Below are 70209 nucleotides of genomic sequence, written 5' to 3' on the forward strand. Positions count from 1 at the left end.
TGTTCGATTTTATCTCGTAGATTTGAGGAGCTCTCCATTGAACACTTATGCTCTTGGAGAGATTGTTATTTTTTAATTACAGGGACTGTGTGGACCTGCTCCAGAAATTCCACTTAGCCTACTCTACATCTGGAGTTTGAACTTGTAACTATTTACATGCACTAGATTTACTGTCTTCACTCCGCTCTATGTGAACCCGGAAGTTCCGATTTGTAAAACTTGAAAGTTCCGCGTTCATCTACTATCCTGCTTAAATTCAGAAGTTCCGGATTTGGTAACTCTGAAGTTCCGGGTTTGGCAGGCAGTGAATTTTATCCGCTACTTTGGAGTGAAAATTTTTAGGTGCACGTATTCACCCTCTTCTAGGTGACATCAGGATCCTTTTACTAATTCACAACATATGAGACTGATTTGATTCACATCACACAAAGATTCACCGGCACAATCACAAATGAAAAAATCACAAACAAAGCACGTCGGTCTTCACCCATCTTGCCCTTGCCAGCCCACGGTGGCAGGCGTGGCCGCGCGGCGGCGACGGCTCGTCGGCCCGCACCCGCGCCTGTCCCTGCCCGCGCTCGACAGCGGCTCGCCGGCCCCCGTCCGCTCCGGGAGGAAGGGAGGAAGCTTGCTGGGAGGAGATGTCGAGGGAGAGGAAGAGATAAGGGTGAGAGAGAGAGAGGAGCTGGAGATAAATAAAATGAGAGAGAGGTCGGAGCCCGAGACCTCGTGAACGTATTTAGACCCAGTTGGTAGCTCCAACTAGGACTAAAAGGTACTATTTAGTTCTGATAGGGGCCGCTAACCGACCCCGGTTGGTGGCTTCAACCGTGACTATAGGTCTATAGCTCTTGTTGGAGTCACCAACCGGGGCCAAATACTCTTACCCACCTTAGCCACCCCGCTAGGCATTGGATCCGGGACTAAAGGCTTTATTAGTTCTGGATCCAATAGCAACCGGCACTAATATTAAAGATTAAAGACTATTTCTGTACTAGCATGATGTTGTGAAATACTGCAGTAAATACTCCATGGAAGATGACCTTAACGTTTACGATGTTGTGAAATATCCTATATAGTATTTCCTAGTTATGTCACGTAACTATATAGGACTATAGGAGTATTTCGTTGAGACCACGGGCTAACGCGTACACCCGGACAAAAATAGAAATGACACACCGACGTATGACGCGCCTGACGGCCCATTAACGCGTATGCCACAGCGGCCCCCTCTTCTTCTTCTTTTTTTGATGGGCCCCCTCTTTCTTATTTATCCTGGACGTGCTGCACTCCTTATCCTGGGCCCTTCCCATCCTCTCGTGCCTGCCTCAAACTTTCCACTCCCGGCATGTGGACCACAACAACACGCCGGCAGATGCAAAATCTTCCGCGGTGTCCGTATGCAACTCGACTACTCAAGCTTCTTCGCAAGCGTGCTCCATGGTTGTGAACAGCAGGAGCTGAGGCCAAGGGCAAAACGCCAGAGGGCAGATTGTTTCAGGGGACAGGAACAGTTGGTAAGCCCAAATCCGTGCCTGCTCTCTTGTTTCCTTGCTGATTTTCTATCCTTAATATCCTCTAATAAGTCTAAACTGTTGCTTCCGCTGCAAAACTTGTGCCTGCATTCCTGGTTCTTGCCATGGCCCATGGTGTAGTACTTTTCTTTTTTCATGGTTCCCTCATCTTTTCCTGAGGGGATGGAAATGGAATGGAATGGAATGGCGTGACCTGTTCCTGGCTGGACTTTGTCCGTCCTTCAACTGCTGTGGGAAAAGGTCTTGATCTCACATGGCGGATGCCTTGTCTGGTTATATTTCCTCCCCTTTCACTTTAACCGGCTTCTTGTGGGGTTCCTCCACCCGTGGGTTCTTGGTTCTTTCCGCCCGATCCCAAGCCATGGCCGGCGCCTTGGTAACACCGCACTACGTCGTGGCCGTCCCACGCGTAGGAGCCGAACCTTGCCGCTGTCTTGCCTAAGCACCGGTGGCTGCGGATCGAGGCGTTGCCATAGCGGAAGCCATTTCCAGCTCCGTCGATTCTGTTCTTGGCGTCGCTTTGGTCTCCATCCATGGCGAGGAGAAATTTTTGGTTTTGACAGCGCAATCCCCTCCCCAGTGTGTAGGCGACAGCGGCGGCGTGCTCAGTCATGGAGACGGACACGCGGCCGGCGGCGGAGAGGCCGGCGGAGCCGTTCCTGCCGCTGCGGTGGGAGAGCACGGGCGACCAGTGGTGGTACGCGACGCCCATCGACTGGGCGGCGGCCGGCGGCCACTACGACCTCGTCCGCGAGCTGCTCCGCCTCGACGCCAACCTCCTCGTCAAGCTCACCTCCCTCCGCCGCATCCGCCGCCTCGAGTCCGTCTGGGACGACGACGCGCGCCTCGCCGGCGCCGCCAGGAACCGCGCCGCCGTCGCCCGCCGCCTTCTCCGCGACTGCGACCCCGGCGAGCCCCGCGGCGTCGGCCCCAGCAACCGCCTCGTCCGGGCCGGGTACGGCGGCTGGCTTCTCTACACGGCGGCCGCGGCCGGGGACGCCGGCTTCGTCCGGGAGCTGCTCGCGGCGCAGCCGCTGCTCGTCTTCGGCGAGGGGGAGTACGGCGTCACCGACATCCTCTACGCCGCGGCGAGGAGTGGGTGCCCCGACGTGTTCCGGCTCCTGCTCGACGCCGTGCTGTCCCCGGCGTCCTGCCCTGTCGGTGAGGAATTCAGGAGCGAGATGATGAACCGCGCCGTGCACGCGGCGGCGAGGGGAGGCAGCCTGGAGGTGCTCAGGGACCTCCTGCGCGGGTGCTCCGACGCCGCGGCGTACCGAGACGCGCAGGGATCGACCATCTTGCACGCCGCGGCTGCAAGGGGACAAGTTGAGGTATGTTTTAGCGATTTCTCTTCTCAAATTTGTTCTTCAGGATTGATGTATGTTCCCATTGAACTCCAATTTCATAGAACAAGCAATCTGCTGAACCTTGTCTCCGGATGCTTTAAGCTTGTGCAGCTCAGATCGATATAGCTTGCTTTTGTCACATCTAAGAGGCTAATTTGGTTACATAGTAATTGCAGTACAATTGTTGTTTTCACTTGAATCTCCTTGTTAATTGATCTACCGAACACTTTAGCCAGGTTGTCAGCTGTCTACATCCAGATATCCTTGTTGTTAGCTATGTATATTCTGTAGTTTAATAGAGAGAGGAAGAAGCATGTTTTTAATTAGAGAGAGAGGAAGAAGCATGTTGATCGTTGTCTCCAATTGATTTAGACTTAATACTGCTTTTATCTGTAATCTAAGAATTATTTAATCGTCGTTGTGTTTAACTTTATTCCCATCAACCTGATCCGGTGCACATGCTAGCCAGGACGTTAGTCAACCATACAAAAATTTTGGTTAAACTTGTGATATGTCATGATTAAATTAATGATTGTACTTGTTGGCATTGACATTATTTTTTGACACCGGAATGGGATTTCATAAAGATTGCTTGTCGTTCAAGTCCCATGACAAAACATTAATTAAAGTTTTATTGGTGCCATCTTTAGATTTTATTCATGCATTACTGATCTGGCAATAGAAATTCATGTTGACATGCCCATTTAGTACCTTGTATTGCTTGTAAAGAAAATTTTAAGTGGTTGTGATCATTAATTGAAAGATGGTCATTTGAGCTGATTCTTAAGACTCACGAGAAGGGTTCATGCCATTTCCTTCGTTCTTTTGGTCCACTGTGATACCTTGGAATGGATCCTAGCCCAACTTTTAACAAACAGGTTACAAAAAAGTACTAACCTGAATTTATGACAAAACACTGCAGGTTGTCAAGGATCTCATTGCATCTTTTGATATAGTCAACTCTGTAGATGACCAAGGGAATACAGCATTGCATATAGCAGCCTTTAGAGGCTATCTGCCTGTGGTTGAGGCCCTTGTTACTGCATCATCATCTCTTGTATCAGCAACAAATGAAGCTGGTGACACGTTCCTTCACATGGCATTGACTGGCTTTGGGACTCCTGGATTCCGAAGGCTTGATCGTCAGATGGAGCTTATAAGGCAATTAGTTGGTGGAGCATTCGTGGATGTCAGCAGCATTATAAATGTCCAAAATGACGATGGAAATACAGTTCTTCACTTAGCTGTGGTTGGCAATCTGCATTCTAACCTTGTTGAACTCTTGATGAGCGCACCTTCTATTGACCTCAACATCCGTGACAATGATGGCATGACTCCTCTGGATTTACTCAGGAAACAGCCACGGACGGCATCATCAGAAATACTGATCAAACAACTGATTTTGGCGGGTGGAATCACAAACTCAAGGGACCATGAGACCAGATCAGCTATCGCATCTCAGCTGAAGATGCACTGCATTGTAGGAAGCCCCGGGACATCTTTCAAGATATCAGATGCTGAGATTTTCCTCCACGCTGGAATTGATGTGGCAGGCATCAGCGAAAGGACAACATCATTTTCCTCTAGTGTTGGTAGGGTTGATGCTGAAATCCCGAGACCCAAACTGAAGAAGCTGAATTCTTTCCAAGATGCAGCGAAACATATCAAAGTCCTTCTCAAATGGCCTCACCGCAAGGGGAAGAAACCAGGCGGAGACCAAAAGGACCTGGATGATGATGCCTCATCAGTGAGCTCTATAAAGAGCTGTAGCCATGTCGAGACTCCAACACCTCTGAGGCAAAGGCACTCCAGGATCAGCTCGCTCTTCAACAACAAGCGGACCTATGCAGGCAATGGTTCACCTAGCGAATCAACGAAGAAGAGTGGACTAGTACAATCTGAATGTATTCCAGCTTCTGCCTCTTGGTCATCATCATCATTGGTTGACAAGATTGAAGCTGTACACCTGGAAAATGACCAGCCATCTCCTTATTTAAGTAGGCTGATCAGGCATACGCCCAAGAAATATGGGTCTCTGAACAGTAGACTTTTGAACCAATCCTTCCGGCTTGGGGCATGAGGACTAACTGACGAGGAATATATATATTATATATATACAGCTGATTATCCGAGTTGCATGATGCTGGAGCTAACCAAGCCATCAATCAGGTACTGGTGATTGCGTACATTTTCAAATACAATTTTCTTCAGGACAGTTCCTATTCTGCATGAGTTTGGCACATTAATCAAGAATGAATCACCGTATATGTGTGCATAAAAATTGGTTATGCTGTTTTCTTAACAAGGTTACCATGTGAATGTGTTTTATATACGAAGTGGGCCTTAAGATTATAGTTACCCCTACATAATAAACGCCAACACATAAATTTGAAGTTGCAAGGACTGCAGTTTTGGCACTTGGTTTATTTCTCTTTGAGCCCATTGTGTTACCATGCAAACTCATTTGCCATGTTCTATCCTTTGTTCATCAATGAATCTTGTGGACAGCCCATCTCAACGATTTTCATTTTCATTTTCATTTTCATTTTCAGGTCAATCATTTTGGTACCTTTGATAGGCATCCATGCCGTCATGATCCTTTACATGCTGTCACTAACAGAGTACAAGCTGTACAGTGGGATTTGCTGCTAATTTGTGCGGGTGTAATTTTCAGAGGAAGACAAACAGATGGACGGATATTGTGGTGGTTGTCCATTCAGTATTAATGTATTATGAGCGGGAACATGGTAGAAAACTTTTAAAAAAAATGACTACAATTTACAACTTTCTCTGATACCAGATAGATGATCGTCAACTTCTGGCCGCCTTGCTAGAGCAGGCAGGTTAGTGCCTGTGTCGTTGACGGAGAGTGTTTTGAGATTAGTTTGTGTTTGTGTGCGACTCTACTGTATGTATGTTGAGTTATACTAATGTGACACAGCTCGCGATGCAAGTACAGCTTTTATGTTGTACATGAGTTTTACTGGAAGCATAATAAGAAGTAATTTGATTTCGTCGTACCATTACTAGAAATTTAGGCTTTTGCAACGTTAGGCTTTTGCAACGTTAAGCTTTTACAACGATAAGTAATTGTGGCAATAAAAACCAAATCGTGGCAATATATCTTAATTGTCATAGCACGATGGTTGTTGGCAGCCGTGGTAAGTACTTGCGTGGTTAAAGCAGCCGTGGTAAGTATTTGCGTGGTTAAAATTTTAGGCCAGGTTTTTCTGTTTCATTGCAATAGCTATGGTATTTGTCACGTAATAAGGCATTGCATTAGATAGTAGTTGCAATGATCGATAATATGGCAATAGTATATTGATATTGCAACAACAAGCGGTAACAATTACAACGTACATGATTATGGTAGTAAAAGTGCTATAACCACCATATTTTTGTAAATGGTGGCAATAAAGTATTCTTGCAACGATATATTTTGTGGCAAAAAATAATTAGAAGTAAAAAATATAAAAAATTTTACTAGTTGGCTTTGAGCCATGGACCTAAAGGATTACAAACTTTTGCCACTATTCTACAGTAACTTTCGTTGTATGTTTTGCTAATAGTTTACTCTAATCCTCTCGATTCACCGTGAGAATGAATAAAAAACGTTGCAATAGTTAGAAAACGTGGCAATAATATTCATATATTGCAACGCTACACCCGTGGCAATAATAACTTTTTTTGCAACTAATTTTTAAAATATTACCACACTAGTTTAGTGTGGCAAAACAATCACCTTAATGCAACAATATAACAATATAAGCTAATGTTGCAGTAGATGTTAACCTGTTGCAATGAAAGTTGAACATATGGCAATGCAATAAAATTCGTGGCACTATAACAGATATATTGCCACCAAATTTCAAACTATGGCAATATCACTTACTTATTGTAACAATTTATATGTTATATGTTGTTGCAATATTTTTTATGGTAATAGCCTATTTTTCTAGTAGTATACACGGATCAATCTTGAGAGATGGTGCCATGTTCTTCAGTATTTTCATCTATCCGTGAGCATTTGCATAGACACGACCACCCAAGTTCTCTAGTAAATGACACGTGGAATGATGGAATTTTGACAAAGGCATGCTGCACTTGCACGATTTTTTCAGATCTCGACAGGGAAGGGGAGAGAAACGCAGCTGTCCCAATCATTTGCTCACATGGTAGCTGCTGTGCTTTCTTGTTACAAGATTGCGCACGTTCCTGTTCTTGAAAACGCAGCTTAGCAGATCATCCGGCCACACGCAGCTACTACCTTAGTGGAAGTGGAATACGCGTTGGCTCATTCAATTCTTTATCCCGAGTCTTCGAGCAACTCTGCTGCCGACGCGCACCGCACAGATGGAGACGGTTTGGTTGAGAACGAACTTGAGATCCGGGGCAAACAAAAATCCTACTCACAGCCTGTTCACAAATATGAATCCACTGTTTTAACAAAATTTAAATGACACTAGAGATATGTCTTTTAGGTAGCAGTTTTTGTAATGGACCCAGTAGTGCCAATGTTGTGTTTCCGGGCTATGTAAATTTAAGATATTGACAGTTGAAGTTAATAATGTTTTACTCCTCACAAATCTAGATAGACAGTTGAAGTTAATAATGTTTTACTCCTCACAAATCTAGATAGACTTATAGTATGTGTGATGGATGAGAGGTAGTATGAGACCAATTCGATCTCTAGCTCACTATCTAGGCAGCCAGACGGCCATGGTGGACTGAGCGGTTGGGCCGGGGGCGACCTCCGTGGGAGTGATGATCTAGGCCGTGAATACTTTTGGGATCCTAGTGGAAAACCAAGCCTTGCCTTTATTTCATCGATCATCAGGGAGAAAAGCACAAAAGGTAAAGCAGCAATGCCAAAAGCAAGGAGGAGTATTAGCCAAACAAGTTGATCTTAAGGTTCTTGCTGCAAGGTGGCTGAGGAGAGACCACAGCAGTAGCTGGTCCTCGTGGGGCGTGAATCCACACACCTGCAAATAACCCATGCAGCAGAATTATTGGGTGTGGTCAGCAAGTTTAGCTTGGAGATCGACAAAGGCAAATCCACAGCTTCACCCTACGGCCTAACCTTATTTCTCTGATTGGCATCTCGGCCCCTGCTCCCGCAGCACTACTACCACCATTGTTGGTGGACTCGGAAGAACCCATGGACGGTTCATCCTGGGATGCGGCTGCAGGCTCGTCGACGAGGCGGCGGCCGGGGACGAAGCCGAGGGCAGGGTGCCCGTTGTGGTCGAACCTACTCATCGCCCGCGATGGCGCTAACCGGGCTGTCCTGGGAAACAATGTATATATGCATCAATAAGAACGCAGGTACTCTGAAAGCAAGATCAATTTGGCAATTGTACCTAACAAAGACCAATCCCTCGGCGGCGACGGCAGTCTCGCCGCGGGCTGCCGCCGCCAGGCACAAAGTGCGTTGCCCATCTCTCTGCGTCTGCCTACCTAGCTATCATACAAGTATATATATATATATATATATATATATATATATAGAGAGAGAGAGAGAGAGAGAGAGAGAGAGAGAGAGAGAGAGAGAGAAGCGGGGGGCGGGGGGGTGGGGTGGGGGGCTGGTTTGCTGACTGCCGCCCTGGTTTGCTGAGTTGCCATGACTGTCTTCTTAAATTCGGTTAGCAGCTCGGTCTGCCATTCACAACTGGATCGCGACGCCATGGCGGGCGAGACCACGTCCTCTGGTGCCACGCCGGACGCGCCGCCTGGTACGACGGAGGAGGACCCCTTGGAGCTCGCCGTCGAGCGGCGGCTTACTAGTGACGGGGGCCACGGCGGCGGCAAGGGGGGCTCCTTCACCATCCTCCGCGTCCCGGCCTGCGTCCGCGAGGTGAACCGGACGCTGTACGAGCCCCGCCTCGTGTCCGTCGGCCCCTACTACCGCGGCCGCGCCGAGCTCCGCGCCATGGAGCGGCACAAGTGGCGCTACCTCCGCCACCTGCTCCAGCGCGCCGCCCCGGTGCCCCTGCGCGCCTTCGTGCGCGCGGTCCGCGACGTCGAGTCCCGCGCCCGCGCCTGCTACAGCGAGGCCGACGCCGACGCCGAGGAAGGGTTCGCGGAGATGCTGCTCCTCGACGGCTGCTTCGTGCTCGAGTTCTTCTTCAAGTGGCACCGGCAGGAGCCCGACGTGCTCTGCGACGCCGGCTGGGCGCTCGTGCTCCTGCACTCGGACCTCCTCCTCGTGGAGAACCAGGTCCCCTTCTTCGTCCTAGAGGCGCTCTTCGACGCCTTCTTCCGCGGCGGGGTCCCGAGGAACGACCTGCTGGCGCTCCTACTGCTGCACCTCAAGCCCAACGGCGCGCTCCTGCCCCACCAACCGCCGTCGCCGTGCAAGGCACCCACAGGCCCGATCGACCACCTGCTCCACCTCTTCCACGAGGCGTTCGTGCCCAGGCCTCAGGCGCCACCGGCGGCGTCGAGCCAGGCCTCGCCTCCGCCGCCGCAGGTGATACCTTGCGTGAGCGCGCTCCGCGAGGCCGGCGTCCGGTTCGTGAGGAAGCCGCCGTCCCCTCGCGGCATGTTCGACATAACGTTCGACGGCGACAAGGGCGTGATGGAGGTGCCCCCCGTGGCGATCGACCAGGCGAGCCTGCCGCTGCTCGTGAACCTCGTCGCCTTCGAGCAGAGCAGGGGCCCCCGGACTGGCTCCTCCGGCGCCCCGCTGACGAGCTACGCGGCGCTCATGGCGTCGCTGGTGAGGACGGGGAAGGACGTGGAGGAGCTGCAGCGCCGGGGGATCGTGGACAACATGCTGTCCAGCGACGACGACGCGGCCGCCAATTTCTTCCAGTCCCTGGGCGCCTGCAGCACCATGAACTACGACGACCACCTGTTCGCGCCGCTCTTCGCCGATGTGAAGCGCTACCACGACATGAGCTGGCACAGGCACAGGGCCAGGTTCATGCGCGACTACTGCAGCAACCCGTGGTCCGTCATCGCACTCGTGCTCGCCGTCCTGGCGTTCTTCTTCTCTCTCTTCAACCAATCCGTGGCCGTCTACAACCTCGCTCACCCTCAACCTCAATGATCTTCGTCAGCGACTCACTCAGGGCAAGCGACGAAAGAGAAGAGGTGGATTTCCTGCATGTGGTCATCTGATGTGTTTGCAAGTGTAGCTAATATCTTACTTTAAAATAAGTTTGATATGCTAAAATTGGGACCAGTAACATCTCCTGTACTTACTGGATACGAAGGATTTAACGGTTTATCATCTAGAGACCATTTGCTTTTCAACATTTAAATGCAAACTAGGGCGATAAATTTTGAGATTAACAAAGTCACAAAAAATATCTTGTTGTCTTCTACCTCGAAAAGAATCGAGCACAGTGGGGTAGGTTCCACCATATTGAGCCTAACCAACTGAACTGTGCTCAGCTTGTTATTGCCATTGGTTGACACACATATTTTTGTATTTTTCAGAGTTCAAATTGTGACTAAATTGGTTAGATTTATTCTCATGTAACTCAGTTGATTAGATTTCTTAAAGTGAAACCTGCTTATCCCAGTTTTGACATATCTTTTCATCAATCTCAATAGATGTGAATCTAGTTTCTCGAAGTTCCTAATAGAGATAGGGTGTGAGTGCGCGTGTGCGCGCGGATAAGCGCCTGCATCAGTTTTTTCTAAAAATCAATGATCTTGGAAAAATGAATTGGTACGGTTTGAACTCCGAAAAATAGAAACTTTTTGCCTACCTTGATATGGGTGCCTGTGCTTGCTTGTATAAACGCAGGATTCTGTATTTCATCTTTTAAAATACAAGCACTGTAAAAAACAGATACAGTTTGAACTCATTTTTATTTAATCATTTCCATCTTATTCTTTTTGTGCGGCTCCTGGTTGCACAAAACAAAACCAAATTGGAGTCGCAATACCTTGTTCTTAGGCAAATTGTCCTTGTTGCGGCAATACTTGAAGGATATTTGGATCCAAGTGCTAATATTTAAAGGTGCTAAAGTTTAGCACTGGTTCATCCAAACAGAAATGGTAATGGAATGAGCTAAACTTTAAACTTTAGCTAAAACTTAAAATTTTAGACAGAGTACGAGTACTAATAGGTGCTAAAGTTCAGCATTCAACTTTAGCCTATTTAAATAAATCCTTACTATATGATTGATTGATTAGTGCTTGAGATGTACATGGTCGACATTTAACATTTGCACCCGCAAAAAGGGTTTGCTGCTACTAGACGTGGCATCATGCATGTTTGCCCTTCCTAGACGTATTTGACGAGTGTTTATGAACTTATTATATTTCAATAGGGGTAAAAAAGGAACGGCCCCAACCTTTCTTTATCCCCCTGTCCGTTCTGATTCTTCAAATAATAAAAGGGCAAGCAAATTAATACCAAGAAAGATTTATTCTTTATTTTTGGGAGATTATTACTTTGATTCCTTTTTTTCTTGAGATCGGGAGATTACTTTGGTGGCCCAAGGCTCAATGGGCTCTAAGTATTTGCTCCGGCCTTTTGCTGCTTTGAGGCGCAATGCAAAGAATGGGCCCAAATTCTTGCGGATGGATTCCGACGTGGTCTAAACCAAGGGCCCAACTATTACAGTCCGAGTGAAACTAGGAGAACAAACAAAGAACTGCCAGTGTCAGTTTGGACTCTGAGAAATAGAGATGCTTGTGTGGAACAACGATGGCTCGGAGAATGCCAGTGTCAGTTCTCGCCATGATGCTGGCACTGAATGTGAACCGCTCGAATAATCTGTCGGCAAGGGCTTCCTGGTCTCAAGATTCGCTTCCTGTTTGAGCGCGAGCATCACAGTCACTCTTGGTCCGTCCTCCTGGGCCTGCACCTGCCTTCTCGCCTGGCGCATTGAAGTGAAGAAACCTTGCTGACGATTTCACTCCTAGTAGTACGTCCTACTGCTCCAACAGAAACTTAGGATCCGGCGATCCTCCCTCTAGCGTGTTCCTGATCTGCATTGCCCTCAGCAGGATGTAATGTTTCAGGACGTTATCACGACTGGAATCCCAAAAACATTTGCAACCAGACAGACTTGTCCTGCTATTGATCATGTTCTGTTTGTTTGGACAGGCATGTGACGAACAAAGGGACACATGACTGAAGGTGCCCAACTCAAGGTCAAGGAAGCACCATCCCTTTGTTCGCATTGGCCATGCAAGGGACACCAGAACCAAGTCTTTGGATACCTTGTTGCCGGGTACCTGCCCTTGCGGCCTTGCCTGTGAAACAACACAGGTACCAAAGACACAGGCAAGGAGCACTTGTTTCTGTTTCCTATTTGAATTGTTTCCAGGCATTACTGGCTCACTGACCACTACTGTGCATTCTCGTAGGTCAGGAGGAAAAGATCCACAGCACTGCCATTGTGCCACGAACAGCTTCTCTAGGTGCACCGTGCACGCATGTATGGACTGTAGCTTGTTGTCCCTGTGCACGTACTGACTGCATGTAGTCGTAGCTGACACGTGCTCGAAATTGACTGGCCAACTAATAACCACAATTACCTCAATACAGCTTCTATCTCACAGCACCAGCGTAACTTTTTTTTGAGTGGATAAGAACTGCTGCTGCTGCTGCTAATAATAATAATAATAATAATAGCCGGAACAGTAAGTCAAGTTGTCTTATCTCACTGGTTTATTAGCAACGCAGGTCAATGCAAATCAATCAATCAACTGGCACCGAAAAGAGGGGGAGATCAAAGCAGATGCTCTACCACTGATTCAGCGAAAGTGAAAGCCACAACAGAAACCATCTTTGCCAGGCATCAAAAGCTAAAGATGGTTGTGTCGATGCAAAAGCTTAAAGGCTTAAGAGTTAAGGCCCCAAGGCAACCAACCCTACTTGCTAGCAGACGAGATCAGTTCTTGGATCTGGATTCCATTGCACATCCCGTTCATGAGCCAGCAAATTTATGGCAGTAGCTGTTCAACTGCAGCGTCTGCAAGGCCACGCATCTACGATCACACGGCGTACTACTGGCAATGTTCAAACAGCATCTGAAAACGATGAACAACAATGTAAATCACTGAATCTCTAGAGCTGCCACGTTCTCCAGTACCCCTACCAGCTATATCATCCATTGAGCCATCCATACAGGCTTGGGCTGACACAAACTTCATCAGCCATCACATTGGCAAAGTGTAGAGAGAGACAGAGATGATGGTGATGGCTGATGGGCACTCATGCTCCATGCACGGAGACCAATGCATGGTACTGTTTGCCCGGCCAGCCCTAGAGGAAGAAAGTGAGAGAGAGGGATTAAGAACTGTTAACAACAACATTTTCCCCTGCCCTGTCCTTCAGCTTTGGGCTTTGATAGCTTTTGGTGCATGCATGGGCTTTTGGACTTTAGCTTTACCTCAGGTCTGGCCCGCTTTAAAGGCGTTGTTTAGACTGTTTTGGATTCTTAAAGCTGCCAAGGAGATATAGTCATACACTACTGTGCTCTGCCTCTAGCAGCAGTAGTAGCAAGGGGCCTGGCTGCTGCTGTGTCCCAGGCTGAGCTGCAGGCTGCAGCTACAGCCTGCAACACTGGCCAAGAGCTGCAACTAGCAAAAGATTGCAAGAAACCTCTGGCCAATGGCCATACCTCAATACTAGTACAATACAATATTGTTGAAATAGGAGTAGGACAATGTACTAGTAGTGTTGATCTTCCAATTGAAACAGTAGAAATTGTGCCTTTGTATGTGTAGCTTGTGTGGCTGTGTGTCACCATGTGTGTGTCCTGATTTGCTGGTGTTTTCCATGGATGGGGGACAAGGGCATGCAAGGCAAGGTTTGGTTTTGTTTGGATGCATATGCAGGCAAGAGGGATGATGTACTTGCTTTGAGCCGGGCGTTTTCGATCATTTGCCCCCACTCTGTCACATGTCCTAACAACACAACATTATTGCTAGTAGCAGGGTGAGTTTGTCTGGCTTCCTTGTCTCCATGGAGATGTTTGCCTACTAGCAGCATAAACATTGGATTGCATTCTTGTGATGCGGTTTTTCATAGAGGCTTAGTTCTTTATTGCATCCAGGACGAAGGAACTGGTTGTAGCTGTGACGCTCGTGCTCAAACAGGGGACGAATCTTGAGACCAGTAACCTCTAGCCAACAATGTTGATCGGTTCAGATTCGTTCCAAAGCCCAGAACATCATGGCAAGGACTTGGGTTCGAGAAAAAAAATGACAGACATCAAATCAGGCAGAGAGAACAAACAGGACTGACAGAGAACATAATGATGTTGATACTGCACAGTGTGCACTAGTACCAGCAAGTACTAATTCTGTTTATTCTCTTAAGAAATGCTTATATATGCAAATACAAAGCCTCTGTTTGCGATAGATCCACGCATGTAACAGACCAGATACTGCTACTAGTTGTCCTAGTATCATTAGAGGCCTTTTTTCTCTTCTGATCTACGAGAATGCGCAGTGTCAGAGTGAGCCATTATCCTGCTGGTGCTGGCCTGCTGCTGCTGAACACAAGTACGCGGACGGCAACACGCGTAAAAGATGCATCTCCATCACCATCAAAGGCGCGTGTCTGGCCTCGTCCCCCACTTGTGTTCCACCATCCGATCGCTTTGGCTTCCCCTCCTTTTCAGGCGGATTGGGCTGTCGACCCGCGCCAATGCAGCTGCATCACCGGCGATTGCCATGCCGACCAGCAGCTGCTGCTGCTGCTCCTGCTCCGTACAGTACGGTTGGGCTGGAAGAAAAACAAGGGCTTAAATTGGATTGAGTAGCTTTTCAAAAAAAAGAAAAGAGATTGAGCAGCATTGTAGCAATGAAGCAAGAATTTGCACGCTTATATTCATTATTAAACTTTGTTTATTTTAACGAAGGGGACATGGATCTGCATTTAACTTAACAATTAAAAAATATATTTTTTAGATTTCAATCGGTAGAGTTAATGTGCCCAGTGGTGAATGCAACTGGGCAGCAGGGGAGTAAGGGGGGCTCAAGCCCCCTATCATCTTTCTGGCGACAGAGTCATCCTTCATTCTTGAGCCATAAAGGAGAAGGAACTGTCACATATGCTAGCACTAAAACCCCTCAAGAAATCAGACCTAAATCGCAGTCAAATGCGATGAATGAAAATTCCTTGAAAATAGCCCCCGAAAATTCCGAAAAAGATAAATTTCAGATCATGGGAGAAGGGAACAATTTGGCATGAAATTGTTTTCTGTATTACCTCAAGAGATCCGATTACAAGCCACTTCTAACTTAATTAAAGCATTGGGTGTCAAAAAAAAATTCAAACAAATAGCCTCTCCTCTCTATCTCTCTCTAACCCTAACCAAAACTCTTACACACCCAATAAGAACAACTCCCCACAGAGATGGTTACCTCAACAGCCCATCCGCAATATATAATCATTATTAAACTTTGTTTATTTTAATGAAGGAGATATGGATATGCATTTAACTTAAAAATTTTTAAAAAAATATGATTTTTAGATTTTAATCAGTAGAGTTAATGTGCCCAGTGGTTACCGCAATAGGGCAGGTGCGAGGGGGCTCAAGCCCCTATCATCTTTCTGGCGATAGAGTCATCCTTCATTCCTGAACCGTAGAAGAGAGGGAACTTCGTCTGAGCATGTTAGTGCAAAAAAATTCTTTAAGTTTTAGCATTTAGGCGTTTATTGATACTACACGTAGGCTTACGAGAGGTATGGAATGTGATGATATCGGGCACTGCCATACATAGGTGCGCGGAGGATCGTGGAAATGGACAGTGTCCGTTGGTAGGGGAATACATTCAATTTAGGGCCTGTTTGGGACTGTTTCACTTCACGAAATTCGATTTCGCTTCACGAAACTGTAGCCAAACACTCTCAGCTTCACCAGCTCAGCTTTACCAAAAACGTGAAGTTGGCCCCAACTTCACGAAATCCATGAAGCAGCCAAAAGGGTACTTCACGAGTAGCCGTTTTGAACTCCCTCGTGAAGTTGGGGGAAAATTACCCACCAATGCCACTGATTACACACCTGAAACGTTTTTCTTCTATCCGTTCTATCCCACCCGCCCCCCCCCCCCATCTTCCTCCCCCTGTCTGCTGCCATCCTCTGTTTCCTCCCATCCTCAAAACCCTAGCGCGGGCGGCATGTCCACGGGCGGCACGGGCGGCGCTGCGGGCGCGGGCGTGGGCGGCGCGGGCCCGGACGCGGGCGGCGCGGGCGCGTGCGGCAGGGGCGGCGCGGCCCAGGGCCTGGCCGGCGCGGGAGGCAGCAAGGGCGGCGCTGGGAGGGGCGGAGCTGGCAGGGGCGGCGCGGGAGGCAGCAGAGGTCATGCCCGCATCTCCAGTCTTCCGAAATCGGTATAATTTCGTAGTGTTATTGAGAGGCCATTTGGAGTCTTCAAAATGAAGTGGCAAATTCTCTATAAAATACCGATGTATCCATTATGGAAGCAAAAGATGATACCGATAGGACTCATGGTGATCCATAATTTCATCCGTGAGCATAACAGTGGTGATTTAGACTTTGAACGTGTGGAGCGTGATGAAAATTATGAGCCTACAATACCGGAAAGGTATAACAAGTATGCAGTGCCCTCGGATGGATCATCTCCGGTACCCAATGCGCCTACTATGGATGTTTTTCGTGATGCATTAGCAACGGCTATTTCTCAAAGTTGTATGTAGCATGAGTAGTAGATCATTGAGACTTGATATGTAATGGAATTATTTTGGAATATTTGTACTTTATTATCTATTTATTATCTATCTATAATGTACTGTTATTTTTTAATTAGTCGTTTAGATGGAAAATCATAAATGAAATCCTCTCATACATCGTTCAAGGGCATAAGGGACTTTTCCAATCCGAATCTCTATTTTCTGAAGCTGAAGTTGGTCTGCTAGCCAAACACTTTCAAAAACTCTGCAACTTCAAAGCTGAGCTGCTCTGCTGTGAAGTTCATGAAGCTGAGCTGCGATTTGTGAAGCAGAGCAGGCCCTTAGAACGTGGACACTGTCTACGAAGCGAAGCTGTGACCAATAATTTCCGTGGAAAATGTGACATTTCGAGTACATGCATTTAAATATTTTGAAAGTGTTCTCTACAGTGAACCTAGTAACACATATCTTAAATCGCCAACCTACGCAATCATCCATACATCAGTGGTCAAAGCTAAACAAATTTGCCCAACAAAATCGTAAAACAAGATGTATTTTGAGCCGGAGAGAATGGCGCTTTCTCGATCAAGTAGCCAGTCTCATTTCTCGAGTTGTGGTGGACAAATCTAGTGAGCACAAGGAGCTGATCGCTACAGCCGTCCAATCCAATCCAAGGTAGTGACCATGATGTAACGCAAGGTGCTTTTTGCATGCATGCATGTCTCAAGGGAGAGAGAGCGAATCCATCCGGAAAACCTTGATGCATGGTTGGTTGATGCGCTGACTTGGATGGATGGATGGATAGATAGATATAACGGCATATACGCCGGGACGGACTGGACCGCTGGTGCAGGGCCCCGGCTTTGGCCTGGCCCTGACCGAAGGCCTGAAACCTTCATCATTCACCCATCCCACCCACCACGCCCTGTCCCCCGTCGGTGCAATCTACATGCTTCGTTCTGAAATATAGCTAGTTTATAATTTTTAAAGTCAAACAGTTTAATCTTTGATCAATAATATCTTTAAAATAATTAATTTTAAATAAAAATTTACATGTTATAATAGTTGATTTTATTATAAATCAATTAATATTATTTTTATGTGGTCAATTTTCACGAATTTTTTCTATTCATAGTCAAAAATATTATTTTTATATTGCCATTTTTCAATTTTTTGCTATACATAGTCAAAGTTTGAAAGTTTGATGTGAAGAAAAGAAATCTAAACTTAGTTATATTCTAGAATAGAGGAAGTAGCATTTTGTAACAACCCTATGAATAATTTAGATTATTTTCTAATCATCTCATTACAATCGTCATCGGGCAGTAATCATGGTTATTGAGGTGTTAGAGATTTAAACATTTCAAAAATTATGTGGCTAAGCTCTGTTTTCATACTAAGCGTGGACTGTCCGAGCTTCCACCCGAGCAATCCGGTATCCACGTCAGCATCATATTAGTACGGCTAACTTTGATCAAACAGATTAATAATGTGTTTGGTTAAGTTGTATTAAAGCAGTTGTGGGTCGTGGGCTGTAAAAAATCTGCCGTGACCTGCGAAAAAACTAAAAATAATTTCATTAGCAGTTGTGGCTTTTGAGAAAACTTTTACTCGAAACTTTTAAGGAAACCACGCGTCATCCACATCCCTCCCCACTCAACTCTCTCCCTCTCTCGCTGGCAAGCGGACCTTCTCCTTCCTCTCACTGGCCAAAGCGCGAAGGAGCGGCGGCGGCTGGAGCTCGCGGCGGAGGAGGAGCCTCGCGGCGCGCCCGTCCACGGTGGAGCTCGAGCCCGCGGTGGAGCCCGCGCACGGAGGAGCTCGGGCCCGCGGCGGAGCTCGCGCAAGAGAGGAGGGTCGGGGGCGGCACGCGCAAGGAAGGAGGGTCTGGGGCGGCGGCGACAGTAGGAGGGCCGGAGGAGCTCGGCGGAGCTCGCGCGCGGAGGTGGCGCACGCAAGGGAGTAGGGCCGGCTGCCGGCAGCGCGACGGAAGCAAGACTAGGGGCGGCGCGGGGCGACGCAGGAGCTGCGCGGTGGAGCTGCGACGGGGCCAGAGCCGGGCCGCGCGCATCGGCGGGGAACGGGGCCGCGGTGGTGCTGCGCCCGCGCCGAGGAGCGTGCGGCAGTGCCGGGGAGGCCGCGCGCATCGGTGGGAACGGGGCCGCGGTGGACCTACGCCCGCGCCGGTGGCGGACGGGCGGAGGTGATGTTCGGTGGCTGAGCTAGGCAATCTGCATTTCCAAGCAAAACCAAGCGCCTGGGTGCTGCGCAGGGCGTCGGAGAGGGGGTTGTCGGGGAGGGGCGGGCCGTAGGGGCCTCGGAGAGGGAGCGTGCGCCGCTGCGAGAGGAACGAGCGAGAGAGAGTTGACGGGGGAGAGGAAGAAACAAATCCCTACCAACATAAGGTAATTTCTTGGAACTTCCCACCACCACAGCTAGAAAAGCATGTAAGACCTGCTTTCAGTTTTGTATAGAGAAAAAACTGGGTTTTAGAGGTGGCTTCCGGCCATAGACAGGATCTTTCGTTGGCTTTTGGCTTTCTTTAAGAGCCACAGCCGGTTGGAAGCCCAACCAAACAAAGTCCCGCCAGCATCCACGTGCCATGCGATGCCACACGAGTCCCGCCCATTAGCTCGCTCCTGAGCTGCATATTATTAGAGATATCTCAAGGACTACATGGAAGATTCCTTGTGATGCCTAAGGGTGAATAGGCATTTTCTAAAAAAAATCACAAAACAATTCGAAATGGATAAAATAGGGCCAGCTCAGCCGGTCCAACACAGCTCGACCGGTTCTTGACCAATTCAGTTGGTGCGGACCGGTTCAGTTGAACCTAGGAGCTCAAAACAAATTATCACACAAATTTAACCAATGAAATTTAGATCTACTTGTTACCACAACCTTGTGAGAGTGTCATCTTATAGATCCATGGAACAACTGCACCCAAATCACTCGCAGTACATAGATCGGTCTAGGAAACCAAAAGTCAATGCGAGCAATAAAAGGAATATGAGGAACACAACAAGCACAAAGGAGACACGAGATTTAGATCCAAAGTTCACTCCCATGAAAGGAAGCTATGTCTCCATTAAGAAGCCTACAAAGAGTTCTTACCCTTTTCTCTCTCAACCGACCATAAAGATTAAGATTGACTTACTTACTATGACATACTCCACAAGGATGGGTGATATAAACTTGCCAGGGCTACCCACACGAGTTGGGTGCTCAATGGCGACGCCTAGCCATTTAGTTATTCAAGACTCCAAGAGTAACAAATCCGAGATGGTGCCTGTCGGAGTCTCCAAAGCTCAAGAGATGGATGAGATGCACTCTAACAAGCTCTCCCAAGCAACTGTCCAATCTCACTTCAAATCTCGAGATGAATGCTCAAGAGTGAAGTGGAGGAGTGGGAATGAATGCTAGAAGGCCTATTTGTCTCAAGTAATGAAGGAACAGGAGGGCGCATATATATACTTCACCCAACAACTAGTTGTTACTGTGCATTCCCGTGTAATATTGGCTCAGCCGTTCTGGGCTAGCTTAGCCGCTATAAGAACAAAAGGCTTCTCTCGGCTGATGGTCCGGCTGACCAGTGAAATACGAGCTCAGCCGCAGTTTGGACAGAAATACATTCTTGGCTGATTGTTCGGCTTACCAGTGAAATACTAGCTCAGCCGCACATGACTTGAAATAGGATAGAATTGAATTGTTTCAAGTATATAGGTGTGTGTGAGGGTTTCTTTATGATCTTTCGTGCTTTGGAACACATGTAAAAACACACACCTTGAATCCCCCTTGATAGTACGGCACCCTATACTCAAATTCAAAAATGAAACATAAATAAATATTTGCTTGATTGAGTAGAAATTCTGCAATTCTTTTCACCTTCATTTTGGGGGTCGCCAATCATCCTCTATGGCTTAAAATCTGCGCTCATGCTCGAGATTGTCATTAAATCACCAAAACTTACCTAGGAGGATGAATGCCCTTTCAATCTCCCCATTTCTATGATTGATGATAGCCCAAATTGAAGTGAAATAAAGGAATGACAATAAAATACCAATCAAGGTTTGAATCCTTATATTTGTGAAACTACCCCTAAATGTGGGCATATGAATTGAATTCAATGTTTATGGCTTCAAATGTTGTCGGTTCCAAAAATGGCCGACAACTAAACCTACTCAAAGTGTATCGCGTGTCGTGATCGGAGGTGGTCTAGCATACAATGACTCAAGATTTATACTGGTTCAAGCAATCGTGCCCTACGTCCAATCGGGGGTGAGTCGGTTGTATTGATTGAGGCCAAGTGCTCGTGAGAGTTTGGGGAGTTGCAAGTTTGCGAGTAGATGATGTTGTATAATCCAGATGCCTTTCCTAGGCAGATGACCCTCCCTATTATAGTCCAAGGGGGTCTCCATTACAGGGGAACCAAAGGTAGAAAGAGTGAGGTAGAAAGAGAGAGTGTTCCTTGCTTCGCCGGTCAGAGTCGCCAGCTCTATCAGTTGGGACCACCAACTCTATCAGTCGGGGCCTTCCGATGACTATCATCCAAGTCCTACGTGCGACAATAAGTACGGAATGGTAGTAACGCTCCATCCCTAGCGCTACACCCCGTCACTCCGTTGTGATGGAGGTGTGTTCGCCGCGTCGTGATGGCAATGCGTCCCGTCCCTTCGCGAGGATGGGCAGGTGAAATAGTGTCCCTCCTGTAGTGGCAGTAAGAGGGACTGTAACCCCCGTGGGGGGAGTGGTTGGCCCTGTACGGTAATTGACTCTTGTGCGTTCGTCCTTATCCTCAGCATCTGCCCCTGGGGACTGTCAGTGTGCGAGGTTCGGCCGGCTCCCGACCTTGTTAGTCGAGGAAAGTGACACGTGCGTGGCGGAGTTCGATCGGCATCTTAGTTCAGGACCATGGTACGGACCTAGGCCTTAGTCGTCCCCATGGTCGGGGACGCGGGTCGAGGCCCCAGCCGACCAGCCGACCCATCGGCACCGTGGGCCTGGACGGCCTGGAGAAGGCCACGGCTCAGGAGCGCGGTCGTTTGATCTACGTGTGGTCTTAGGCAATCCAGAGTACCAGCAGGAAGTGGGCCCGCTGGGGACCCGGGTCCCTGGACCCGTCAGAGGCCCCCGAGCGGCTTTGCGATTTGTTTAATCGCGAAGGCGCTATTCTCACTGCATCGTGCTTTTGCTTAGAGTGAGAGGTCGCATCGCTCTGCCTCAGTCGCAAAGAGACATCGCGTAGGAGGGGCTCCCCCTTGTGACCGTGAGTCAATCGGGATTGCCTTAGTCTGACCATGCAATAAGTGTGCCACAGTGGTACCAGCAGCCTACTTTTCGGTGCGGAACATCAAGGCCTGCCCGATCCGTCAGGTCAGCCTGCCATAGAGGGGATCTTCCCTATTTCCCCTATGAGGATTTCCATTCTTTTGAGGTGGAGCCGCGCTCCGCGCAGCAAAGCTAGCCTCCGGGACCTAGTTTTTGAACCCATCCAGAACCTAAGTCGTGGGCAAGCTTGATCTCGTATAATGGAGTTGCTTTCAACTCGTGTGCGTCCACCTGATGGAGCCGGTGGTTGCTCCAGCATCTGGTGCTAGAAGAATGCTTGCGAGCGGCAGGGGATAGCACGCGGGTGACGCCGTGCTCCCGGGCCTCTCTACAGCTCGGTCCTTCGAGTGCTCTGCTCGGATGATCGAGGGGAGCGGGTGCGCAGGCAGGGCTCCGTCTCCGTTGGGCAATCGGAGCGGCTTCCCTAGATGCCTTGGGCGACCACGGGGGAGGCGTCACCTCCCGGCGGAGGATGTGTCAGTGCTTCCACCCGCCGGGTCCGGGTACAGGGAGGAACTCCTCGTCCCTTCTTGGTGCGGGGCGTGCCTACGGGAGTTGCCCAGGAGAAAGAGCTCCTTGTCGTGCTCCATATATTATGAGATTATTGCAGTGGTGACCAAGAAGACTTTTGTGAAGGATGTAAAGTATGAGGGTTATTGTCCAAATTGAGTCAATCCGAATAATCCTCTAAGTCGCTTTCGCAAGCCCAAACCTTCCACTACTCAATCCTCTCCATCTCCTATACCTTCACCTCCTACCAATAGGTCGTCTTCAGCTGTTGATTTCCTTCAAGCACCACTAGATGTGCGTGGAGTGAATGATTCTCCAAGCTCAAGTGAACCACTGCCCCTGTACTTTGATCTTGGAAATTTGCGAGTTGGTTTGCGCTAGGGAGCTTTGCTAGAAGATGCTTGCATGGACCCAATTTCTGCCTCACTTTCTGTTGCTTCATTATCACTTGCTTCCTCATAGTGCACATTGCGTGAAGCTTTACGGCATTCACGACCCATGATGTCTACAAAGAATGTATAGGATGATATGATATTGAAGTTAGATAGATGAAAAGTGGTTGAAGGAGTGTCCAGGACCGGCTCAGTCGATAGAGACTGGCTCAGCCGGACCTATACAACCTAGGGGTAGAAAAATTGTAAATCAGGAGAAAATATCCAATAAAATTTCAAACCCTCATAGATCCTAGTACATTGATGCTAGATGAGATGTTCTACCAAAGGGATTTGATTCTAAAGCTCTAGAGAAAGAGATCAAGCCATAGGAAGATTGATATGCCTTGAAAGAATGGTTGCCACGCAAACACGATTCAAAAACATGGCTCAATTTGAGATGAATCACTTGGGGAGAAGCACGACCACACGAGCTTGAACCTTTCCAAAGATTGGAACTCGAGAAGTGGCCAGCCGGAGCACCACCATTGGCGGCCGGACCACCTCGTCACTGGCCACCACCGCCGGCTAGAGCTAGAGCTGATGGGTGTAGTAGCCACGGGGGAGCAGCCGCATGCACCCATGAGGGAGGGAGCAACGGCGCGAGCTGAGGAGGAGACGGCACATGAGGGAGACGGAGAGAGGAGGCGGCAGTCGGGTGGACTAAGCAGTTGGGTTGAATGGATGGGGGGGGGAGGGAGAGAGAGAGAGAGAGAGAGAGAGAGAGAGAGAGAGAGACCCGCAGTAATAGACGAAACGTCCACCCTGGCCAATGGTTCGCCTGACCGAATGAAGGACCGGCTCAGCCAGTATGCGAACAGAAAGCAATTCTCGGCGGACCGACCGGTCGACCAATGGGAGGTCCAGCTCACCCGGAGTGAAAACAATAGCTCTTTCTCAGCCGACCGACTGGCCGACCAAGGAGAAACCGGCTCAGTCACAGATGTGTACATAGACACAATCTCTTAGCTGACGGACCGGCTCATCCAAGAAACCAAGCTGGGCCAGGCAAAAGATGGTTTTGATAGAGAATTTGATCATGATTTTGAGAATATTTATATAGGGACACATAAGATAATTCACCACAATAATACATAACAATGATCTCTTGTGACAAATGTTGATCCAAAAACCACTTAGGAGGATGAATATCCTTTCACTATCCGAATTATTTCTCCTTAATCAAGTTGGCCGATGGACAACGACTTGATTAAATTCGAGTTATTTGCATGGTTCCTCACATATTTCATGACTGTAATGGCTTGGCTAGAAATTCCAAAGGTAGTATAACATGTATGATTTAGGATGTGCTCGGGCCTATAATGGTGTCTAAAGATTCATGCACGGTTCTTTCAATCATCAAGCTAGAAGCTCTTTTGCTTTTGTCCAACAATGATGGGATCTCATCAACTCATGTATGTCTCAGTGTCTCTCTCGGATGATGAGATCCCTCGTCTTTTGCTTTTGTGCGTGTTGGAATGATGCACACATGCTAGACGGTTGTACGTTAAGGCCCGGCGTCAGAGTAGTATCTGCACGCAAGTTTTAGCATCGGCAATGACTCACTCTATGGGGGTGTAATAGGTCGCTATTTGGCTTTCCTCATTCTCCTATGTGTCACCCTTTTCATAAACTAGTTCCTAAGGCCTTTCTTTGACATGAAAAATTTGTCTGAATTTTGAAGAAAAGATACTATTACAATTTACAGAATACACATGGTTACTGGGGAATTCATATTTTTCCTTTTTCTGAAATTTAACTGCAAGCTCTAGAAATTCATTGTTCGAGGGGGATAGAAGGGCATGCTCTGTTTTCAGTTCATAACGTGTACCGTGTACATCATCAGTTATCTGCCGAAAGCACCATGTTAATACATGAGGCATATTCTGGGTAGATTGGGCTCGAGATGCAAGCCATAAATATTGTGGCTGATCAAATGAACGATTAAACTGATTCATTAGGTACTATGGCAAGTGATAATCCAAAGGTAACATGAATGTATAATAGCGTCACCACTCACACCCATCCATGGTTCGTCAATCATCAGATGCTTTAGCTTTTGTGGTAGAATGATGGGATCTCAAGTCAAGCACGATGCATGTCTCAGATGAAACTTTCGTCTTTTCCTTTGTTGCAACGATGAATGATAGCCATATGCTACACATTTGTACGTCAGGGCAGTATAAAGTGTTGCCTAGTACTATTCGCTCAGAAGTTTTAGCATCGATGACAGAGGCCCTAGTGCCATTTTTTTTTCTAAGGTGGAAGCTCACTGAAAATTTTTGAATAAAGGACGACATAAAATTGGGTGGTTGGGTTCCATGGAATTATTTTTTTTCCATTTTATAAAGCTTAAATATGTTATGCGCCGAATAGCAGATTTAGTACTCCATTTGTTTCAAAAGGTAAGGTGTTTTAATTATGTATCCAGCCGACCTTCTCTAAAATTGATCATGGTTATAGCTAGAAAAACCCCACGGACATTTACCACATCGAAATAGTTTTCGTCGGATCAAATATGAAATATATCTTACAAAACCGAATATTAGTGTTCCGTGCTCTCCTAAATATTTGCCACCATTTTGTCACGATGTTTGACCATTCGTCTTATTTAGAAGTTCGTTGCGTGGATAGAAAAAAAATACAAGAGTCGTAAGCATCTTCAATGATAAAACAAGCAACAACCAAGAAAAGTAATATCTACATTTTTCGGTAAGATGAATGGTTGTGCTAAATAGTGAACGGTGTCAAACCTATAATAAGAACGGAGGCAGTATTTATTATTACGTTTCCGGACGAAATGGACTAGCATACATCTCTGCTGATAGCCACGGAACGGGCACACATCTCTGCTGCAGGTTTGATGGATCCCCTGGTGAAACGGTGATTGGTCCGCCAGCCATCCGTGCGCGCCTCCAACCTCTTTGGCGTGTGCAGCTGGCGCAAGTGACCGAGGTGTCCATGCAGCAGCAGCACGTCTGAAGAATGGAAATCCGATGGCCAGTGCTGCGGTCGACGCCGGCGTGGACGCGACGATCAGCTCAGCAGCGGAGCTATCCAGCTACTGCTGCCCAGCCAGCAGCCACGGACTGATCGATCGATCCATCGTCGTCAACCTGTGCAATTACTTGATCGGGACATCACGTCTCCTCCACGCTACCTTACCACGGAACGGCTGAGCCAGCAGCCAGGGCTATAAGGATTAGGCCTCTCGCAGGCAGGCAGGCAGGCAGGCTACGCGCTGTGCGTAATGCTTGTCTCCATGCGCGCGCAGGCATCTCTAGCTGCTGCTGCTGCTGCAGTGCCTCCTCCCTCTGCTCGCTAGCGGCGGCAGGAGGGCTTAGCTCCGCGCCCCAACGCGGGCGCGGTGCTCGTGCTCTTGCCCGTGCTTCGCCTAAATGGCCGGAAAATCCAGCTCTTTACAATTTTTAGTTATGATCCAAACAAACTCGATTCGTGATCTAGAACTTACCATCCGCCACCGTAGAATTACAAAATCCCATAACCTATTTCACCTTACTTTCTACATTCTACTAGCATGTAAGGCAAGCCACGCCGCAATCTAGGTGAACCTAAACAGCTCCCATCTTTGTAACAACTTTGCAATTATAAAGGTCCTCCACAATTTTAGTTTAAAGCAAAGCCAGAAAAGAGGGGGAAGAGAGAGTATTTGCGCACCACTTATACACTGCAGCCGCTTAATGATCGAACTTGAAAGGCAACATACAGGCAATTTCATTCTTTCTTCAAAAGTTCAAATTCATCCTTCAACTATCAAAAAGACCAATTTAGTCCTTAACTTTTTTTTTACTTAGGCCCAATTTCAACTTTGGTTTGATATGGCATGTCCTCTATGGCATGCTAAGCCATCTCACATGCATGTAAAGTTCTTGGTATGTTACCAAGTGCGGCACATGCATCAATTCAAGTGCTATATTGACCCATAATTCATTAATATAAAAAACATAAGTTATTGTTGATCTTATATCTATGAACACAAGTTTACACTTTTGTTTATTTATGCATTGTAGTTGACTATATTGAACCATATTTTTTACAGGACATCAAATGCGAGGAAAAAATCAGAGGTAAAGTGTTTATTTATATCTTATCTATTGACACATTTTACGTTACCCGTTGTTGACTAGGCATGAACATGGCATGCATGCCACATAGGATTTAGGATGAAATTGAACCCAGATAGAAAGTACGAGGACTAGATTGACCAATTTCATAGTTGAGAGACGAATTTGAGCTTGAGATAAAAGTTGAAGGATCAAATCAACTGTTCTACCAACTTAAAAAATAGAAGCGGTGAAATATTAGGAGGAAAAGGGGAAATTGCATAGGAGACGGAATTTGGAGTGCGTATGAGAGAGGAATATAAGATGAGTCGTTTTCACCTTTATTATTTTATTTCCAATGAGGATCCCTACTCCTGCTGCGAGAACAAGACCGATGCTAATTTCTCTGAGATGGGCGGTATCAACAGTTTTAGGCTTCACTCACGTTGTGGAGAGGATAGCTTCAGCATCCTCTCAGACGATCCAAACAAAGCTAGCACTACTTTCTTGCAGGGCGAAGCCCGGCGGAACTAGGAATAGATGGTTCCTAGGAGCACAGAGCACTTGTCTGCTAGTACTTGGCGCTGGCCGCGCGATCCCGTGACCGTGAGCACGGCGAGGCCATGGAACGCACGGACCGTAAAGCCGCCGCCGCTGCCGCTGCGCCCGCTTGTTCACACGTGCAACTGGGGCGCACGGGAGTACACGGCAAGGCAATGTGTCCTCTGCTCCTCGTCTCCTCCTGTGCGCGCCCTGCTCAGCTGCGTCCTGCCCACACGAAACCTGAGCTACACCGCACGCGCACGCACAATTTTCGTTCTGAACACCGCACGCGCGCGCAAGTTTCTGATGAACAGAGAACAGCCTGAGCCTGACGTGAGGGCTCAGCGCAACTTGCGAGCGCGGCGCGACACGGAAACGGAACGGAACGGCCGGGACGTTTTTGCCCCGGCATGGCGCTCCGAGGAAAAATAAGTCTTGGTCGTTACGCTCAAAGAGGCAAGGTACTGTTGTTTCTGTTGACGGGAAGCTCAAACTAGCGACTTGTTCAAACGATTTTTTGTACAAACAGTAAAACTCGGTTTCACAATGCTTTGCCCTTGTCAATGACTTTTTTGAAATACTAACAAAAACTGTTGAAATCATTACTCCGAAAGTGTCTCTGGCCCTGAGGTTAATTGGCATGAGCCAGACTGCCAGAGCCAGGCATGCAACCAGGGAAACAAGCTAGCCAGAGCCAAGTTTTTCTTCTTGTTTTTTTTCTCTTTTTTTTTATTGTGAGAGCCAAGGTTCGAGGTTGGCATGCCTGGCCCTGACAAGCTTTTCGCCCCCCCCCCCCCCCCCCACCCTCTGACTGACTGCGAGCAGGGAGTGCACAGTGCCCAGCGGCTGCTGCTACAGCAGCGGCGTCATCATCATCCTGCATGGGCACTCGGCAGACGGCGCCAGTATCCTACTCGTAGGCGGCAGCAGCTCACATGGTAGTACTCTGTAGCACCCCGCGTCCCAGATACATGTGCCTTTGCCCGCGGCGTGGTGGACTGTGGACTTGTGGCGTGGTGTCCACACCATGACACCAAGAGGGCATTGGAGACTCATCATCATCGACTCATCGTCGAGATGGAAAAGCAAAGCAGGCGAAGGAGCCGGTCGCCAGGAGAGGAGATCATCTTATCGCATCGACGTGAGGCTGAGCTGCTGCCGGTGGTGGTGGCAGCAGCAGCAGCAGCATGGCAATGGAGATCCGCGTAGGATTCGTGCTGCGACGTCTGTACCTGAGAATCTGATAAGATGACGGAGCTTAGAGTCAGATCCGCTGGATCAGGCAGGCTCCCTCCCTACCTACGGTTACTAGTCGTTAGTCCCGCGCCACGCCAGCCCGGTGGCCTTCTTCCTCCTCGGGCACCGCCTTCTTTTTGGCTTTGCCTTTGGCCTCGTCGTCTAGTACTCTAGAACTAGCGATCTAGCATAGCACTCGGCTGCCGCTTTTGCTCTTTGCTCACCTTAAGCCCAAAGCGCGTCAAAGGCGAAAACGAGCCTCGCTCCTCCGCCCCTTACCTTTCTCGTTCGCATTCTCCCCGAGCCTCTTTCTTTTTGTTCCTGCTCCCATCTCCTTCTTTGACCCTCACCTTGCTCTTTCGTTTCTCTTCCTCTCTTTTCCAGCAATTTCTGCTTTTCTTCTGTTTTTTGAAAAGATCTGCTTTTCTTTTTTGACAATTCGGCAATTCTGCTTACGAGACGGTGAAGCCTCTCGCGTCTCCAGTCCAGGAACCAGGACCAAACAATGCAGGCAGGGCAGGTCAGGTCAGGTCAGGTCAGGTCCGGATCCAATCCAAGGCGGCGACGATCGAGAGGCAGGCAGGCTGCAGCAGAGACACCGGTCCGCACGCACCGTGATGCATCATGCATCCATGCATGTCCGGCCCACGCGGATCGGAGATCAGATCATGACGGTGCATGTCCTCTCCCGGCATCATTCAACGACGTGCAGATTGTAGCGCGCCGTAGCACGATAGTACCACCTCTCGCGTCGCCACCACAGCATCTCCAACATGACTCCTAAATTGAATCCTATCTAAAAATATAGGGTTTAATAGAAAAAAATAGCCGGAGTCCTATTTTATAAAAAAAACTGTCAAATTAATATAAAACTCAGTCTCCCGGGTTCTAGATATAGGACTCAATTGGTTGGATTCTATCTCCCTTTTGCCACGAAATCTATCTGACAGAGACTTTTTCCCCGGTACCTCCGCTCCAATCTTCCCCAATTAGTTGTAAATGACATGATTTGAGACCCTGCTGTTGGAGTATAAGCTTTTTTTTACCCCTAAACATATCAAGTATGTCCCTAATACAAATTATAGGATCCAAATATAGGACTCATGGTTGGAGATGCTCTAAACAAATCAAACATGTCCCTAATATAAATTATAGGATCCAAATATAAGACTCATGGTTGGAGATGCTTTTAGCGGTTCGGTCTTACTACTGCTCTAATTGTCGCGGTCATAAATAAAGTGATAGCTACTAGTATTTTAGGACAAATTTTACAAGTCAATCATTTGCCGTTTTGTTGCATGTTACTTCTTTTGATATTTGGAAATGATATGATTAGAATTACATCTTCAGATGTTGTTTCACAAAAGCATACCATCGGTATGTCGTATCAAAAAAATTTGTAAGCAAAAATGAGTTTGACGACTGAAATGTTAATTAGTCGTGACGAGCGATTACGAGGAACCAAACCAAGTATTGTTCCTTACAGCTTATATATGGATCCAAACCTAGATGATCTATCCACGACCAAGATGAAACTAAGCAGAGATCTGAACCAACTAATGTTGAAGAATGAGCAGATGGATTGTACTTAGGGGTCGAATGATACTCGACCAAACTACACATAGTTAGTTGGCTCTCCCCGAATTGCGTAGTGCTATACCCTTTTCCCTTTATAACGTGCAATTTGATCCGATGTGGTATTGAACATCACATTTTACAGTGAACTGGTCTCATATCTTATAATGTTCATGACTATGAAATGGGAATTATGTGGAAGTGTTTTACAAATAAGGTTTCCAAAAGGTAACACCAAAGTTGTGTGATGTAATCAAGGATTAGATTAAGTGTTAATTAAAAAACTCTTCCTCCTATGTTTCCCTTTTCTTAAAAAAAAACTGCCCCCGTCTATGATATTTTTTCCTAGAACAGAAAAAGAAAATTGATAATGGATATAAATGAAGCTGCTGGCCGCATTGAGAGACCATGATGGGTGCATTTTGCAGAGAGCTGGTGAGTGGTCGTCGGATTACAAGGGAGAGTGCTACGTTGATGGATTATTCTCCGGGCCCATGCGCGGCCGTGACGCCAAGATCTCAGGCGCCATTCTTGTGCAAGTTCTCGGCCTGTCGCCTCCATCTGTCCATAACGCCAGCCAAAGCTATCCAAGCTGGGGGCCGGATCGTCGCGCCCGTAATTACGACCGGTGGCTGCGCCGACAATAGGCCGTTGCGGTTGCACGTACAGTCTACTTACTGCTGGGAACAACAACCTATCGTTGCGATTTTTTTTCATAGAAAACATCTTCTGCAAGAACGCCAAGACTTTCTCGAGCGCGTGTCAATGAATGCGCGATTAATTCGGCCGAACCACCGGCGCAACCAACCTCAGCACATGGATATACAGGTTTACCTGCAGAGAGCAGAGAGGATCCAGGGGGCGCTTCTTCCAGCTTAAAGCCCATGGTTGGATGCAAATGTTTGTCAAACTACAAATGATGATGACCATCTTCTTTTAATCAGAACCCGTCCTTGATCTGATTTGGTGCCAAACTTGGTGGAGTCCCTTCTGTAACCGTCGCCGTCTTTTTTTTCTTTCACTGTAACCTGGCTGAATAATATGCGTAAATTATTTCCTTTCTTTGTACACGTGAAGAATCACAATCAAACATCAACAGTGAAAACTAAAGAACAGTTGTTTGCAAAAAAAAAAAAACGGCCGAGTCCAAAATCCCACTTTGCAGCGCAGGCCGGGTGACGCCGAGAGGCCACACGGCTCAGGAGTCAGGAGGATGTTGCTTCCCGTCCAGGAAGATGCTGTGGGTATCGTCAACAATCTACGCCAGCAGGTGCGGCGCCTGAGCAACGCGACAGGTGAGGAGGTACCGTGTGGTTGAGCAGAGAGCTCCACTGCACTCTCCTTAAAACAAACATTTCACCGTACCCCCCGCACTTTAATTTCGCCCCAGCCTCCCTCACCGGCTGCTGCGTCACCTCGCCTGTCGCCCAGCAAGAACCCAACAGCTAGAGGAGAGAGGAGCACGAAAGGCGGCAGCGAAAGTTGGAGAGGCCCGAGGCGCTCACTGACCGGGGCTGTGATGAGCAGCAAAGCAAAGGAAAGGAGGGACTGAGAGAGCTTTGCTTTGCTTTGCTTTGCTAGGCTGACCGACCGCCTGAGCAGGGCATTTGGCCGCCAAGCTGTGCTATTGCTAAAGCCGGCCGGCAGACCCACCCCCGCGCGGGAGAGCGAGGGAGCGAGGGAGAGGAGCAAAAGCGGTGCCTCGCCACGGCCGCCAGCCTTCCCTCCTCCGCCTCGGCCTCTTCTTCTTCTTCCCCTCCCTCCCTCGGTCCCTCCCCCTTCCCCTGCATTCTCCCTGCGTCGCGTCGTGCCGGCTGCGCGCACCTGCCCGTCCCGTACCTCGGTTCCTGGCATCTTTTTGCTCCCCGGCCGCGACGGGCGTTCTTGCGCATTGCTGCTCCTCTGCTCCCGCCCAGCCTCTGCTCCTTCTCAGCTGCTCCGCGCTCCGCTCCCCCGCCGTTGTGCTCCGCTTCCCTTCAATGAGGTGCCGGTGGTTGCGGCCGTGAGCGACTCACCTCGCGGGAAGAGGGAAGCGCCCGAGTTGGGGCCGGGCGCCGAGCCGGCGGCATTGTGCATGGACGGCGAGGAGGAGAGCGCCGCCTCGACGGCTCCGGCGGCGGAGCACCGGCCGCCGCCGCCGCCGCAGATACGGGTGGTGCGCTGCCCCAAGTGCGACAAGCTCCTGCCGGAGCTGCCCAATTACTCCGTCTACGTCTGCGGCGGCTGCGGCGCGACGCTCCAAGGTACTCCCCGCCGTCTCCCACCTTTTCCCTTGCTTCCCCTGCAATCGCTCGGTTCGCTTCCCATCCCTTCTGCATTTCGTCTCCTTTGAATCAGCAAGTTTCCCGACCAATCGCTGGATAATCAACTCGCAACAAGGGGATTCTTCTCTCACCGATTTTCGGACAAAACACCATTCATGATTGATTTTTTGAAGTTGGTTCGTGGGGACTGCTGCTGCAGCTGCTCCCGGGTTGGACGGCTTCCTGGGACGCGGATATGACCAGCTCATTTCGTCCTCTTCTGAGTTCCGAAAGATTCCATTTTTTTCTTGTTTTCTTTAACTTCTTGGCAGTTCTGCTCTCCGGCGCCTTTTCTTTTGCTTCACACATTTGTGACAAATGCTCTTCCGTCTGGCTTCCTTTGTTGTAATTCGCAACTTCCTGCAGATTTGATATGATGAAATGTACACAGAAAAAGCTTCTGTCTTTGGCGATTCATTTTTCCCGTAATTCTGGGACGAACCTTATTTTTCACAGCCTGCTGTAAGAGTTTCTTTCGGTGCCCAAATCCCTGCAACTCGTGGGCAATTTCTTCTCCATCTCCACTTGTTTTTCCGAGTTGTTCTGCTCGGATTACATGGGTTTATCTTTTGGGACATTCCCCTTGATTCAAGTTGCAGCTGGTTAATTTCTGGTGCGTTGAACAAGAAGGGTAGTTTGTTTTAATATTCAGTGCATGTTAAATGAAAGGAATCTTTCCTGACCTTATTTAAACATGTTGGTTGTATGTTTTTTTTGACCCAGAACATAGATCAATTCTGGGAAGTCATCTTGGCTTTTGGGGTTCCCAAATCGGGAATGCTGCAACCGGATGAATTTCTGTCTTCAGTATGGTTGTCTTGCATATTTCTTTCTTGAACGCCTGCATTACATATTTCTTGCAACAGAGAAAATGGCTGGAAGGTCTAATTCTTATTTGAAGAGTCTCGATGCATTTTAAAATATGAAAATGATTGGACCCAACTATTTAAACTAGTTCACTTGCAATTCTGCGCTCTCTTTTTAATTACCCTGTGTATCATTTGCCATTAGTTTAGTGATGCTTACTTGTTAGCTGTTACATAAATTTGACCTTTAAGATGCTGTGTTGTAAGACAAAAAATAGTCACGAGTTGGCGTAATTTGCACATTTCCATGGATACTAACTACTTCTTCTTTTTAAAAAACTTTGTAAATATTCTGTTATCATAGTGATTAGCTGGTTTTTTCTTATATTTAGCGGCATTAAAGATCACATTCCACCCTGTACCATTTTTTGCAGCAAAGAAGAACTCAGCATCTGATACTTCTTCAGATAAGTCTGATGGTGAACATGTGAAGTATCTTGAAGTGCTTGAAAGTTTACCAGATAAGAACGGAGATGCTACATCTGAAGCTCGTTGTGCTGTCCGAGAAGCAGACACCAATAAAGTTGAAGGTAGGCCAGAGGAGAGATTTGTACCCAACAGAATGGCAGCTGCACACAGCCAATCTGGATTCAGTTTCAATGATAGCCAAGCTACTTGTGCACCCAGCAGCACCCTGAAGCTTGAACCTGCGCTTAGAGATGTAAGCAGGGAAGTTCGGGAGGCAAAATACCGGCGCATTCGTCATGAAGAGAAAGGAGAAGCGAAACAGCCAGCAAGGGCAAGAGAAAACTCTCCAAGGTCTGTGGTTAGCAGCATTCCTCCTCCTAACGCTTACCCCAGAGAAGGTCCATCTGAGTATACTATGAAGCCCGGATATAGGCATGCGAATGGTGACCTTGGCGACAGTAGGAATTCAGACGGTCCTAGCAGAGTCGGTGGCCTTGAGAAAGACCGATCTGAGCTTTTGCGCATTCTTGATGAGCTGAGGGATCAGGTACAGAGATCCTGTGAGATTGCTGACAAGCCAAGTGGGAGTGCTTCAACAAATAGAGTGGTAGATGCTGCAAGCTCTTACAATCCTAATGAGCGTCTGAGTCGATTGCGGTATGGTTCACCTCAGTTACAACGTAATGGCTCTCAGCGTTCACCATCCTTGAATGGGCACACACCTGGTGTTCCTCCTGCTTATCCTCCAATGTCTGTACAGCAAGATCTTCATGGATATGGGGAACCTGTCACACACATAGGGGCTCCTAGCTACCCTGTTGGTCCGTATCCATGGAGAAACTTCGATAATTATTTCCATGGACAGTATGACCCTGACCCTCTGATCTCTTATCACCATGACGGCTTCTACCATCAGCCTGCATGCTCTTGCTTACATTGTTACCACCGTGAATTCCTACCTGTTCATGGGGCTCCACTGGGTTTCAACCATCGCAAGGCACCATATCTTATGAACAATCCCAGCTTGTACCCTGTAGAAGGTCCAGTGATGTTTGGTGCACAGAACTACAATTCAAGAGGAATGAATGGTCTGATGCGACACAGTCACATGAGGGCCACCCTGAGCAAAAAACCTGCACAGACTTGTGAACCGATTGTCAATGGTGCCCCTTTCACCATATGCTACAATTGCTATGAAGTGCTGCAGCTTCCCAAGAAGTCTCTTGCACTGGGAAAAGATGAGTATAAGTTGCGTTGTGGGTCATGCTCGCATGCAATTGTGGTCAGACTTGATGGAAGCAGGCTGGATGTTTCAGCACCTACACCAGTTTCACACTTATCGCCTGGAAGTAAAAATTGCTCCAACAATGGCCAAGGAAGTAATGGACACACTGCTGATGAGAGATTGCTTCAATCTTATAGTTTTTCTGTATGCAGTCATTGCTCTCAGGAAAAAGATCTACCCTCAAATTCAAGTGAAGCAGACAAAATGCAAAGCATATCATCTTCTGCCAGCATTTCTGAAGATGATGATAGCCCAGCAAGATCTAATTCACACAAGAACTCTGCTGGTTCTAGGGACCTTCCTCCTGATGCTGAAGTGGTTAACCGTGTTCCCAGTTTACCTCTTCGCGATCATTTTGGATATTCTCCGTCAGACAGAGCAGTTGATGGGTCAGGCAAAGGAAGCAGAAGTACCCGGTCTGAACATGAAAAGGGCGTCTTAACTGAAAGTTTCAAGCCAAGCACAGTGAAAGATGTACCTGTAGCAAGCGTGCTAGACTTGACTGATGATGAGTACGATGATCCCGAATACAGTCAAGATCCAGGCGACGGGGCACAATATGCTGACCACCCGAGGGCCACAAAATCGGGTGATTCTTTTTTCTCCAGCCTGATAAAGAAGAGCTTTAAAATTAACGGTGGCATGGGCAATGGGAGAGCAAAGGTGTTCATCAATGGCTATCCTATCTCTGATCGTGCTGTCAGGAAGGCTGAGAAGATAGCTGGGCCAATCTATCCTGGTGAATACTGGTATGATTACACCTTTTGTATGCAATTGACTTCTAGGTTTCTTTACTGACATTGTAGTTCTTTTTCTAAAATATAAAGTTTGGCAACAATGGTACTTAAAATTATTCCGATATCCTACAGGTATGACTACCGCGCCGGATTCTGGGGTGTTATGGGACAGTCTTGCCTTGGCATGATACCTGTAAGGAAGTTTATACTTGACTTGGTGCGTTGTTGTACCCTAGTCATACCTTGACCAAAGCTTTTAACCGAATCTCTGTGTTGCAGCCATATATTGCGGAATTTAACTATCCTATGCCCAAGAACTGTGCTGGAGGAAATACAGGCGTGTTCATCAACGGGCGAGAACTTCACCAGAAGGACTTGGATTTACTCGTGGGTCGTGGGCTTCCAGATTCTCCTGACAGATCATACAGGGTTGAGATTTCTGGTAAAGTATCTGACGAAGTATCTGGTGAAGAGCTGTATTGCCTTGGCAAACTTGCACCAACGTAAGTAATTTACAATAGCTCAAAATCTTCCAGTCCTTTTATTCAGGAGTTTTCGTTCTCATGAGCTACGTCCGAATATCTTGAGTAGCTGCATCTGCCGTTAGCCTGTTATTCTACCAAATTTATTGTTCTTTGAGAAAGACACTTCTTTTTTAGATCATGTAGGATCCAAATAAGCAAGTATATGAATTCTTGGATATTGATACCTGTTTGATTTGAACTAAATTTCGTTGACATGAACTCATTGAGGTCTGAGTAATGTATGGTTTCGTAAAACAGGGTCGAGAAGATGAAGCGTGGGTTCGGGATGCGAGTCCCCAGGGTCCTTCAGTGAGAGGCCGAAAAGCGGCTTGAAATCCGGAGGCTCTGCTTTTGTGCGCCGCAGCATCATATGTATACAGTAGATTGTTATGTTCTACCTTCTAACCCTGCCCGGAATCGTTCTATCTGTAGAGGGGCCTTTTGGTCGAGTATGTCATGGTGTGATGATGTAATTTTGCTGGCTCGAGCTTCTTGTTGTCTGTGGATTGTTGAAGCTTTCTAATGCAAGTTTCAGTCAGTATTGTGTAGCTATCTGCTTGCTGCTCCTTAACTCTCTGTGTCTGTGTGGTGTGTGTGTGGATGTGGGCTAAGTCAAGTGTGCATAGCCCATGTGCACTAACGTGCCAGGGCCCGTGTGTGCAGTCCAGCCCAAGGCACGTATTTCGAGCCGAATGATTATTGGGACAAAGCCCAGTTAGTTGTCCAGGCCGGGGCCGGAGAGGCCCATGAGTGCAGTCGAGCGCGAAGGGACTTATTTCCACGGCCTATTTAGCGATGGAATCAGCCCATTCACACACACACACACCACACCCGCCGCAACGTTCGGAAATTCAAACAGAAATTCAGGGGCCCACGCTGAACATGGAAGGCAATCTCAGATTCACAGCCGACGCGCCTTCCTGGCAGCTTCCCTGCGCCTCCTGGGCCCCACCCGCCAGTGACTCTCTGGGTTAGCCGTTGCACGCGGCCCCACGCGCAGACGTCATCTCCCGTTCAAATTTCAAAATTTCTGACCGTTACCTTCTCCCCCTCGTCTTCCTCCTATAAAGTAAAGTCAAACCAAATGGAATCGGATCACCGACACAGCCGCCTCCACCAGCTCGACGACGCCGCCGTCTCCCTCTCATCCGGCTCCAGATCCCCTCTCCATGGCGACCGTCGCGGCGGGAGGGAGCAAGAGGGGCGGCGGCCGGGGCCGCAAGGCGCTCGTGGCCGTGCTCGACAACGAGGCCAACATCTCCGCCGGGAAGGCCGCCAAGGCCGGGGACCTCTCGGCCTCCTCCGCGCAGAAGGCGAAGCGGGCGTCGTCCAAGAGCGGCAAGGCTGCCAAGGCCGCGGCCGCGGCGGCGGCGTCGGCCGTCGTGGACGACGTGGCGGAGCTCCAGGGGATGCTGGAGCGGCTGCGGCTGGAGAAGGAGAAGGCGGAGGAGATGGTGCGGGAGCGGGACGAGGTCATCCGGAAGAAGGAGGAGGAGATCGAGACCAAGGAGAAGGAGCAGGAGCGCCTCCAGGCCGAGCTCAGGAAGGTGCAGCGCGCCAAGGAGTTCAAGCCCACCGTGGTGCGTTCTCAGATCTCCCTGCTTCGATTCAGATTTCGTCGCAGTTCCTCTCGATTCATATTCGTCTGATTCATCTGGTTTGATTTGATTTCTCCTGCAGAGCTTTCCTCTCGTCAAGTCGCTGCTTGAGAAGGAGCAGGACGGAGACGACAAGGGCAAGAAGAAGAAGGGGAAGGGCAAGGCCGGCCTGGAGAGGAAGAAGCCCTGCCCTGCCTATGTTCTTTGGATGAAGGACCAATGGGTCGAGGTGAGATTAACCTCCGCATATCTGCCCGGTTCTCCCCCTGTTACCTGCTCGCCCGCTGGGTGTTTGACGGATTGCCTTGCCCATGGCTTTTCCAGATCAAGAAGGAGAACCCGGAGGCCGACTTCAAGGAGGTGTCCAACACGCTGGGCGCCAAGTGGAAGGCGCTGGGCGCCGAGGAGAAGCAGCCCTACGAGGAGCGGTACCGGCTGGAGAAGGAGGCCTACCTGCAGGTGGTCGGCCAGGAGAAGCGCGAGGCCGAGGCCATGAAGCTGCTCGAGGAGCAGCAGATGCAGTGGACCGCCAAGGAGCTGCTGGAGCAGTACCTCAAGTTCAGGCAGGAGGCCGAGGAGGGCGACGGCAAGAAGGGGCAGAGGAAGAACAGAAAGAAGGACAAGGACCCCTCCAAGCCCAAGCAGCCCATGTCGGCCTACTTTGTGTACTCGCAGGAGAGGCGCGCCGCGCTGGTCGAGGAGAAGAAGAACGTGCCTGAGGTGATGGATTGTTTTAGTTCGTCTTAGATTTCACGTTGTGTGGATTTTGTGTGTGTTCGGTTGTTCTGATGTGAAATTCTTGTGTTCTCACAGATCGGCAAGATCACCGGAGAGGAGTGGAAGAACATGACAGAGGCTCAGAAGTCTCCCTACGAGGAAGTCGCGAAGAAGCAGAAGGAGGAGTACCACAGGCAGATGGAGGTGTACAAGCAGAAGAAGATTGAGGTGCATAAAGAACCTGTACTTCAAATATTTGAACAGCCTGTAGTTCAATTTTTTTTCTTATGTTGAACAAGAGATATCTAATCCGATGCTTGTGAACTGTATCAGGAAGCTGCGAGCCTGGAGAAAGAAGAAGAGGAGCAGAAGAAAATCATGAAGCAAGAGGCTCTCCAGCTGCTTAAGAAAAAGGAGAAGGCAGACAACATCATCAAGGTACATTGAAGCTCCATTCGCGTCTGCATACATGTTACAGAACAGTATTTGGGACAATAGTTTGATTTATATAACAAATATATGTTGATCTAATGACGGCTTTGTTCTTGAACAGAAAACCAAAGAAAAGCGCCAGAAGAAGAAGCAGGAGAACGCTGATCCCAACAGGCCCAGGAAGCCTGCCTCTTCCTTCATTCTTTTCAGGTTGAACACAAATCCCCTTTGCATTGCAATATATGATTTCGCGGTGTAAAGTCATTTCTCAGTGTGCTGAATTTCCTGAGATTCTGTAATTTTCAGCAAGGAAGCGAGGAAGCAGCTGCTCGAGGAGCGCCCTGGCATCAATAACTCAACACTGAACGCGCTCATCTCGGTGAAGTGGAAGGAGCTGAGCGGCGAGGAGCGGCAGATGTGGAATGATAAGGCCGCGCCTGCCATGGCGGCATACAAGAAGGAGATGGAGGAGTACACCAAGGCTCACAGCTCATCCGCTTGACATGATAACAGATTCCTTCGCTTGCAGTGGTGCAGTTCAACTGTTGGATTGGGTTGAACTTTTCTAATAAGGATTCTCTTCTCTGAATCCTGGTGTGGTAGATGACTTGGTGTGAATCTTAGCTTTCGGTGAGTTTAGTTGGCGTAGTTGCCGTAGACGTGGCTTCCTTCATTCTTGAACAAATTGAATTGGTTAGGTTTTTGTGGCAGTTTATGGTTGCAACAGGTTTAGAAATTTCAGCAAGGTTGATAAGGCATTAATGTTTGCTTCAAAAGTTCTGATCAATATTATTTTGCGCACAACAATTGTTACTGAACTCAAACGCTAGTGAAGACCTGCGTTCTGATCAACACCCCGTGATGCGTTCGTACACATCCATAGGAGTAACTCGTTTCTCATATCAACAAGGTTCTGTTTGGTATGAAAATTTTCACTACCTAACACTGATAAATATGGAACACCGCAGCTGTGGTAAGTGAAAACATTAAACTTTGAGTGTTGATTAGTTTTTTATGTTGGAAGCTGAGAAAATTGCATTTAAATACAAAGATTTCGGCAGCAACCTATTTCTTGATATAAGATATGCATTTCCTATTGAGCCTGAACGAAAGTTGTTTTTTGTACAGACAGGGATATTCATCATCCTGCTTTTCTGAGCTCACGAGCCATTCCCGCGCTAGTCCGTCCACTCATGGCATGACAAGTGGATGTATCTGTATCCATGTAATTTGGACGGCCGAGAAATGATACTAACAGAGTAAAAGGTTATACGTCTCGTGAAACCAAATTATTGCGCAAAGTCGTTTTAAAAAAAATTATTGCGCAAAGCACAACGCTAACCAGCACTTTACACCCAGTTGGGCAAGATCACTGTGATAGCTTTGAACTTTAACTGTTGAGCAAATGAACACAAAAGTGGATAAAAAAGTTTCCTTAACAACTTGTTTACACGCGAAGGCCTGCTTTGCCAGTAAAAGCAAATTCAGAGCTGGATCAATAGGCTTCTGACCTCAATCACACGCAAACAAGAAAACCCCCCGAAAAGGGTGCAACAACATGCGAGCAAGAGCCGCCCAGCTAAGTTACAGCGTCCACTAATGTGGGATAAACATAAGCACCCACATCACTAGTGATGTCAAAACAAGGCAGCAACTTGTGCTCCCCAAAAATGACACCATGTGTCTATGATGGCACAAAATCTCTCTCTCACTGTACATTAGGCGCCAAGATACTATCGCGCCTTTGATTTGGAGCCGTCCGATCAACTTTGAGATGGTTGGGACCGTACGTCTAGGAGTTCCGAGTGTGTCTGGGCGTTGGCTGGAGCTGCTGGCCCTTCAAAAACCCATCGTTGGATCAGGATCGAACGGCCGGGGGCCCCTCATACGGGCGCCCTTTAGAACGACACGAAGGCAAGAGGACGCGGAAGAGAGCTGAGCCAGCCAGCGAGCCGGCTCCGAGCCTAGAGGAGGACCTCGACGCGCACAACGGTGGCGGCGTCGGGCGGGCCGACGACGAAGCGCTCCGACTTGGCCTTGCGGAGCACCGCGGGGCCGGGGGAGACGTCGGGCGTGCCCTCCTCGGAGCTGTCGTCCTCCTCCGGGATGGAGGAGAGCACGCCGGCCCACGACGCGCCCGCGCCGCCGTAGCTGTAGTAGTAGCAGTACTCCTCGTCGCCGGCGCCCGCCATCCGGTAGTCGTAGAACTCCTCCGCCGCCGACGCCGGGCGGAGGCGGAGCACCTTGATGAAGAGCTTGTGCAGCAGCTTCGGGAGCCCCGCGCGCTTCTTGATCCGGCCCCCGTCGGCCGCCGCCAGCGCCGGTGGCACCGCTGGGAACCACGGCATGCCGCCCGCCGGGCTTCTTGGTTTTTCGCCGGAGCTGGAGCTAGCGTTTGAGCTCTGCGATCGATCGAGCTCGTGAATCTTTTGACGTTGCGCTTGGCTACCCTCTGTTTAGGCCGTGTTTTTATACTCCTGTACGTGAGGTCGAGCTGTGCTTAATAGCTGCGATCAGGAATTCAGGATAAGGCGGCTGAGCAGCGGGCCAGGAGGAGGGTGGGCATGAAGCTTTACAGGTGGGCGAAGGTGAGTGGAACGCTCGCTCGAGCTCGCAGCGTGTGGTCGGGAGGAGGTCGTCGTCGACGACAAGTTATTAGCCAGGGCGGCCGGGCGGTGTCACGGGCTGCGCGGCGGCGGGCGTCCGATGGCGGCGCGGTTAGCTTGATCGCGTGGGGCCCAAGGCCGGAGCAGCTGGTCGATCTGACGGCGGCCGACCGCCATGGATAGAATAGATTACATATGCAGTGACATAATTGGAAACTGGGCCCTTCGTTTTCGTTGCTCGTGGACGCCATGACGGCACATGAGCATGGATCGTAATTCATAAGTACGTTGGTGACAATGATTCCAGCTCTCTCCCTTCCTTCTCGGTTTGCTCGTGCTCCGTGGCCTTTTTGCTGTCCGTGGCACGATCCGTGCACTCTGTTTTGTTGCAAGGGAAGATACATCTCATAACGACAGGTCCTAGAAGAGTAAGAAAAGTAACAGTTTCCCACATGTATCTCCACTAGAGAGATGAAGCGATCCTCACTTGGCCACCGACAATCAGCACACAGACAACACCAGAGGCAACCATTTTCAGAGAAGTGCTTCGTGTTGTAAGCCGTCCGTACCTATATTTGCACGTTCCATAACCTGCCTGTCGTTCTTCCCTATGGCAAACAGAAAGTAAAATGCATACGCAGAAATTCATGTATGCAGCGTCAGTACATATGTTGGTGATTCTGCCGAACTTGTCCGCGTACAAATTCTACAGATGTAGTATATGTTGTTAAACATTCAGGTATAAAAAATTATATAATGTAATCGACCACATCATCATAGCTTCCCCATTACTTTTTTTTTTTGCAAAATACATGCTCTGACATGTTCAGCACCTACGAATTATCTGAGGTTTTCTTGAAGTTCACAATTATGCAAACTCGAGTAACCAAAAACAAAGAAATTAATTGCGAAACACTAAAATTAAAGATAGTGGTAAGTTATGAAAAAATAAAAAGAAGTGAGAAAAGAAGGGGAAAAGGAAACAGACATTGATAAAAAAAACTTGCTGATTGGGGCCATTTCTCTTTTCTGTAGGCTAATGGCCCGTGTTGGATTTTGGGCTTCTTGTGTAATGTTGGGCCTATGGCCTGCACAAACGTGGAGAAAGGCTTTCTGTGTGATTTTGGGCCAACAGCCTCCATAAACATTCAGCTCGCTAACCAGAAACAACGCACTTTACTTAAATGTGCTCCGCTCAAGTTTCTTTTTTTTTACAATTCTCTAAAGAAGGAAAACAATTCTAAAATGCACAACTTTTGATCCCTCACTACTATCAGACGGATCTTTTTAGACTTCGCTTTTATGCTTAGCTTGTTCAGAAAAAAAGTTACTGTTAGAGAAATTGGGAGATGGATATGAGACACAACCGGTCTTTCTCTGTCTGAGACCATCTCCAATAGGAGTCCTAAATTGGATCCTATCTTGAAATATAGGGTTTAAGAGAAAAAAATAGCCTCCAACATTAGTTCTATTTTACGAAAAACTGGAAAATCAATTTAGGACTCAGTCTCCTGGGTCCTAGATATAGGACTCAATTGGTTGGGTCCTATCTCCCTTTTGCTACGAAATCTAACTGACAAAGACTTCTTTCCTTAATGCCTTCGCTCCAATCTTTCCCCAATTAGTTGTAAATGACATGATTTGAGATCCCGCTGTTGGAGTATAAGCTTTTTTTCGCTCTAAACACATCAAATATATCTCTAATATAAATTATAGGATCCAAATATAGAACTCATAGTTGGAGATGCTCGGATACACTTTAAATACCACTAAGGCAGCTGGACTGCATAGGAGGTGCGGTGATGTTCTCCCCTGGCACCGTCGGCCGGGCTCCAGTTTGTCTGGGGAGCGCGAGGAGGAGAATAGAACCGCCGACCTCTAGTTCAGTAGTCCCAGTAATAATGCGGATCCAAGAGGCTTTATGCACTATTTTACTGTTACTAATTTAATAGAGACTCCTTTTTAGAGCATCCGTGTTAATCCTCACTAGTTGAGCTAGAAGAAGAGATAAATCAAATAATTTTTTTTCAAGAATCGGAAACACCGGTCTATCAATCAATTCAGTACTCTAATCATTAATGATAACAACAACCATTGGATCTATATTATTTTCTAACAAAATTTGACCCACCTTTGCCTCTATGAAAAATGGTCTAAAGTAACCCATTAGATCTATATCTAGATTGCACACCTCTATGGTTGTACACTGCCGGAAAAAAGATCTTTGCTGAGCGTCAAGTGTTTTGCCGAGTGTTTTTTCGGGCACTCGGCTTTTCGACACTCGGCAAAGAGACTCTTTGCCGAGTGCCTTTTTTAGACACTCGGCAAAGAAGCTCTTTGCCGAGTATCTTTTTTCGACACTCGGCAAAGAGTCCATTTGCCGAGTGTTTTTTTAGAACACTAGGTAAAGATAATTTTTAAATCATATTTTGAAGTAATAAATTAATTCAAATAAAAATATTTTCAAATACAAAGTTGTATAACTCATCAAGATGCACAATTTTTGTTTTAATTATTTCTTCATTTGATAAAATAAATATAAATTTGTTCACAAAACATATATCTCTCTCTTGTAGTTTATGAAATTATAAGAGAGATATATAAGATTTTGGGAACAATATTAGAATTATCATGTCAGATGAAGAAATGAAAAAACAACCAAAATAAATCTTGTAGATCTTGAGAAGTTATAAGATTTTACAGTTGGCAATATTTTAATTTGAAGTCATCTTGTCAACAAAAACTATATCTGAATTTAGAAAATTTAAAATTTGAATTTTGCAAATGACCTCGAATGGAAAAAACTACCAAAATTAAAGTTGTAGATCTCAAAAAGTTTTGAAAGTTTGTAGTTGATAACCTTTTGATTTGAAATCATTGTGTCATATTAAAATACGTTTGAAGTTTTCAAATTTGAAATTCAAATTTTGTAAACGATCTCGGATGAAGAAAGTACCAAAATAAAAGTTGTAGATCTCGAAAAGTTATGCCACTTTGTAGTTAACAACCTTTTCATTTGAATTTATTTACTATCTCAAATAAATAATTTATACTCGGTTAATTATAATATGTGGAGAATAAAAACGTAATGTTGACACACTTGATCCAATGGTGCAGTGGTAGAGGGAGTTGTTTGTGTGCAGGAGGTCGTGAGTTTGAAACCTATCATCGATAACTTATGGAAAATTGCTGAAAAAATGTGCAACCCGTTAGATGAAAATTGTTAAAAAAAATGTGCAACCCGTTAGATGGGTCAGTAGCTGGCTGTGCATGCGTCCCCCAATAAATTTTTTTCCTATTTCTTTTTTTGATTTTTTCCGATTTACATTTTGTGGAGTGCTTTTTGACACTCGGCAAAGCCTTTGCTGAGTGCCCGACAAAAAACACTCAGCAAAGACCTCTTTGCCGACAGATTTTTTGCTGAACGTTCTTTACCGAGTGCAGGCAAGCCTTTGCCGAGTGCCCCAGGCACTCGGCAAAGAAGATAAATCCGGTAGTGGTAATAAAATAATTATTAAATAGTCCCCTAAATCTTGTCTGAATTTCCCTTCTATGCCATTATGAAAATAATATAAAGTAACCTCAATATTTTCATTCAAATCACCACCAATTAATATTAGTAAAAATAACCTAAATTAACCCTCTAAATACACATCTAAATTACCTATATCTGCCATGATAAAAGCGTCCCAAATTACTCACGTATTTTTCATCCGAAATTACCCTCTTCACTGCTCCCGTTGTTCGATAGTCCCGTATATTTGTGAAAGAAGGTAGGAAGAAGGATAGCAATCAAAGGAGTTTTGCTTCCATTAGGAGACATTTCCCTTCATACCCTCTGATTAAGATACTTAGGAGCAGTAACACTCCCAATTAAATAAAAAACAGCTTCACAGTGAGGGTCAAGTTTGTAACCTTGCACAGGAAGTACTTAAATTCGTTAACAATGGTAACAATCTTTTTTTATTTTTGAAAGAAACTACGGCACCACATAGGGTGTCTGAACCTCAAGGGTAACAAATGAACAATGAGATAAACTACTTGATGCATTCTCAAATGTATTAACAAATCAACCAACACCCTTTGAAGCTCCACAAACCCATAACCATAGTGGTCTGAAATTTGAAGGCCTAGAAGCGCGCATGGGATTGCGAGCCAGTAACGGGTCGATCGACGACAGGACCAGACGCGAAGCCATGCATTACGTACGTGAAGAAGAAAAAAAGCTGAGGATCTCTGATGAGAGCAACCAACCAGCCATGCATGCAGAGCTCGATCTCGCAGAACCCTATTTACTTCGCTGCATGGCCGGCCGGCGAATTGAATTGGAGTGGTGGTGTCACTGCCGGCCGCCAGTGCGAGTCCCACGCGACGCCCGGCGGCCGGCCGACAGTGAAGGCACGCACGATCCAAATGCCTTTGAGCTGTAGTGCTCTCTTACGAACCACCACTCGATTAGAATGCACAAGTTCCCAACAGTTCACACGTACGTCTATAGCTCTACAAGCCATGAGGAGTAGCACGGACCCAAGTGCACTCGGCCATCATTTCACCTCATTTAACCTAGCTAGCTAGCGGTACATGCAGCACAATTCGCAAAGGAGAGCATCGTTTGAACAATGGCATGGTCACTCCTTTTTGTTTTTTTTTGGGGGGGGGGGGGTTATGCAGATCGCTTAAGATAAAATACTAAAAAATACCAAAACCATCGCCCATCCGTAGAAAATAAATTTAGGGTATAGTACATCCTGCACGAGGAGAAGTTTCAGAACATCAATTAATACACACTTTTACATGCCAATAATTCAGGGTACCATCATTATGTGACACATACCTTCTTAATTCTTGTTCTTAAGTTTAACGGAAAATGCATCTAAAATGAGAGGGAGTTTTGTTCACAAGAAAAATCCAAAGAAGCAAAAAATAAATGCAAAACATAGAAAGTTGTAGTACTATATGGAACTACATCAACGTATAGTAGTTTTGAAAAGTTGAATCGGCAAAATATGAGAAAAGCTATGCATGGACGTCAGTGTTTAAAATCTGTCGATTTAGAACAACCCAAAACAACAACACTCTTTTGTGACTGCAGAAAGTTGGAGTAAATATTTCAGTGCTGCTGGGAGACGACTGGCATCAGGCGTGGCTCTTTCCGATAGAATGGAGATCTCCTGAACCCGGCCTGTGCCGGACCCTCCAAAGTAAAGAGCTAGGTGATCGCTCTCCATGCATGCAGCATGCATGCTTGCATGTCATACCTCTTTCGTGGTGCAATTCAATGCGTTCATGGCCTCCGTCGTGATCGCCTGCGCCTGCGTTGTTGCTCTTCTGATCTCCCATCCCTTAACTGGGGTTTCAGTGAAGCTTCGGCAACTTGCTAGCTATCTACAGGCATGCGGCTGCATGTACGTACGCGGTTGTCTGTGGGGCAGGGAGACGCCGCAGCATTTATGTCCCATGCATTTATCTGGAACGTACTCATCATTTTGTCTTTCTAAGCTGCATTCATGCATGAGACCTCTAGCTACTCTCAAGAAGTAGATCGATGGGTAGGCTTCTATGTTGTTAGATGAAGGAATGGAGATAAAGATCATTATTATAGGTTGGTGATGCAAATATATATAAGAAGCCCGGTGTAATTGATTGAGCAAAGGTCGATCGATCTGCAGTTATCAGGATAAAACTCACTACTACGAAAATAATTTGCAGGAACACTCTATTTCTATTTTCTAGGGAAGGCCCAAAAGAGATGCATTTTTAGAAATATATTTTTAGGGGTGGGGATGGCATGATCTGCTAAAAATAGTTCCATGTAAAAAAATTCATAAATTTTTTTATATGATCTCGGATGAAGTCAAATTTTATATAAAATTATAGGGGTTGATAAGACATAAAACTTTATAGTTGATAATATTTTCATTTAAGGTTATTTAATAGTCCAAAATATTATTATAAGTTCTCTAATTTTAAAATCTAGAAGTTTTGAATTTTTTCCATACAACCTCGGATGTGGAGTAGCTTCATATCAAAGTTGTAGTGGTAAGATCTAAAATTTTATAATTTATATATTATTCATTTAAGATATTTTGAAATTATAAGATCATTTAATAGTTGGTTGTGCCCTACACGTGGCTATGACTATACAATATCTTATACAACTCAAGTCATATTTGGAGGTTTCCACAATCTTAACTTTTATATACATTAAAATATACTTGATATATATTTTTTGTATCTATAGTTCACAATAACAATAACAATAGTGTAGAAGTTTCACATTTTTTAATTTATTTTGCTATACTTAAAGATTTAAATGAATTTTTGTAATAAAATAGAAAAATATTTTCAGTGGCGGGTGGTGGCTTTACCCACCCTGAAAATGGATTTCTAGGGGCGGGTGATGGCGTCACCCACTGCTACAAATCGATTTCAAAGTTAATACAAAATAATAGCATATCCCATAGAGTTACAATTGGTTGTGTAGTGTGGTGCAGAGGAGGGTACATGCGAAGCTTGAGGTAGGCAGTTTGAACCCCAATTGATGCAAGTGTGCATATTTCTTAAAAACTTTGTACCTCTATCATAGAGGGGCTTGAAGTGGTAGCTGGTTGGGTGGGATATTTTTTTTCTGCTATTTCTAGCTGGAAGCAGGGGTTTTGCTTTTTGGAGGCAGAATTCATGATAGAAAAATGAAACAAAGAACGAAGGATGGGTGCTCAGTGCTGCAATTTCATGTCAGACAATGGGAACTAATGCGAAACCCTTGTTGACTGCTGGTGTTGCGACCAGCAGCAATGCACGCTATGGCACCCTATTAGAGGCGTGCCTCGCCGGCCGGACTTGGAGAGGAAGTTGGGTATATAATTAGTGTTAGTGTTTTGCTTTGGGAGGGTGCAAGAATCTTAAAAGGCCATGGCTTAGAACGATGGCTGCACGGTGGGCAGCAATGTGGCGGTGGAGGGTGGCGAGGCGAGGCGTCTGGTGACAGCAGTGAGGCAGTGAGCTCGTGCGGTTTCTCCACCTGTTTGCTAGACCTCCATCCCAAAAAATGTTCAATGCAACGCCAGTACTCCATTTCTGTTGTAGTGCACGTTTGGATTGAGGAAGTTCTTCAAAGTATGCTTTAGATATTAATTTCTCTAATGATATGTCATTAGTTGCTATGAAACTGATACAATGTCTGGTGATAAGATATTTTTTAAAAAATATATTTATACTTTCTTAAACTAAATAAATATGCACAAATTTAGCTAAATATTTGTCAAAATTTATAAAATTTGACCTTTTCGATCGAATCTTAATATGTCTTATATCTTGAAACAGAGGGAGCACCTACCTGAATGAGTGAGAAAGGAAATGACACAACACTTATTTAGTGTCATCTGATATAATTGTCATTGTACAATGAGTAATTATTACTCCTCCATCCAAAAACTGATACGATTATGACGGCGGGAGTAAGTACTAAACGTTGGGTGGGTTTTCCAATTATTGCTATTTTGTGTTTTGGGTTTGGAGAGTACTTTAGTTTGAGCTGCTGCTAGCTAGCTAGCCAGCCGCCATGCCCATGAGTGTGTGAACCCCGTGAGCTGAAGAATGATGAATTTTGGCTGTAGCATATTCACCTGCTCCGAGCTCACTCGCCGCACCCCTCTTCCCTCCAACCTCACTGACATGTAGGGCCGGCCGTATGCTCCTGTCAGTGCAAAACTGCTCGAAAAGACCTAGCTGGGGGACGGGCACATTAATCTTACTAGGGTTAGTTGTCTTACGTGCACGAAAGTTGCTGGCTGTAGTTTAGAGAATATGTACGCATACACTGTACTATACGGCATCATATATACATACATATATACACTGCCATACCGGTACTGTTCACAAACTTGTATACACTGCAGAATAGAATGGATGTATGGAATGTTCCACAACGGCATTTACTTATGAAGTTAATTATACTGGCATTCACATGCATCTTCTTTAACTGCACTAGAGCTTGGATTGAATTGAATTGGATCCTTTCCCTCCATTTAACAAAGAGCAGCAGCTAGCATTCATGTTCCCATCTGCATGCATGTTAGTTCAATTTTAAATTGGACGTGATTGATGTGACGACCTTGGAACATTCCGAACATATAATTAGGATCATCAATCATATGGGAGTGAAAAACATCGTCTTCTTGATTTATTTCAAGAACTTCGGATTCTTGACGGGTGTATTGCAAGAAATGGTTACCAACTTATGTGCGATGAATGCTACTTTTGTCACAAAACATCTTTATGAAGTTTCATGTGCTCAAGCTTGATCATGTTTAGCGTTGCGGTGTTTGTCACACTCTACCATCACAGGTTATCATGTTTAGCATTGCGGTGTTTGTCACACCCTACCATCTTGGCCCTGTGGGCTTGACATGACCGGTGAAGGTTTGGCCGAGCATGTTTGATTAACTTGCGTTGCATACGTGATGGTTAACTTAGTTTGAGAGAGTGGATGTGATAACCCTTCAGTGACTCCGGAAATGCATAGAACTATATTTATACCCTATTTATTCACCTAGATGTTGGTGATAGAAATGGGAGTTAATATGGCCATCAACAGTGGTCAAACCGCGGGTTAGTGTAGTTAAATCACCAGGTGCAAAAGTACCCGACTATGACACAATTTAATGTGAAAGTACCCTTGTTTTTAAATGGTTAGACTACAAATACTCTATTTTCGTGGGTTGGTTAATGTAATAGCCTGAAACCCAGGCTTCTTGTATAAGTACCTCAGCCTCGGCATGAGCATCACCTTTTGGTCATTGGGAAAGCTTTCTTGAAACAGTTTGAGATATGTTCATTTATTTGCATGGTTTGAGCTTTAAGAGACTAGTCAATCTTTAAGAAAGTATCATCAGGTCGTTACTCTTGAGGTAATCGCCTCCCAGGCGGTTTGGAGAAGGTGGAACTATAGATCCCTTTAAGAAAAATATTGTGAAAGAGCCCTAGTTGTCCTAGTGGAATTATGGTGTGGAGTTTTTCTCTGATCCAAGTCTACTCAACATCAAGTGGAGTCTTGATAGAGAAGCGGTTGGAACAGTAAATCCATATCAACGTGGAATATGTATGAATGGTAAGTAATCAACCTTGGGATAAAATTTGTCTCTTGTGTTCGGTTCTCTCTTAATCTCAGTTTACTTTTGTGCAACTCACTTTGAGCAATTTATTTTTCTAGAGATTGAGTTGAATCTTGCCACCCTAATAAGTTGCAAACCTTCTCCTGGTTTCTAGGATCATGCCACCTCAGGTTGCAAACCTTCTCCTGGCTTATCTAGTATAGTTGTGGAATCCTAGCTTTGTTACGAACTAGAATTATTTAGTGTTATTTTAGTTGAAAGCGCATGCTACCCCGTCCTCTCTAATTTGTATCTTTGATCCTACGCAAGTTGAACAATGACCCACCTAATGGGCACGTGTATTCACAAGGATGTTTTTTAGATGTTAGGCTAGCTTGAATAACAACATTAAGTAGATTAGACCGAGCCCTAGCTACCAGCTACCAACCATCGATAATACAACACTAGCAATTTTTTTCTTTAATTTCCACTACTACAGAAAATATTTTTAGGAGCAGGTAAAACAACATTAGTAGATTTATAGGGGCTGGTGCGGTACCCGCCATGCTTCTCACAGCTAAAAATAGCTGTTTGCAGGTGGCGGGTACCAAACCCACTCCTAAAAATCCATTTTCAGGGGTGGGTCGTGCCTAGCCCGCCCCTGGAAATTAATCTTCTGAGGAGGGTGACGCCATCATGTTTGTAGTAGTGTTCTTTACATGTTAGTTATTTTCGCAATCATGTTGTTGATAATTTGATAAAACTATCAGAAAATAGGAATTATATATTAAAAATATCTGACTACTTGAGAGAAATACTAAAGTGCCCACACTGTTAGTAAATATGAAAAATCTATCAGACACCCCTAAATATGTTCTACTTATATTGTAGTGTGGGCACTTTGCAACAACTAACAACAACCTTGTCTAACTCTTTTATGCCAGTCCTAGCTATCTGCTTGATCATCACGAAACCAAAGACAAAGGGAGGGAGGGAGGGGGGGGGGGGGGGGCGAGAGAGAGAGAGAGAGAGAGAGAGAGAGAGAGAGAGAGAGCGAGCGAGCGAGCGAGCGCACTGCCTGACAGGCCGGCTTGCGCAGTCATGTATGGCCCGGGCATGCAGTGATATCTGCATGTACGTACCCACAAACACTGATGAGGGAGATAATTGTTGGTCAGCAAGGCCGCATGGCAAAGGCAGCAGCCAGCAGGAGCTGCAATTCTGTTCCGTGGCCACCGGCGGTAACACAGGAGGCTTCTTGTCGTCTAACTGTTGTTCGCTTCTTCCCCTGACGGATCTTTCTTCTCTCCCTCTCTGATCGATCCGGCCCTGCACCGTCAGTCTGCTGCCACTGCTGCGGCGTAGTAGCTCGTACCGCACCACATTGACGACGACGACCCTGCCCCCTAGCTTCTCCTCATGCCACTGTGGCTGCTGCTGCCCGCCACACTGGACCAGAGTGAGAGCTTCTCTATAGGGGCTACACAGCTGCTAGCTGTAGGGAGAGTGGAAGAGGTAGTAGGTGCCAGTTGAATGTGCTTGAATGGCCGAGTAAATGCATGTGAATGCCGCCATATCGCCGAGAGATAGTAGATGTGCATGCATGTTGGTGCCATGGCAAGCATTTGCATACAGAGGCACACTGTATGGATGGCTCATCACCACTTAAGAGGGGCCTGCCTGCACCTAGATAGCCTCTCCCTCTCGCACATTTATGTGTTGCTTAACTGTGCCATGACTTCTCCGTGTCTTGTATCATTCAATTCAATCGCCTCGCCTCGCCTCGCTAATAAAGATGATAAAGAGAGATGTTATAGTTCTGCAGACTGCTCCTGGCCACTCTCAGTCTCTACTAAAGGATGGACACAAAGGAGCGAGCTGTATAGTATGTAGCAACAATAATATCTGCTTTAATTCTATTCAGAAGAATATGAATAGCTAGTCACACATCTTCTTTTAATCTATGCCTCTATGTACTGAAATAATTTATGAACGCTCTTTTGCTTGTTTTTAATAAATTTTGAGTAAACAGAAATTTAGTATTGATGCAGCTGCGCTTAAATGTATAAAATTAAAATACACTACAGAAGAATAAACATGTAGGAAAAACCTTTTGATCAACACACACCTCTTTTCAATTATGCATTCAAGATACTAAAATTATGCGTGGCGTACAGTGAATTAAATGATGCACTATCATCAGTTACGTAAAAATAACAAAATCAATGTTGGGTCTCAAATAAAAGAAGACTTCAAAATGCTCTCGATTGGATAATAATTAAAACCTAGACTTAGAACTTATATATATGGATCGGAATAAACATGCAGGTTAGGACTTATAAAAATGACAAAATCAATGTAGGAATAAAAATATTGTATATATATTAACTGCCGAAGTTTTAAAAAAGTTTGACTATAAGAACCAATCTAGATCAGCTTATACCCCTTCCGTTCCAAATTATATATTATTATTAGATAACTTTTCTAGATACATAGTTTACAATGTATATCTAGATGCACGTCGGACTGGTAGCCATACTCATATGGATTGGATACTCTGCCACGCACTGGGGTAACTGTTGATCATGCATTTGGGCATGCTTGCTGCATATTAATGACTCGTATTATTACTAGTACTAGACGCCTGACTGAACGGCGCGGCATACTTCGGTACGATGGTGCTACAGCGACACAGCAAGCGTGCTTAATCATGTGCGCAGGTATGCTTGCAAGCAACTAGCTAGCTTGGGCACAGGCGCGGTCCATCGTCCCTGTGCTCGCCGTCGGCGCCCACGCCCTCCTGCGGCTTGCGTGCGCCTGCACATGCATCTGCATGCATCTAACCGATCGAGCCTGCTTTTGTCCTCTTGCATATGTTTGTTTCTGCACTGACATATATACTCATTACCCCATGCACCTGCATGCCTTCTGCTTTCTTTCTAACTACAGTCTATACACTTGTATATCTCAAACTTCTCCTATAATATCTTTTACCCATGCAGCTTAATGCTTTCAAAGATAACTCTTAACTTTCTCTCGTGCAAATGAACATTTCGGTTCCGCGAAGATAAACTTCGAGAATTTTTACCGCTAAAATACCTGAATGGTGTTAATATTCATCACATGAAATTATCATGGAAAATACTTTCAAAGATAACTCTAACTTTAGTGACTTCCAATAGAAATTGCTTAGGAAAAAGTAATTATTAACTATGTGTACTGGGGGCCATGCCATATCGATATTCATAATGTCAAGTAAACTATAACGGAGGTAATATAAGATAGAGCACTTCTTAACATTGCACACTATGTAGTCAACAAAACTATACAAAAGCGATTTCTTTTAGCTCCGATCGGCTCCAAAAATAATTTGTCTTTTGCTTCGAAGGTTGTTGTTGGTGCTGTACAATACAAAAATCAGATTGCTTATCTCTACTAATCCATGTAATTTCTTGTAGTAGTAATAATAGTCCTCAGTGTATTGCATTAATTGGAATCTAATTGAGAGGGGACAATGCACCCTATGAGACAACATAAAAGATTCGGCACCTCCTTTAGCAATTAAAATGGGGCTTTTGTCTCTTCCTTTTGTCAAGTATATGCATGCAGTTTATTGCGTTGAACAGGCTACAAAGTGGCAATGTTCAGGTGAAAATCCAAGAAGGCAACTTTAGCTATTTAGTGTACACACACATAATGGTCACATCCATCATCACTTACTTTCGCTAGAGGTTCCTTAACACATCACTGCTTTATTATTGCATTGATTAGCAACTTCTTCTAGCAGACACAAGTGGACCAAATAGCTAGAACTTATTTCGTACGAGACATTCACAAGGAGACATACAAGAATCTGGAGATATGTGCGTTTTGTTAGTTATGGTTTGGAAAAAGACATGCACAAACGGACATGTCCATGGAGCTGGATAACCACTTTATGGCCTCTGATTTACATGAGACACACATAAGGAGACAAGTAAGCAACACGGATAGGCACTTTCTTCATGCATAATTCTTGGCACTACGTTGTTAGCCAATTGCGGTTTATTGTATCAGCAACTTTAGCTGTGGGCAAATCGAATATTTTACCAAATTAATATGCATGCGTGTCCACAATTATGGATCTTAACTCTTACTACCAGCCTTTTATGGGTGGGCAAAAGGAATATATATGGATCACGGAAGAGGTGCCACTACTTAGCAACACCCCATTTTTTCTAGGGACGGGTCAAAACGTAACCCGCTCCTGCAAATGGAGCGGGATTCTGTAGCATCCGATCCGCCCCTGGAAAAGTATTTTTAGGGGTGGGTTATGCCATCACCTGCTGTCAGACTCAGGGCCACGGGGCTGTGTACATTAAGGAGTCCGTATTGGGCTAGGGGATAGGACGTGTCCTGTACCTTATTTATAATTGTATTCTACCCGCATGCGGAGTAGAACTAGTCGATACAGAAGGAAACTACTCGAGTTGTACTTGAGTACAATTCCTAAGCTAGTATCAGGCTAGGATTCATGTAACCCTGTCCCCTGAATATATAAGGGCGGGCAGGGACCCGCTCAAAACCAGGATCACCAGATCAACATCAAGGCAATACAAACCATCATACAGGACGTAGGGCATTACGCATATTGCGGCCTGAACCTGTCTAAATCTTGTGTTGTCTGCACCTTCGAGTTCCTGATCTCGGCGCATCCCAACCCAAAACCTACCACCTTGGGTATACCCCTCGGTGGGCAGCCGGATAAAACCCGACAGCTGGCGCGCCAGGTAGGGGCGTGCATCAGAGATCCCCTGGAGAACTCGATGGCTTTTTTCAAGTTCCCCAGTCCCGTGCTCCCTGAGGGCACAACTTTTGTTTTTGGCTCATGGGTCTGCGTCGCCAACGGCGCAGGCGGATTCCGTCGGCACATCATCGACGACACCATCAAGCTAAAAACACTTACCGAAAGGCTTGACAATTTCGTCGATAATCTCGACGAGTTGCCGTTTTTTGATTCTGCTAGGGAAACCGAGGCAGAGTCTGTCACTACTGTTCCTTTCCCTGCGTTGGAGAAGGACTTGGACTCTCTGCTCCAGGCTGGGGGTTCCAATGCCACCGCATGTCGGGGGGGCTAAGGATCACCTGGCCACTTGCGGGCTAATGATCACCACCACCTCCGAAGGACGAATCGTTCATTGGAAGGGGATGGATCTGTCCGATTTACTCGGGCATGAAGACCGCTTGGTAGCCCACCTTGAACCTCTGCCTTTTCAGGAGGGCAGGGCGTTGGCTACCATCACCGAGGGCTCGACTGAACTAGTCGAAGCCCCCTCTGAAGAACTCGCAACCCGCCAGGTGCTGATGGCGGAGGAGGGGGACGATGATGCCCTCATCCCCATCGGCGCGCTTGACGGGATATCAGAGGATGAAGACACTGCCGATGCTGTCGACGAGAACGACGCCGAACGCGATGCGCGGCGTGCTAGGAACAGAGCTCGTGCGGTTCGTAGAAGGCGGGCCAACGAGCGCATACGTTCTGCACAGCGCGAACTTGATGCTGAATTCGCTGCTGCAGATGAATGAGGCTTCAGGACTCCTGTGGCCAACATCGCTCGGGTAACAGCGCTACTCGAGCGAAGTAATGATCCCAACGTTCGACAAGCGCTCCGTTACGCCCAACGGGCATGGGTCCAGCTGGACCAGCAGGCCCCGGCATCACTCGTCGGGGACGAGCGCGTTGGAGACAGCCGGAGCCAGCCCCAAGTCGAACAACAGGCGATCGCCCGCGACCCCAACGCAGCAATAACAACGATGGTGCGGGTGGGAGTCAAGCCACCGGAGGGAGGCGGCAGCCACCTCTGGCGAACAACCCAAGGCAGCCCAACTGCCCACGCCAACTACCGGACCTTCATCAGAAGATCAATGAGGGGCGCGATGTTCGGTCAGTGCTCGACTCGAGGCGACGGGAACGCGAGGTAGCCGAGCAGGACGATGCTGTCTGCAGCGATCGTTTTCCTGCGTTCACTGCGAGATTCAACAGCTACAAGTACCCGGAGGGTTTCAAGCCGATCGGTATTACCAAGTATGACGGTAAGCAGGCCCCCCAACAATGGCTCCGCTGTTACTCCACTGCCATTGAGGTGGCTGGTGGCTCCAACACTATCAAAGTCGTCTACTTTCCGATGGCTTTGGAGCCTGCACCGCTGACCTGGCTGGAAAGCCTCCCCAACGACTCCATCGACTCCCGGGAAGGCCTCAAGAAGGTTTTCATCGACAACTTCCAGGGGGCGATAACCCGAGCAGGAACCCGGCACGACCTCGCCCAGTGCAAGCAGGAGCGTAATGAACTCCTCCGATCCTACACCCGCCGTTTCTTCGATGTGCGGGCCACCATCGCCAACATCTCGGAGGAGGACATCATCGACTGCTTCTACAACGGCCTAACAGACCCAGGTATATATATCATGATTTTGGGCGTAACAGGCCGAAGACGGTTGCAGGACTACGTGACATGATGCACGACTGGTCCGAACAAGAAGAAAAGATGCGCGAGAGGTTTCCAAGACGCACCGACCTCAACCAGAAGCGCAACAACGACAACCAGGCTGACAAAGGCCAGCGGGACTTTCCGGGTTCTTCCCGAAAACGCAAGCCAGACGATCTCGTCGCGGCTGTGGATCGTCCTTCACGGGGCAAGAAGTCGACTACGCAGGAGCAGTTTGAAAAACTTCTGCAGAAGAAGTGCCCATGGTGCGTCAACTCCAAACACGCAGCGATCGACTGCTTTCAGCTCAAGCGCACCTTTGGCTCCCCTGGAAACAGCAAGAAGAACAAGTCAACGGGCAAAGAGCCCGAAGACGAGGATCAAGAAGATAAATCTGAGACGCCCAAGTTCCTGGATGCCTCCAAGACCGTCAATGTCATCTTTGGTGGTGATGAAGATTTTTGCTCCAAGCGGGAACAGAAGTTGCTGCTACGGGAAATTCTATCTATTGAGCCGGCGGTACCACGACCACTCTGATGGTTGGAGGTCCCCATATCTTTTTCCCGTGCTGACCAGTGGACCAGCTTTTTCGAGCCTGGGAAGTTTCCACTGGTGCTGGATCCCGTGGTTGCAGAAGTCAAGCTCACTCGGGTTCTTATCGATGGTGGGAGCGGACTTAATCTTATCTTCGCCAGTACGCTGAAGAAGATGGGTCTGGACCTGACCAACAAGCTTACTCCGAGCAAGGCTCCTTTTTACGGTATTGTCCCTAGCAATGCCGCGCACCCGCTTGGAACGGTCGTTCTCCCAGTCACTTTCGGGACGAGGGAAAATTACCGAACCGAGTTCATCAAGTTCGAGGTGGCCAACTTCGAATCTTCCTACCATGCTATACTGGGGAGGCCGGCGCTCGCTAAGTTCATGGCGGTGCTGCATTACATCTATTTACTTCTCAAGATGCCAGGACGCAGCGGCGTGCTCACGCTCCGAGGCGACTTGAAGAAGTCCTATGATTGCAACCAAGAGGCCATCCAGTATGCATCGACTTCCCGCGCACCAGCTGCTTCCAGAGAAGTACTCGCGGCCGCACAGCGACTTTCTCAAGCCGAGCTGGACATCTCGACAAAGAAGGTGAGCCAATCAGGTGTCAAGTCGACAGGCGACGTGGCTCTCAAGTCGATCCAGCTCCAAGAAGGCGACTCATCCAAGACAGCCATCATCGGCACGGGCTTGGGTGACAAATAGGAACTCGCGCTCATCAGTTTCCTCCGGGCTAACCGAGACATATTCGCATGGAAACCATCAGATATGCCAGGGGTGCCCAAGGAGTTGATCGAGCATAGTCTTAATGTGTATCCACAAGCTGTACCAAAGAAGCAACGACTTCGTCGTTTTGCCCCTGATAAACGGGAGGCTATCAAACGGGAAATAGCTAAACTCCTCACGGCTGGATTCATTAAAGAAGTAATCCACCCAGAGTGGGTAGCTAACCCTGTTCTTGTGTTGAAAAAGAATGTTCTTGTGTTGAAAAAGAATAAAGAATGGAGAATGTGTGTCGATTATACCGATCTCAACAAGCATTGCCCGAAGGATCACTTCAGGCTCCCTCGCATTGATCAGGTAGTCGACTCAACCGCAGGTTGCGTATTGTTATGTTTCCTTGATTGTTATTCTGGGTACCATCAGATCGCACTTAAGGAAGAAGATCAGATCAAGACCGCGTTTATCACCCCATTTGGAACTTATGCATATAAAACCATGTCCTTCGGGTTGAAGAACGCAGGCGCTACCTATCAGCACGCAATTCAGATGTGCTTCGCCGATCAGTTACACCGGAACGTGGAGGCCTACGTGGACGACGTAGTCGTGAAGACCAGAAGTCCCGAGGGCCTGATCGTGGATCTGGAGGAAACTTTCGCCAGTCTAAGGAAATACCGATGGAAGCTCAATCCGACCAAGTGTGTTTTCGGCGTCCCATCGGGTAAATTGCTCGGGTTCATAGTCAGTAACCGGGGCATCGAGGCTAACTCTGAAAAGATCACCACCATCACTGATATGGGGGCACCTGCCACAATCAAGGATGTGCAGACTCTTATAGGGTGCATGGCAGCTCTTAACAGATTCATCTCCCGGCTCGGGGAGAGAGGACTACCCTTTTTCAGACTCTTAAAGCGCCAGGATAAGTTTCACTGGACAGAGGAAGCCGAGCGGGCCCTGCAGGATCTCAAGCAACACCTACAGTCGCCTCCGATCCTCACAGCTCCATTGCCGGGTGAGACCCTCTTACTTTATATTGCGGCGACAACTCACGTTATCAGCAGTGCCATTATCGTCGAACGCTCCGAGGAGGGCCATGCTTTTGGCGTGCAGAGGCCCGTGTACTTTGTCAGTGAGGTACTCTCAGAGTCTAAGGTGCGGTACCCGGCGGTCCAGAAGCTTCTCTACGGCATACTAATCACTTCAAGGAAATTACGCCACTACTTCGAAGAGTACCAGATCACTGTGATCACAGACTACCCGCTGGCGGATATCCTACATAACCAGGACGCCACGGGTCGTATTTCAAAGTGGGCCATAGAACTGGGGGCTTTGTCGATCGACTTCAAGCCACGTACTGCAATCAAGTCTCAAGCTCTAGTCGACTTTATGGCAGAGTGGAGGGAAAATCAAGTTCCAAATCCAGTGGACAAGTCAGAGCATTGGACCATGTACTTCGATGGTTCTCTCAAGCTCGATGGCGGCGGCACTGGAGTTTTATTCATTTCCCCAAGAGGCGAACAACTCAAATACGTTCTCCAAATCCTCTGGGAGGTATCCAATAATGAAGCCGAGTATGAAGCCTTGCTTCACGGGCTTCGTTTGGCGATATCACTAGGGATCAAACGACTACTTGTTTACGGCGATTCACTTTTGGTCGTTCAGCAAGTAAACAAGGAGTGGGACTGCAACAAGGAGACTATGGAAGCCTATGTACAGGAGGTACGCAAGCTAGAAACAAATTTTCTGGCCTAGAAGTTCATCATGTGCTGCGGGAGCACAACGTTGCCGCTGATGCCTTGTCTAAGCTGGGGTCAACCCGAGCACAAGTCCCAGCAGGGGTATTTGTACAAGAGTTGAAGCAACCATCCATCAGCCCTTCACCACAGGTCTCCACCGGCACTGGCTCTGTACAGCCGGAACGGGAGGTTATGCTGGTTGGCGAGGACTGGAGAGGACCCTTTATCGACTACATCCGAGATCTCGTATTACCGGCAGGGATGGACCCCAAGAGCGCTGCTGCCGCCCGCGTCATGCGACGGAGCAAGGGGTTCGTCCTAGTCGAGGACAAACTTTATCAGCGCGGCGCACGATCTGGAGTGCTCATGAAGTACGTCACAACAGAAGAAGGTTTGGACATATTGCGGGAGATACACGAGGGCATGTGCGGCAACCACGCAGCGTCAAAGTCACTGGTCGGCAAAGCATACAGAGCCGATTTCTGGTGGCCCACCGCCGTGTCCAACGCCGAGGATCTGGTACGAAGATGTCAGAACTGCCAGTTCTTTGGCAAGCAAACTCATGTCCCGGCCCACACCCTACAAATGAGCATCATTTTCAGGGGTGGGTTATGCCGTCACCCGCTCCTGAAAATGGTGGTATTTCTAGAGATGGGTGATGGCATCATCTATCCCTAAAAATGCATTTTTAGGGGTGGGTGATGGCATCACCCGCTCCTAAAAATTATTCCACGCAAAAAACTATAACTTTTTCATATAATCTCGGATGAAGTTAAACTTTATATCAAAATTGTTGAGAATGACTAGATATAAAACTTTGTAGTTGATAATATTTTCATTTAAGGTCATTTATTTGTCCAAAAAATTATTATGAACCTACATATGGCTATGATTATATAGTATCTCATACAACTCAAGTCATACTTTAAGGTTTCAACAATCTTAACCTTTATACATACTGAAATATACTTGGCATATTTTTTTATCTATAGTTCACAATAACTATAGTTTATAAGTTTCACATTTTTTTATTTGTTTTGCTATATATAAAGATTTTAATGAATTTTTGGAATAAAATTGAAAAATATTTTTGGGGTGGGTGGTGGCATCACCCGCCCCTAGAAACGATTTATAGGGGAGGGTGATGGCATCACCCGCCCCTACAAATAAATTTTAGAATTAATATAGAAGAATGACATACCCTATAGAGTCACAAGTGATTGTGTAGTGTGGTGGAGAGTAAGGTATATGCGCGAGACTTGAGGTATGCGGTTCGAACCTCGGGTGATGCAAGCCGATAGTATAGTGGCTGGTTGGCTGCATTTTTTTATTTTTTCTTTTGCTATTTTCAGTTTCTATTTCTTTGGCCGCAATATAATAGCTCATCTTTAAAAGGTGGACATGGGACCTCAGCAGCTATAGCCTTACTATTGCGACGAATGGATTGCGTTGGATGTCTGGGATGACATGTCAATAATAATACACACAGTGCTACCACTTGCTGCAGTGATGAATTAAGTTTTATGCCCATTGATTATGCCCCAGCTATTTAAGGTGCCTACCGGGTGCATATGGTCGATCACTTGATCTCTTCCACTGACATATTTATGTGTATGCATGCTCCCCTGGCCCCTTCATCTTCATTTCATGTATGCACCCCTGTATATGTATGCATATTGATCATATTTAAGATCGCTGTAGCATTCTGGATTTTGGAAAATTAAGAAACTTTCTTGCTGCAGCCAGTGCCGCAAAGTAGTAACTAAGTGGCCTGGCAAACGGGATCTGAATCAAGGGGCCCGCAAAACAAATTGCATTTATATGCTTGTCGGTTTAAGGAATTCCCTGGAGATGTAGGATGAAATCAATAACATATTCTAGTGCTCCGATCCGTTCATTTAACAAGTTCATGTATATCCTCTTCAAACTTTGACATGGGTTCGAGATTGGTTGAAAGCCGGTACGTCCTCTTACACACAAGTACTCAGTCTAATTGAGTGATGATGCAAATGTACCACATGAGCTAGCAATAGCGCGAGCTGTCCTCGGCATGCATTGATTCCGTTCCATTAAACTCCCTGTTATGGACGTACATACTCATATCAGGAGGCAGTCCTGGCTGTAAGGGTACCCGTTCGAGCGTCATTTGGCCATTTAAGTTGCTTGATGATCAGTAAAATGCAAGTTACTATTGAGTGCATATAGGAGTACTGTGTATGCATGTGTGGCGGGTAAAAGACACAACACTCTGTCTGGGAGTTAATTTTCATGCAGGTTTCATGAACCCTTGAACAAAAAGGGTACATTTTAGAGTAGCATACAGTGCAATATACTCGGGTTACTACGTTATTAATCATTAGCCTTGTTGTGTTATTGCTGTGGAGCACGTAAGGTTTGCTAGAATAAGTGTTTAATATCAAAGTTATCTCTCTTACCCTAAAAAAAAGGCTATATATCTCTTGATGATGAATTAGTGACATCTTGAACATCAGCACGGTTTCAAACCAGTTTAGAGCACTAGTTTCTCTTTTTAGCGAAAAATAGAAATACCTAAATTGGAGGAATGAAATCATAAGCTAAAAAAGATTACTCAACCGAGATTCCACCTCAAGTATGCATAGCTGGACGGAAATTCTTCCTTCAAATCTCTTTGCCAGGAACACATGAAATCCATCACGGGCGAGACCTCCTCACGAACACCGGCTAAGGTGTGGCATAGCATGCACATTGTTCCTAGCTTAATGTCTGATCCTTGCTTAACGTTAAAAGGTATAAGAAAGATAACCTATTTCTTGGATGAGCTATTATAGTGAGTAGTTAGTTTCGAGTGAAAAAGTTCACCCGTACATATCCGCCTTATGTCCAATCTATATTTATGTCCAACCAAATTAAAAAGCTCGACAGCAATGTCTGAACTTAACTCAATTTTGCGGTAGTAGCAATAAACTGCAAATATAGTAGTACACAATCTGAAGCAAAACATATATAGGTTGAAGCTGGTCTATGGCGATAGATGGCTAGGCTGTGGATATATACAGCCAGCCTACTACGGTTTGAGCCCCAAACTTGATGCTGGTGCCAAGTGATTTGAGGAGTACACACACACAAACGTGTTCTGTGGGGAAAGCACATAAACCTCATTACGTTATTAGGGCCTTGTACAGTGCATATGTTGTATGTCTTCAATGTACCCCGCCGCCTCTAAAAATAGCAGAACACATGGTTTCTCTGCTTGAACATCTCAACACTAACTTGTGAGATGCTGACAAAAGTAGTGGCACTACTTTCTCAATTTTTCATCCTTATTATCTTCTCTCTCTATCTATCCCCAATCAGTTTCAGGTAGCCAGTGTGTAAAGTGAGATGGAGAAAAGGTCTATGCTGGAGTTTTCTGTATTTATTTACTAAGAAACCTTTGGCAGCGAGTATTTTTACGATTTTTTCCACGATAGGCGAACCCGAAATTTCATTACCAAGAGCAATGAAATTATATAATGCTTTTCATACGGAAACTTCTAAGTGTTTGTATGATTGAATCTCTACTCTACCTTACAAAGAAGCTACACACTTCGTTCCGTATGGATTTGCTTAGAGAGAGGCCGCAGCTATAGGCCTATAGCCTACCATCCCGGCCCGGCCGGCGGTCTCCATGCGAGTAGCCTCTTTTTGCGTGAAGCTGGTCTATCTCTTCTTGGGGTATCGATCCCTTCCCTCATGATTGACCTCTCCCTCCGACAGCCGCTGTCCATGGACGGATCCCTAAATAGCTATCTCTCCAGTCACCAGACATGAAAGAGAATCTTCACAGCTAACGAGAAATACCGCGGAAGACACGCGCAGAGATCGATGCACGTCGTCGCGCACTCACAAGGTTGATTCTCGCCGAGACCGATGCATCCTGTCCATGGATACAGATTCAGGCCAGGCCTGCTGCCATGGGCGGTACCGGCTCGATCATTACGATAGCTAGCTGGCTGCTGCCGCTTCGGGATCGACGTCGCCGGCCGGCCGGTGCACACATTGAATGCCGCTGCCGGCCGGGCTGCCAGCCGCGGTGGTGCTCCGGCCGGAAGCCGCGCCGCCGTCCGGCCGGCCGTGTGATGTCCCATTCATAAGGCGCGGGCCCACCGCCACAATCAATCTACAGGTACTACGCTCAGAGCCTGTCTTGGGCTATGCATGCATGGCGGCCAACGACGTGATGCTACATGTGTGTGGTTGTATACGTGATGGCAATGAAAAAGAGAGCTCGGTGGATTTAATTGGGACTCAGCCGGTACTTTATTGATTTGATGTGGTGCTAGTGCCGCATATGGTCGGGTGTCGGATGTGGCAAGCACGAAGGTGCTACACATACAGGCTATATAGCAGCAGCGTCGCTATAGCTCTCTATTTCTACTGCAATATCATCATAAAGGTAGCTCCACGAATCGGATAGCACCACTATGGCACCGCTATTTAAATATTGGTATATATACATACATACATACATACAAACATACATACGTGCATATATATATATATATATGTATTTTATAAATATGATATACGTACATGATAGAAAACCATAGATGATATCGGCGTGCTGATGACCTCCAGCGGATGATTGGGTTGTGGAAGTACACAAGATCGCAAAAAGTCATAGCTCCAAAGTACATGATGCTAGAAGAGAACAATACCGCGAGTCCACGACACACATATATATTGTTTGCTAACGAGGTTCCACCTTGCTAACTACAGCTACGGGACAATGGCTATATATAGACGCTCCTCCTGTAAACAACAACTACACCAACATCAAGGTGCCATCATAATTTCCCATGGTCATATAAATAACCACTATTACAACTTAAGTCTAATTGTAACCTAAGTGTACACATGTTTAGACACAGAACTAACAATGCATAGTGCATTACAAGCTAACATAGCCGCACTTGTCAGTTGTGATGTGTTCATCAAGTTAGTTACAAGCTACTTTGTACTAATCATAGGATCGTATACTTTAGCCGTTTAGCTGAAAAAGGACGTTTTCAACTAACTGCAACATGAAAATAATTTATAGAAATGCCATCTCAAACACGTGGATAATTGTAAGCTGGATTTACCCTAGAACTCTACAAATTTAACCAAGACGGCGACCGCGGTGTTAGTAAGTTGAATAATTTTCACACACTGATCTTCCCACATACCTCCATATGTCCACCACCACATGCATTAAACCCTTGAGACATCTCTAGGCCCCCCATGAGATACATGGCGGCCCCAGCTAGGGCTGTGTCCTCCATATCTCTGAAACAGGCTCCCCATCTAGAGCCGTCTCCCCCCTACATTTATGGCTCTACGTCCCCTCACATGACTACACAAAGATCGCCAACAACGGTCTACTCTTGTCTCTCTCTCCTCTCACTTTTCCGAGCCTCACTGCTAGCTTAAAAGGAGCAAAAGATTCCTCTCACTTTTCGGACACATTCTCTCCCGTCCTACGCCGGCCGCTTCCTCTACGATCGGATTCAGAGGCCAAATATATATAGGATCGCCATCAGGAGAAGTACGTGCAGAGGCAGCTGCACTTCGCCGTGCTGCCGCCGTCGCGCCGAGAGGCCATCAATGGGGGACGGCGCCATGTGCGAGCTCTTGGTCGACGACCACAGCGAGCTCCGGCACGTGTCGGGCGCCGAGGACCTGTTCAGCATCCTCGAGACGTGGGAGGAGTGCATGAACGGCGGCGGCGGAGGTGGCGGCGGTTCTGCGGCGGCCATGCCAGCGTATAGCCAGAGCTCCACCGGTGGTTCTGAGTCTGCTGGCGCCGTGGCGGGGGCTAGGCCGACGGCGAACGGCCGGCGGCGCGCGGGCGACGAGGAGAAAGGCGTCGGCCGTGGCGCTCCGGCGCAGAAGAAGCAGAAGGGTTCGTCAACCGCGGCGGCGGCACAGGATGCGGCCGCCGATGAGGGGGCGGTGAAGATGTCGCACATCGCGGTGGAGCGCAACCGGAGGAAGCAGATGAACGAGCACCTCGCCGTGCTGCGCTCGCTCATGCCATGCTTCTACATAAAGAGGGTACGATTCTTAGCTTATCTACTCGGTTACTACATGCTCATGGTCTAAGCATAGATGAACATGCACTTTGCTACACTATTTTCTGTTTATGTTTTCCGAACTTGATATGCTACACAATCATGATCATGCTTACTTATCGTATATAGGTTTCACTCTTCCGAACAAAACATAAACAATAAACCAAGTGAAAAATACTAAATCATCTTGATCATTATTCTCAAAATGAGAAGCTAGCTTTGGGTATTAGCTATGGAGTTACCTTGCATTGGGCCTCTATCGTTCTGGTCCAGAGCTTTGCTTTACAAGCCTGTGCGTACCCTACCTAGAAAAGCTTTTAGTGCTCCAATTTGGATTTGTGGGGATAACCAACAATTTAAGTACTGCACCTGTACGTGCACCACCATTACTGCATTGAGCCGTCTTGCATGTAGAATCTGCCTACAAACACACACACTGAAGTAAGTGGCCAAACATGCATCGAGTGTGTAAGGCTACAGTGAGCGATTGTCCATTGACACTGAAGTAAGCGTCAATGCAAGGACAACGACGGTCGGCGATGCCTCGATGACTTCTCTTGGCATGCCTCTGTAGCATCTCTCTCCCCTTTTTTGTTAGTTGTCATGTGTTGTGATACGATGAAACAGTTCCATGATTGTTGGCGCATCCTTGTACATGCATGATTGGTGTGCTGTGTACTACTAGGGCATAGGACTAGCAACATTATTGATTGCAACACATTGTGATTTCTGGAACTTGGGTGTTGATGCACGATAGATCGATGCTACTTCCAGCGAGCCAGCAATTAGGTTAATAACAAGATGCTAATCGTCGCTTATTGTTGCTAAAACTGGTCAGCTAACTAGCACAGGTTACTCATTGATGAACTGCAGGGAGACCAAGCGTCCATCATAGGAGGGGTGGTGGACTACATCAAGGAGCTGCAGCAGGTGCTGCGCTCGCTGGAGGCCAAGAAGCACCGCAAGGCGTACGCGGAGCAGGTGCTCAGCCCGCGGCCCGCCGTGTCGGCGGCCAGCCCGCGGCCGCTCCTCAAGTCGACGCCGCCGCTCAGCCCGCGCGTGGCGGTGCCGATAAGCCCCCGGACGCCGACACCCGGCAGCCCGTACAAGCCGTCCGGCGGCGGCGGCGGGGCTGGAAGCAGCAGGCTCTCGCACCCCGCCGCGGCGGCCTACATGATACCGTCGCCGGCCATGACGCCGACGACGTCGTCCTCGTCGTCGTCCTACGCGCACGATCATCATCAGCAGCACTACCCGACGACGCAGCCGTACCTGCCGACCCTGGACAGCCTCGTGACCGAGCTCGCCGCGCAGGCCGCCGGCGGCAGGCCCGCGGCGGCCGGGCTCGCGCTCCCCGACGTGAGGGTGGAGTTCGCCGGGCCCAACCTGGTGCTGAAGACGGTGTCGCACCGCGCGCCGGGGCAGGCGCTCAAGATCATCGCCGCACTCGAGAGCCTCTCGCTCGAGATCCTCCACGTCAGCGTCAGCACCCTCGACGACACCATGGTGCACTCCTTCACCATCAAGGTACGTATAGACAGCAGATACACACGCAGCTACAAACCTAGCTAGCTACTTGTGTTTTTTATTTCCCATATTTTTCTTATACATGTCGTCTAATAATCCGATCTAACAATGCATCACTGTTAAACTCAAAATTTATACAACAATCACTTGGACATGTAGATGGTAACAATGTAACATTGTAGCATAAAAATAAAGATGGACAAAATGATGAGATGTTATGAATCTGAATATATTCTCAAGCTAGGCACACTGAATTGAGGATGGACCAGGCATTCAATAGGATGTGCTCATTTCATGTGAGATCTATATATGTAGCGTACTATGCGAACTCCCCTGGAAATAATCATGCAAAGCATCTCATCATATCGATCCAGCCCTGGTCATTGTTGAAGCCCTGGATGACATGCCATCTTTGGCTCAAAACTCTTCCCAAATAATTTGAAAAAATCGGGCCCATTCCGATCCATCGGTTTCATAAATGCCCTAGTGTATAGGCTAGGTTCTACTTCTACCTGGACATATCTACTGTAGATCGAGTTCGAATACAAACGGTACTGCATGGTGTACAGTGCTATGCAGACGCACATTGCAAATATGCAGAATTGTGTGGTGTTGATTAGGTTCAGGAAATGTGCTGTGTCCCTAATCGAGGAGTGTGCGCTAGATAAACTAGCAGCAGGGCGCATGACTTTTATCCTGAAACAGTGAACAGTAGCAGTGCAGGTCAGCTCCCTGGTGCGCATACTATGCATGGCAGTTTGCAGCAAAGCAGAAATGGTGCAGTTACCACCTGTACATGCACTCAGTCTTGTACTTTGCCAACTTTCAAAGAATACATGTACTTTCAAGAGTAGAGACGAGAGAGATTTCGAAATAATTCCCTGTAGCTGCTACTATATCGAGCTGTTCATCTATGGAATTTTTTTTATAAAAAGGATCTGACGACGACCTTGCATGAATGGCTTTCGTTTCTCTGTGTACAGATTGGGATCGAGTGCGAGCTTAGCGCGGAGGAGCTTGTGCACGAGATTCAGCAAACGTTCTTGTGACGTTCGACTGGGTAGCTGCACAGAGAGAGCGATCGATGATCGAACAACTTGGATGCTGCGTGGCTGTCCATACACAGGCTGCTCAACAGTTAACAGGGCCAGCTACATATATGCATCTCCCTGCAACTGTGGTGTGGTGCCAGTGGTGGCACATCAGCAAGGTGTATTTAGGCTCTAGTACGTCAATAGTTATAGGGATCAGGGCTTGTTTCGATCTCTAAGCCCTTGCATGGTTATTGTCTTGATTTCTACCGCCGGATAATCGATCCCTTTTTATCTTGATCGACCTGTGACTAAGTACGTATACTTGTCTCCTAGCTAGTTTTGCTCACATGTTTTTGCATTTGCATGATGTGTATTCGGTTCATGCGTGCACATCAGCACGAGCTTAAAATGCTACGTGTGACTTGGCGACTTGCGTGCCCCTGTTTGCAGATCCAATGCAAATAAGTGGTAGTTACTGTATCTCTTCAGAGAAGCTGTAGGGCTTTTGAGAGTTATTTTTGATGAGTTGGTAGAGCAACTAGCAGAGAGAGGAACCTCCTCTGGCCGTCATCTCCTCTTTAGGTGGAATACCTTTATTTGTCACACTTCAGTGTGAGGATTGCCACCAGTGGACGAAAGCCGGCGTTGAAGAACAGCTAGTGGTATCTGGTGAGTTTCGGAAGGATCAGGCACCTAAGCTGTAACCCGATGAGAAGCACGAACCACTTTCTTCAGTTGCGACACGTGAAATACTGGATGAATGGTTGATGAAGCAGATAGCTGCAACTTAGGGTACATTTGGTTCAGCTGTGAGCCGTGAAAAAACTGCTGCCACATGTCTGCTGTGAAAAATCAATTGTGAGATGCCTACTGTGAAAAAGCTGAAAGTCGTTTGGTTCGAACTGCTGTGAGCTGTCGACTGTGAAAAAGTTATATATTATCTTTATGCAAATTGACAGTATACGATATTTCTTTGTAATGACCAAATTCTTTTTCCTTTAAATCTTTATTTTTATATATATATGAAAATATTTGGAGTTAACTTTTTTTATTCTTTTTTATTTTTATTTTCCTATATATGAAAATCTTTATTTTCTTATATTAAAAAAATTGAAAGGGTATATATGTGACCAACAGTAGAGGTGTAGTTTTCACAATTTTGAAAACGCTGTAAAAGCATGGTACAACCTTCTTCTACAGAAAAGCAGCTTTTTCAAAGTAGCTGCAGAAAAGCTGAACCCGTTTAGTTAAGCAGAAGCAGGTTCAGAAAGCTGAACCAAACGCAGCCTTATAGGCAACGGCTCCAATCTTATCAATAATGGTGAATGGACCAAATAATTTGAAAGCGAGTTTCTGGTTTGCTCGAG

The 70209-nt window shown here is 46.9% G+C and overlaps 6 protein-coding genes across 8 annotated transcripts; 5 read left to right on the forward strand and 1 right to left on the reverse strand.

Annotated features, from left to right (window-relative positions):
• The first annotated feature begins 1316 nt into the window (after positions 1-1316).
• Positions 1317-5901, forward strand: LOC112892641 (serine/threonine-protein phosphatase 6 regulatory ankyrin repeat subunit C). Of its 3 annotated transcripts, XM_025959788.1 has the most exons (5): positions 1317-1517; positions 1656-1775; positions 2116-2866; positions 3804-5050; positions 5434-5901. In XM_025959788.1, exons 3-4 carry the CDS (start codon positions 2147-2149, stop codon positions 4959-4961), a joined length of 1878 nt encoding a protein of 625 aa, XP_025815573.1. In that variant the 5' UTR covers positions 1317-1517; positions 1656-1775; positions 2116-2146; the 3' UTR covers positions 4962-5050; positions 5434-5901. The 3 variants fall into 3 exon arrangements, with proteins under 3 accessions (XP_025815573.1, XP_025815562.1, XP_025815568.1); XM_025959777.1 differs by lacking the exon at positions 1656-1775 and having other exon boundaries at positions 1318-1517; XM_025959783.1 differs by lacking the exon at positions 1317-1517 and having other exon boundaries at positions 1540-1775.
• Positions 5902-8469: 2568 nt separating this feature from the next.
• Positions 8470-10151, forward strand: LOC112874389 (putative UPF0481 protein At3g02645). The gene has a single exon (XM_025937685.1). It carries the CDS (start codon positions 8502-8504, stop codon positions 9930-9932), a length of 1431 nt encoding a protein of 476 aa, XP_025793470.1. The 5' UTR covers positions 8470-8501; the 3' UTR covers positions 9933-10151.
• Positions 10152-31567: 21416 nt separating this feature from the next.
• On the forward strand, positions 31568-36849 carry LOC112879090. Its single transcript, XM_025943427.1, has 5 exons — positions 31568-32420; positions 33721-35788; positions 35909-35969; positions 36056-36279; positions 36559-36849. Exons 1-5 carry the CDS (start codon positions 32252-32254, stop codon positions 36611-36613), a joined length of 2577 nt encoding a protein of 858 aa, XP_025799212.1. The 5' UTR covers positions 31568-32251; the 3' UTR covers positions 36614-36849.
• A 563-nt stretch (positions 36850-37412) lies between these two features.
• LOC112900454 (high mobility group B protein 6-like) lies at positions 37413-39854 on the forward strand. Its single transcript, XM_025969322.1, has 7 exons — positions 37413-37880; positions 37981-38127; positions 38223-38618; positions 38712-38843; positions 38949-39053; positions 39169-39257; positions 39354-39854. Exons 1-7 carry the CDS (start codon positions 37470-37472, stop codon positions 39547-39549), a joined length of 1476 nt encoding a protein of 491 aa, XP_025825107.1. The 5' UTR covers positions 37413-37469; the 3' UTR covers positions 39550-39854.
• A 611-nt stretch (positions 39855-40465) lies between these two features.
• LOC112872939 lies at positions 40466-41637 on the reverse strand. The gene has a single exon (XM_025935979.1). The coding sequence runs from the start codon at positions 41393-41395 to the stop codon at positions 41012-41014; it is 384 nt and encodes a 127-aa protein (XP_025791764.1). The 5' UTR covers positions 41396-41637; the 3' UTR covers positions 40466-41011.
• A 24177-nt stretch (positions 41638-65814) lies between these two features.
• On the forward strand, positions 65815-68857 carry LOC112879079 (transcription factor SPEECHLESS-like). The gene is made up of 3 exons (XM_025943415.1): positions 65815-66264; positions 67155-67808; positions 68792-68857. The coding sequence occupies exons 1-3, from the start codon at positions 65815-65817 to the stop codon at positions 68855-68857; spliced, it is 1170 nt and encodes a 389-aa protein (XP_025799200.1).
• The last annotated feature ends 1352 nt before the right edge of the window (positions 68858-70209 follow it).

The sequence above is a fragment of the Panicum hallii genome, chromosome 1 (assembly GCF_002211085.1).
Source record: "Panicum hallii strain FIL2 chromosome 1, PHallii_v3.1, whole genome shotgun sequence".
Classification (NCBI taxonomy): Eukaryota; Viridiplantae; Streptophyta; class Magnoliopsida; order Poales; family Poaceae; genus Panicum; species Panicum hallii.

What these genes read in the sequence shown, in the direction of transcription:
- LOC112872939 (XM_025935979.1), bottom strand. Translation starts at nt 41,395, where the DNA reads ATGCCGTGGTTCCCAGCGGTGCCACCGGCGCTGGCGGCGGCCGACGGG.
- LOC112874389 (XM_025937685.1), top strand. Translation starts at nt 8,502, where the DNA reads ATGACTGTCTTCTTAAATTCGGTTAGCAGCTCGGTCTGCCATTCACAA.
- LOC112879090 (XM_025943427.1), top strand. Translation starts at nt 32,252, where the DNA reads ATGGACGGCGAGGAGGAGAGCGCCGCCTCGACGGCTCCGGCGGCGGAG. An exon ending in CTTGCCTTGGCATGATACCT is followed by an intron (nt 35,970 to 36,055) that starts GTAAGGAAGTTT and finishes TCTGTGTTGCAG; the next exon opens with CCATATATTGCGGAATTTAA. An exon ending in CTTGGCAAACTTGCACCAAC is followed by an intron (nt 36,280 to 36,558) that starts GTAAGTAATTTA and finishes TTCGTAAAACAG; the next exon opens with GGTCGAGAAGATGAAGCGTG.
- LOC112900454 (XM_025969322.1), top strand. Translation starts at nt 37,470, where the DNA reads ATGGCGACCGTCGCGGCGGGAGGGAGCAAGAGGGGCGGCGGCCGGGGC. An exon ending in AGAAGAAGAACGTGCCTGAG is followed by an intron (nt 38,619 to 38,711) that starts GTGATGGATTGT and finishes GTGTTCTCACAG; the next exon opens with ATCGGCAAGATCACCGGAGA. An exon ending in ACAAGCAGAAGAAGATTGAG is followed by an intron (nt 38,844 to 38,948) that starts GTGCATAAAGAA and finishes GAACTGTATCAG; the next exon opens with GAAGCTGCGAGCCTGGAGAA.
- LOC112892641 (XM_025959788.1), top strand. Translation starts at nt 2,147, where the DNA reads ATGGAGACGGACACGCGGCCGGCGGCGGAGAGGCCGGCGGAGCCGTTC. An exon ending in CTGCAAGGGGACAAGTTGAG is followed by an intron (nt 2,867 to 3,803) that starts GTATGTTTTAGC and finishes AAAACACTGCAG; the next exon opens with GTTGTCAAGGATCTCATTGC.
- LOC112879079 (XM_025943415.1), top strand. Translation starts at nt 65,815, where the DNA reads ATGGGGGACGGCGCCATGTGCGAGCTCTTGGTCGACGACCACAGCGAG. An exon ending in CATGCTTCTACATAAAGAGG is followed by an intron (nt 66,265 to 67,154) that starts GTACGATTCTTA and finishes GATGAACTGCAG; the next exon opens with GGAGACCAAGCGTCCATCAT. An exon ending in TGCACTCCTTCACCATCAAG is followed by an intron (nt 67,809 to 68,791) that starts GTACGTATAGAC and finishes CTCTGTGTACAG; the next exon opens with ATTGGGATCGAGTGCGAGCT.